Source organism: Argiope bruennichi, chromosome 8 (genome assembly GCF_947563725.1).
Source record: "Argiope bruennichi chromosome 8, qqArgBrue1.1, whole genome shotgun sequence".
Taxonomy (NCBI): domain Eukaryota; kingdom Metazoa; phylum Arthropoda; class Arachnida; order Araneae; family Araneidae; genus Argiope; species Argiope bruennichi.
Window position 1 is genome coordinate 107,870,066 of NC_079158.1, and position 52,338 is coordinate 107,922,403.

The 52,338-nt window shown below is 30.2% G+C and overlaps 2 protein-coding genes across 2 annotated transcripts; both read left to right on the top strand.

The window, feature by feature from the left end:
• Positions 1–894: 894 nt before the first annotated feature.
• LOC129981264 (dehydrogenase/reductase SDR family member 7-like) lies at positions 895–30,074 on the top strand. Its single transcript, XM_056092035.1, has 8 exons — positions 895–1,077; positions 3,657–3,803; positions 14,573–14,679; positions 17,774–17,969; positions 20,328–20,374; positions 23,627–23,743; positions 26,343–26,509; positions 29,696–30,074. The coding sequence occupies exons 1-8, from the start codon at positions 951–953 to the stop codon at positions 29,754–29,756; spliced, it is 969 nt and encodes a 322-aa protein (XP_055948010.1). The 5' UTR covers positions 895–950; the 3' UTR covers positions 29,757–30,074.
• Positions 30,075–35,532: 5,458 nt separating this feature from the next.
• Positions 35,533–47,219, top strand: LOC129980720 (dehydrogenase/reductase SDR family member 7-like). The gene is made up of 5 exons (XM_056091103.1): positions 35,533–35,776; positions 40,486–40,632; positions 42,979–43,085; positions 46,158–46,350; positions 47,146–47,219. The coding sequence occupies exons 1-5, from the start codon at positions 35,533–35,535 to the stop codon at positions 47,217–47,219; spliced, it is 765 nt and encodes a 254-aa protein (XP_055947078.1).
• The last annotated feature ends 5,119 nt before the right edge of the window (positions 47,220–52,338 follow it).

A 52,338-nucleotide genomic window follows, 5' to 3' on the forward strand; every position in this document is an offset into this window, starting at 1 on the left:
ACGCGAATCCAACGCCCTACCAATCAGGCTATCCTGGTCTATTAATTTCACTCTTTAAAACTATTGAGTATTGTTATTCTATCATAATGGGCATGTGAGTGTTGTTCGCGCATTTTCTCTCATATTGCACATACGTACAGAAAAGACGCAGAAAAAATACAGAGATTTTTTTTTCTATATTTGAGTGGAAATCCTATATATAGATCAAGATGAGATAAATTTAATTATAAATTAAGATGTAATAACCGGATATTTACACGATTAGGAGAGCTATGACGTCATAGGTCTGGTCTCCATTAGTTCATGTGTTCAATGAAAAGAGTACATGTAGGACAATACCCGACAATGTTGGTGAACCATAGATATGAAAATATATCTAAATGATTTAATTGGAGTTAAGTAAAACCAGTATTCGCTGTGGACCAAATAGTTGCCAAACACGACCAGTATATCTAGCATATAGTAATAATGAAGATGAACTATAGGCCAGGCCCGCTCGACTCTAGAAATAACTATGCTTTAAAACTGTCTGCTCTAAATCCAAACGCTTGCCATATAATGCCTTTTTAATGCTTTTTTCAACATGCAAGATCTTAGCCAATATACAAACAAAAAAATATTAGCAAATTAAAAAGAATTTATATTTTACACTAAAATTATCACAAAATAGAACATTTGCATTCACCATAAATAAATTATGTAGATAATAATCATATTTACAAAACGAATAATTACAAATGTAACGCTAAGTACTGATATGACAATCTTTGCCCTTTTTAAGATTCATTTTTGGCGATTGCTCTTGAAAGTGGAATTGGCGATTTAGCAGCTGGCGCCAAACAACTACGTCGTGCCAAAACAATTGTTCGTGAAGACAATCGGCTTCTGATTCTACTTATCGAATGCGGCGAAAACATTCTAATCTTCGAAATAGACAGGTGTAGACAGTTATGGAGTTACTTACATTTTTGTTGATTTTCATTTGTCTTTCTCTCATAGTAGGCTTCGTTTTATTTATGCTTTACGCTGACGCTGATTTAACACTTTTATATTATCATTCTTTAAATCGCCCAAGAGGTAAGTCCTCGTCATAGTTTTCTTTGTTCAAATAATGTGTTTTGGCATATTAATTGACATGATATATTTTTAATTTTTTATGCACTTAAGAATAATGTAAAAGATTGCAATAATAACTAAGAATTTATTTTTAAGTCTTTTATTGATTATAAACGTAGTAAATATTCACTAAAATGAATTCGTAATGAAATTTTTTTTAATGAAAGTTTTTTTAGTAGTAGTAGTACTTTCCGGAGAGGCTGATTTTCAATTAGGCAAATGTCTTGGGCCTCTAAATTGAGACGGACAGCTGACAAATCGATTGAAAAATGTTATTAGCTAACTAATTTGTAAAACTTTTTCTATGAATTATTGATTGACGTTAAATTAATTTAATTAATACTTTCCATATTAATGCTATTAATATAGTAATGCCAACCAGTTTTGATGAAATATATTTTATCACAATAAAAAATATCATTTTCAATCATGATTCCACAATAATGATGGAGCATTGTAATTGGTTAGCTATGCAAAGAGAAGAAATTAATTGGCTACGAAAATTGGCGAAATCGATCCGGTTGTTGAGTTAGGGCTCTGTCTATTTTGTAATATTTTTTGGAGGGCCAGACAAACAACTCTTGATAACTTAGATAGGAATTATAAATTTTCAAGTGAAATAAAAATTGACAAAATCGATACATCAGATTGTTTATTTCATGATTGCATCTGAGATCTCTGTCAGTATCCCCTCCCCCAGATGATGTACAGCGAAGTACTAAAAAATGATCCCTAAAAATGATCAGTGGTAGAGAGTAGAAAAGTATTAATGACGTGTATAGGCGTCATTAACATTAATATGAAAGAAATTGGCTAAATCGGTGCAAAGGTTCTGGTTGGGGAACAATATTTTGGGTTTTGCCAATTATTTAAGAATACAGATGGTTAGCGAATAAGTTAGTTTTTAAATTAGAAGTAAATAATTAAACTATTTTCTTTATTAAAGGTGAAAAAGAATTAAATGAGTAATTTCTATGTGGATTCCTTAACTTTTGAAAATTTTATTAGTCTTAGTTTTGTTTTTAAACTTTAATATTCCCTTTATTTTTCTTTTAAAAAATAAATCAAAATTAAAATTACATACTTATGAATTCACTTTTCTTATATTGATATTCTTGGAACTAAACTAGAGATTTGTAATTTTCAAATTCCTCTGAAGGAATTATGTATTGAAAATGGCATAACGATTGTGGGTGGGAAGGGAGGAGTGTTAAAGGGTATAAATACATCGGACTCTAATCTTAGTAAGCGCAAACGGAGACAAAAGATTGTTGCATTTATTCCACTTTTAGTAAACTTTTAAAAGTAAAGTAAAAAAATAATAACATATCTAGGAGCTGCTTATAACTTTCTAAGCCATTGATAATGATTGGAAGTGAAATAGTCATATTGTTGTCGAATTGATATACTTCCTCTAAATGGATTTCGTACAAAATTTTATAGATTTCTACAATCTTATTTTATATTTATTGTAAAAGTCATATTCCAGATTTCATTCGTCCAGCTCAAAGCCCTTTTTAAGTTATCAAGGTCATAGTCAGATAGAGGACATATTGACATAATTCCAAAAATGTCATTTTTGACTTCTGGGAGGCCTGAAATTTGGCGATTATTAAAATTTGCAATTCGAATCTTTTTTGACGATTATAATATTTCTCTTTGTATATTTCGTGTACAAGAATGGATATAATTTCTCTTACGGAATTTTTAAAGTTGATATAGATGGCGCTGCATATTAAGTGATGCAATATCAGAGTAAAGCAGAAGAGTAAAATTATTTAAGCTATTTTGATGCATTTTTTGTATAAAGTATAATAAATTAATTAAATTAATTTGTACTGTTTGAAAAAATATATAATTAGTCTAAGAGTAAAGCAACTCATTTATTTTCACTAAAATATTAATCTTCGCTCTTTTCTCAAATCATGGAAATATGTGGTTGTGCTAGTTGGTATACTCTGCGTTGTTAAAATCCTTTCATGTATATTATTTTTAAAGTAAAAACTACTTTCGTATAAAATATCGTATGTAAAATCCTTTTATCGCTTGCTATTTATTAAAATTCGAATATAAGTTTTACCAGACGATTTTTTAAAACTACCGATAACTTATTTCTTCCATAAGTTATTAATATTTGTTATATTAGTGTTACGAATTTTGTTCTTAAATTCTGAAGTGAGGTTGTCCTTGCTGAGCAGCTGATTTAAGCTAAGTTTTAAGCAAAGTTAAATACCTATTTTAAGATCAGTAAAAAACGTTTTCAAAAAGAGTATAAAAATAAAAGAGGAATTTTTTAAAGATAGTGATAGAGTAGTTCAAAGTGTAAAAAATTCCTTTCTTTATTTTCTTATTAATTTAATATTTATTATTTTCTTATGCTTTAAAATGTTGACAGTATTCTTTCTTATGCTTCAAATAATAAATATGAAAAATTTGTTTGAATTCTATCCTATTGTAAGGTGGAGATGTGGAACATACTTATATAACCATGACTTTCAATCTGTATTAAGAAGTTACTAAATAATATATTTTATTGCTAGATTTCCACAATAAAGTTGTTTGGATAACTGGAGCTTCGAGTGGTATTGGGGAGCATCTGGCTTATGTGCTGGTAAAATTAGGGGCAAAATTAGCTCTGTCCGGCGTAAATATCGAAAGATTAACCTCTGTAGGTAAACGTTGTAAAGGTAAGAATTATATATTTTTTAAAAATTAAGTATTTGATATTAATTTATTTTATAGCTTTCTTATCAAGCTTACGAGCTTTATCAAAATTTATTTTGATAAAACATCACATCGTTGCTTATAAAACTGATGTCCTCATTTATTTGTAGATACATTTGTTTATCATAATCACCTCATAAACATAAGTGACTGTTTGTTTGTTTTTTTTTACTGTAAAGGAAAATATATACATAGAGTGGCTCAAACATTTCAGAGTACATCTTATTTTTACTTGATAAATCCGACTTTCAAGATACACATTACCGAGAAGTGCAAATATGTTTTTATTTTTACACATAAAAAAATGGTTTAATTTAAAATAAAAATTAAAAAAAATAATCAATGAAAAATTTCTTAATTGAAAAGTTTCAGAAGCATTTTAAATTAACATACGCAGATTTTTGTCTCAAAAAATTAAGAATACACCAAAGAAATTTTCATAATATCTCACTTAGAATGAAAGTGCCCAAAATTTAGTTGCATATCTTTTGAGTTTATAAAGATCTCTAAACGTTGTGGTACCGATTCGACCAATTTTTTGTAATATCTAAAGCTATTTTATCCATTTTTCTTCCAACACTTGTTTTAAATGGGTTTTGTTTCTAATTTTGTGTTCTTGGACCGCTGTTTCGAGTGTGGCCCACATATTTTCAGTGACACTGATGTCGGGGGACTGTGATGGTGTGTGTAACTGATGTTAACAATGAAAAAGACACAACATTTTGGCATTATATGCAGCGTGATTGGGGTCGTTGTCCTGCAGGGAAATGAAATTCCCATCTAAACCCAAATGTTTAGCACTTCCCTTTAGATTGTTGAGATCATATGGCTCAGTCAACTTGTTGCAGAAATTTCTCAAAGCATGGGCAGAAGTTTAGGTGCTGAAACTGTGCAAAAAGTTATTAGACAAGCTGGATATAAAAGAAGAATTGTTAAAGAGAAACCGTTCATTAGCTTGCAAATTCAGAAGAAGCGTTTGAAGTTTGCAAAAACTCATCAATTGAAGACAAATAACTTTTGGAAGAAAGTTATATTTAGAAAACTCAACATTTTTGGCAGTGACAGCCATCGCACCGTATGGAGAAAACCTAATACTGCTTTGAATCCAAAAAATTTACGTCCTTTAGTTAAACATGGTGGTGACCTCGTCATTATTTGGGGTTGTATGGCTTTATCCGGGATAGGAAATTTAATTCTTATAGATGACATTATAAAGCATATGGTTTACTTGGATATACTTCGCAGCAATCTAAAAGAAAGTGCTAAAAATTTGGGTTTAGATGGAAATTTCATTTCCCAGCAGGACAAAAACCCCAAGCAAATGCACGTGACGTCAAAATGTGGTGACTTTTTCATTGTAAACAGAGTTACACACACCACCACAGTCCACCGACATCAATGTCGTTGAATATATGTGGGCGACACTCGAAAAGGTGGTCCAAAAACACAAAATTAGAAACAAAAACCATTAAAAAGAAGTGTTACAAGAAGAATGTTATAGAATATCTTCAGATACCACCAAAAAGTGGTTGAATCGGTACCACGACGCTAAAGGCCATTTTAAAAGCCAAAAGACATGCAACTAAGTACTGACACTTTCTTTCTATGCTAGATATTACAAAAATTTTATTGGTGTATTCTCAATTTTTGAAGCAAAAATCTGCGTATGTTTATTTAAAATGCTTCTGAAACTTTTCAATTTAGAAATTTTTCATTGATTGTTCTTTGTTTTCACTTTAAATTTTACCATTTGTTACGTGCAAAAATAAAAATATGTTTGCGCTACTCGGTAATGTATTATTTATATTGGAAGTTGGATTGATGAAGTAAAAGTAAGGTGTACTCTTAATTATTTGAGCCACTATAGATTCTTAAATTTGTCACTGCATTCTTATTTCATTAGGATAATTTGTAACATGATATTTACTAGCACAGAGAGCATCAGCCGGTAGAAAGCGTTTCATTATTTTTTATCTATTAATTTGATGCATAGCTTGAATTCAACTTATCTGTACATCATTAAAAAATGTTCATAAAACTAAAATTAATTCTTAAAATTAAAAAATGTTGTTTACACAGAGAAGGTGATCTCTTTCTCTATGGTTGTTTACTATTCTCTTGAAGTTTATTATTCATTTATATATTTTTAACAAATGTTAATGAAAGTAATTCTTAAAACTAAGAAATGTCGTTTGCTATTTTTTTGAAATTCATTGTTTATTTATACATTATTAAAAAATGCCAATAAAAGTAAAATTAATTCTTAAAATTAAAAAAGATGTCGTTTGCTCTTCTTTTGACTTTTATGCATGATTAAAAATGTTAATAAAAGTAAATTTAATTCTTAAAATTAAAAAAAGTCGTTTTATTTTTTTTACTTTTATTGTTCATTTATACATTATTAAAAATGTTAATGAAAGTACACTCAATTCTTAAAATTAAAAACAGTCGTTTTTTTATGCTTTTGAATTATATTTTTCATTTAATCATTTATAATAATTTTTTAATTGAATGGATATAATTTCGATTATTTTTATTTGAAAACTTGTACATCTATTTCAAATCTTGTGATTGTAAAACCTTAAAAATTATAACTCTTTATAATATTTTGCTTCTTATTTAAACTAACTAGCATAAAAACTCCTTTTATTATTTTTTTTATAAGTGAAGCTAACATAAAATTTCTCGTAAAAGAATTTGATTTTGATACTTTCCAACACATTCAATGTGTTTCTGAATAAGAAATTTTTTTCCAAGAACGTATTTTTACTTTTTCCGTTTTCTTTTCACTTTTATTCTGCCACGTTAAGTTTAATTTAATTTATCATTTTGGAATCGTTAGTTCATGTGCTGACTTTATCTGCACTCAATAGCAAAATGAAATAAAGATTAGTATAGAATAAAAAGATAGATAAGAATGGAAATAAAGGTAGATTAGAATACATTTCATGCAGAAAAGAATATCTTTTCAAAGCTGACTAAGCGAATCTGTGTGACTTTCGTTTTATATGTAATCATGATTCATCTGAAATGCGTGAATGACGCACCTATCGATTGTCTTCTTTCATTTTAAAATCAGTTTAAAACATTAATTCATGCTGTATCCGATCTCTCCTGATTATTTAAAAGTCAAATGCGAGATGTTTTGCTTACATCATATGGCGATCAATGGCTTATTTAAGAAAAATTAAGACTTAGAAATTCATGCTTGCCTCCTGAATCAACAGAATCTAATTCTGTTGTTATTCGAATGATTATTATAACTAATAAAGGTGTTATACCAGAGAACACTTTGTATGGTAGTGGATACAATATTTGCGAAATATTAAACTTTGGGGTGAAGATAATATTTTTATGGAATCTATCGTGTGATACTTAGTGATTAATTCCTAACATGCAATTAATAGTTACGAAAATCGAATTTGTGTTTTAGATTCGGTTTTCAAAACCGTCTGAAACGAAAATGTGACTAAGGATCACATTTAAAAGCACAAAATCTCATGCTAAATTTGATATGTTTAAGTCTTTGCATTTTTACCGTATTTACATGTTTCTGAAAATATAGACGGACAAACGAATCTTTTGTTCTATTTGGCTTAAAATTTAACAGGTGTCTAAATTATAAATGATAAATTTGCTTATCGAATTTTATCCATTAAATTCTTTTCGTTTTGTAGTTATCATTTTAACTTAAATTCGAACAGCGGATTAGACAGACTTCCTCAGAACGGATTTTGCAAAAAATTTGATAGAAATCTACGAATTTGGCATAAAGACTATATATCAAATTTCATACGTCTAGACCAAAGAATTTTTGAATTATCTTTATAGCAGACAAACAGTAGTGTTTTACAAACTCATTCAGGTCTAAAACATGAGGATTCCTCAAAATCATGAGTTTGAATTTTTTTACGATTATAATAATTTCTCCACACTTCATATACGAGAAGATAAAAAAAAAAGTAAAATTACCTCAGTTTCGGTTGATATCAATTTATTTGATTATGTAAATGTGTATATATGCTATACCGCATGACAAAATACATACAGATAAAGGATAATGCACAAATTAAATAAGACTACGAACAATGAATCACGTAATAAACACAAAAAAAAACAACGAAACTTCATAGAACAATATGAACATGAAATAAAATAATACAATAAGTTACTGTAAGAGCTGGAAATCTTAAAAACCTTAAATGATAAATATAAAATATGAAATGTCTCAGAATATTTATTAAAAAGTTTTTTTTTATTTGCCACACCAGTACAGCTTATCTTAAGTTATAAAGTGCGAAAATAAAATTTTTGTAGATATGCTTATAAACCTATCTACAATAGAAAAAAATAAAATAGGAAATGCTACTGTGATAAAAAGAATTCCTCGGAATATTTTATTTTAAATAAAAATAAATATCGTCTGCAAATTTATCAAATATTTTTACGACTTCTGAAAACATCTGGCAAAAGTCCAAAATATATTTTATTTTGTCGTTCGAAAATAAATATGCTTTGAATGAGATAAATCGTCACTTTGTTGATTTTTGAAATGATGAATATTATTGAACTAAGAACATGCATTAAATTTTGTTTCCTCACTGAAAGTTTTCTACAAAAACTTTTGAAATATTACAAGAAGTTTTAAAAGCTAACCGTTTATCGAAATCATTAGTATTTGATTGGTATAAAAAGATTAAAGATGGTAGAGAATCCATCACAGATAATCAGCTGTCTGGAAGGCCATTCAATTCAAATAATGATCTAAATATCGATAACGTCAGAGAAATGTTGCTAGACGATCGTAGTTTAAAAGTAAGAGACATTTTTGAACAAATTCCGGTACAAAAAACGCCAAGAAAAAAAAATCGCCATTTTGATTATTTCTATTGTCAAACTATAAAGTTTATGATTTTGTAACTCGATACTTAAGTATATTTTTAAAATTTGGCGAAATTTTTTTCTTGGCGCTTTTTGGTCACCGTTGAAACCGAATCATACCAAAATTTTTTTATAATTTAGTTTCTGTTGTTTGCGCTTAGTAATGCAATGCAATTCCCTATGCAATTTTAAAGGGTCATGACGAAACGCCGCTCGCTTCTTGAATTATTCCAAAAGTTTTGAATTTGTTTGAAAAATAACAATATGCTCAAGTGGCACGAGAGATACTTTCTTATGCCGGGTTTACACTCGGCAAGTTATAAGACGGCAAGTAGGCAGCGCATGCGTAGAAAGGGACTGATTTATGTTTGCCACAATTTCATAAGATAAATTCAGGCATTCCATTCTTGGCTTTAAATTTTCGTTTTGGCGTCCCTGAATTTTTCTTTTTCACTGCGTATCGTATTAAAATGATGAATATTTACACAAAGAAACATGGCAAAATAAAAATAAAAGATCAACATACCTAAATTTAGAAAATTATAGCAAAGAAATGGCAATTAATATGAAAAAAGAACGTGATCTCGCATCAGAAAGAGCAAAAACTGATGGAATTAATTTATAATAAGTGATTATTCTTTTTCACGCCAAATAAATCGCCAAATTCTACATATGCATTCGCAGTAAGAAAAAATTCAGTACAGTGGCCTGTAGTTGTCTCGATGGGTCAACTACATGTCATCGACTGAACAGCATTTTTTAGCTTTTCTACGCATGCGCTGCTACTTATCGTCTTATAACTGACCAAGTGTAAACGCGGCATTATGGTAATTCCTTTCTAAAACGCATTATTACCGAAGATGAAACTTGGATATATACTTTTCATACAGAAGCAGCTCAAGAATCAAGTGAATGGAGTTTCAAGAGTGAAATAAAATTGATAAGAGTGCATCAAAGTATTTAAAATATTATGATAATGTTGACATTATTTCTTTGATTGTCTGATTCCGTGCATTAAGAATTCCAAGCTGCTGGCAAAATAGTGAATAAAGAGTATTGTTTGAGTGTTTTACGTCATTTGCATAAGGAAGTTCGATGAAAAAAAAACCCACGTGAAAACTCATGGGCTTTCACTATGATAATGCGTCTTCTCACAGAGCAATTATTTTTCATGAGTTTTTACTTTCTAGTATACTTAATGTAAATTAGGTAAAGTAATAGTCAAAAAATACGAACTTACAAGATTTTGACGAATCTCCACGTTTTAGACCTCCTTGAGATCGAAAAACATATTTTGGGGAAATGTCCATCTGTCTACTGTTTGTGACAAAGACAACTCAAAAATGATTTCAGCTAGATGATTGAAATTTGGTTGACAGTGTTTACACCAAATTTGCAGCCAATTTTGAGTAAAATTTATCCATATTAAGTCCATCTGTCCAGCTGTTCGAATATAAGTTAACAAGATAACTGCATAACGAAGTAAGTTAGATAGATAAGTTTCCGTACCTACATTTAACATCTATAGTGTAGACGTCTTAAATTTGGAGCTAAATCCGACGATAGGTTGATTGTCTGTAGGTCTTACTTTCAGAAACATGTAAATGCGATAATTCAAAAACGTTACGACAAATATATTACATTTGGTATAGAAACTTAGGATTACAAATGCAGTTTTGCGTCAAATATTTGTTCCAATTCGATTGGGGAAAAACGCATGCTAAGGATTATTCGCCAAACAACTCAAGGATGACACGTTATATTCAGTAAAAATGCTAAAATCATGCCAAAAGTTAATATTTCTTAACTATTGTATGCCAGTGCCATATAAGGTTGGCGCAGTATGGCCAAATATAGCTCTTGCGCCAATAAACCACGCAAACCAAAGCCATATAAGGTGTTTTCTGACATAAACAAGTTTATTAGAGAGTGTAAGAGGACATTGTGGAGAGACCATTTCCCCTGGTTAATTTAACAAATGCGACTCCACAGGTTCCGTATTCTTCTATGTCACCCTCTGTTACTTCAGCAGCTGAAAATGTGTTTTCATATTTACTGTTTAAAATGTATTAATTCGATAAAAGAAAATTTGCTGAGAGCTCTGATGGGTTTTTACGCAATTTTGTTGACTGAAAAAAAAAACATAGGCAGAAGTGCATTGCAGTGGGAGGAACCTTTCAAATTTGAATTTAATTAAGAATGGGTAAACGGGATATACATTTCTTCACCAATGATCACTACTTTCACAAAATAATCAGCGAGCTCAATATCAGGTTATCTACATATACCTTCACTCAGACAGAGTCCCCAAATAATTGTGCCTAACTTTATCAAAAATTCGAATTTTGACTTAACATTCTTTAGAGCTTCCATAAATGAAATGCATTTATTGTAGAGTTGTTTTTCAGGGTCTAGCTTTCAACAAAGTCAGTTGCTGCCAATTTGGTTTGAAAAACTGAGTTTATATCCATTAACTTCAAAGAATGATGTTTAAGACAGATATTATGATTAAAAATTCATATAATATACTCAACATCGCTATCGATCCTTTATACTTCCATAGCAATTGATTCTGGATAAAAGAGATTATTTGTGGATATAAGGTGAAGATTTTACTTTCTTTGATCACTTGGTATTTACGGTACACTCCCGAATATCCGGCCTAATTTGGCGGACAGGCAGACCGGATAGCAAAAAAGTCGGTTTGGCAGAAGTTCTATGAGCTCATTTCTGAGCCCACTAATACTAGACTACAAAGTTTTTTTACACCAAACCTCACTGTTATAATACATACAGTGGGCCACAAAATTGAGTATATACCTTAGAAACTTAGAGACTTTTTGCAATTACAAATTAAATATTGCTTTAAGATGATTGAAATTTTTACCTTAAATACTTTAGTCTATGCTTTAGCGTACTATATTAATAAAATTGTTACGTTTATTTATTTTTTACGAAAAAAAAATAAAAGAGCTGAGACGAAAGGAAAAACAACACCACAAAAATAAGTATACACCTTTATTAATTTCCTTTTAACGTACAAATTAATATTTTGTTGCATAACCTTTTGCTTGAATTACAGCTTGTAATCTTCTGGGCATAGATTCTACTAGTGTTTTAGTGGTTTCAACAGAAATTTTAGCCCATTCTTCTCTCGGAACCTTCTTGAGAACTTCCTTGCTTGTGATTTCGTGCTCATGTACAGATTTCTTTAATTGCGACCACAAATTTTCGATGACGTTTAGATCTGGAGACTGGGCTGGAGTGTGCAATTGCTTCCTGCAATGGGTACAGCAAGTATAACTGCACAATCTTCGCTGTATGCTTGGGGTCGTTGTCCTGCTGGAATATGAAGCTTGACCCAAGCCCCAACTTACTGGCACTTTTTTTCAAGTTATCATTTAAAATCCCCAAATATACATGTTTGTCCATAATACCATCTCGTCATCTGACCGCGGTTCAAAATTACGAGGTCCGTCCCAAAATAGCCCTAGTGTTGCTTCAAACGGGACGTTAGTATAATCAAACCAAACCAAACCATAATACCATCAATAAAAGCAAGCTCTCCAACTCCTCCAGCCGACATACAACCCCAAACGAGGGCAGATCCACCTCCGAATTTGGCTGTCTTAATGGTGTTTTTAGGTGCCAGTTCTTTCCCAGCTTCTCTCCATATTTTAAATCGCCCATCGCTTCCGTAAAGATTAAACTTACTTTCATCAGAAAATATTACAGTGTTCCGGAAAGAAATAGGTTTTAAACGATGTTCTTTGGCGAAAATCACTCTCTTTTGTCTATTCACATACTTGATGAGTGGCTTTCGTATTGGTGTACGGCCATGACACCCATATTGGTGAAGGGTACGTCGAATTGTTTCAACTGAGATCTTTTTCCCGATTGTAGAGGACATCGATAAAGCTAGTTTAGAGGCTCTCACCCTCGGATCTTTCTTTACTGAGTGAATGATCTTCCTCTTCGCTGTAGTACTCAGTATTTCTTTACGCCCTCTTCCAGGAATATTGGCCACAGATCCAGTTTTTTTATACTTCTGTAGAATTTTTTGGACACAACCATGAGTTACACCAATCAACGAAGCGATTTCTCGAAGAGATTTGCCCTCTTTCGACCATTTTACAACCAACGTTCAGATTCAGTAGTTTCTCTACGAGAGCTCATTTTACGATTTTTAATGAGAAAAAATACTATTTAAAAGCGTTGAAGTGCAATAGCACGTGTTATAAGCAGCAGCTACACCTGAAACTCTTTAAAGAAAATTTGAAACTCAAAAAAGTGGTGGCAAAATTTACAAATATAAGAAGTGTATACTCAATTTTGTGGCCTGGTTTTCTATCTTTTCTTCGAATCGCTTAACTTTTTTCGTACTAAATAAGTTAACTGTAGAATTGTGTTATTATAGGATGGTAAAGCAGAGGTTAAAGTATCTAGGATAAAAAAAAAGTATCTATTTTAAATCAATATTTAATTTGTAATTGGAAGAAGTCTAAAAGTTTTAGAGGTGTATACTCAATTTTGTGGCTCACTGTATATTCTTACTTCCTATTGAGTACTAAGCTTTCCAATGCCACATAAAATGTGAGGCTTTCCGTGACCAGTGAATCTTAGAAGAAGTTGTCGAGTTAAAATAAAAGGCTTAAATATATATATATATATATATATATATATATATATATATATATATATATATATATATATATATATATATATATGTGTGTGTGTGTGTGTGTGTGTGTAATGATATTCTAAACTCTTAATTTAAACCAAATTAATTTCCAAAGCTTATTTTAATTTAGCCATAGTAATTTCATTCTCTTATTTCTTGATCCAATTCTACTTTCGGTTTAATTAATTCAACTGAAGCTGTGTAAAAAGTACTGCGCCATCAATCTACGTATCGAATAAATGTCATACTTCCGTTGCCCTTCTCAAAGGTCAACACATGTATTCAGTCGACACGTGGCTGGAAATTCCATGTTATTTAAGACTAGAGATATCATTTGTTTCGCCCCTTTTTTTTTACTTCTGCTTTTGTGCCGCTCTGTGCCTTCTTGTAAATAATCATGACTGCCACCCGGAAGAGAATAAAACGAAATTAAAAATACAAAGTCTCTTCACTGCTTCGAACCTGCATTCTACTTTTCAACCAAAATAACATTACACACACACACACACATATATATATTGCACTGCTGCACATTTCAAGTATTTCTTTGAGATAAAGCAAGTTAAAGGATATGAACTATTCATATTTTAACATAAATTCTGTAAGGCCTGACTTAAATGCAGGAAACATAAACAAAACATAAACGTAAATCGTTGGCCTAATTCTTAAAAAAAATTTACTCAAATTGATTTTATTTTCTTCTGTTAAATGATTATACAGATATGAAAAGGTAACGTTAAGATATGAGTCAAAACTTACAGTTTTTAGTTTGTTAAAAAAGTCCTTAATAGATGATTGCTTCTGCATTTTAGCTCGTAATAGATGTCCTCTTCCAATGCCTTGGCAATGTTTTTCAACGCCTTGTCTTCCTCATTTAACTTAACTACGATAAAAGAAAACCAGGCCGGATAGTAATGAAAGCCGGATAGTCGCAAATCGGATGCTCGGGTGTGTACTGTACTTAACACATTACAATTTTTCTTTCATTTGCTCGTTTTTGCCGGTGTAAGGGCTATGCACGTTTGGATAATGATTCAAATTGTGCAAGGTCAAAGATTATTTTTTTTAAATTTTATTAATCATTTTTAAAACTATCACTTTTGTAGTGATTAAAGTGTAGATTCAAACTTTATCCTTCGTTGAACCATTTTTTTCTGCTGATTTTTGCAGAAATATCAAATTGTGCGGCAGAAGACATCCTATTAGTGCCATTTCAAATAAACAAGTTTGAAGATCACGATGAATGTGTGAAAAAAGTTTTGGATCATTTTGGCCAAGTAAGCTGTTAAACAATTTTGAAATATTAAATAAAATACAGCTTTGAAACGAAAGTATTTTTTTTTGGTCTTGTATATAATAGAAGAAACATAGTAACCTAATTAATTTTAAGTTATTTAATAACTAGTAGCTTTCTTTTTTGAGTCAATGAATATATACATGCAAACTATTTTCAGTTCCTTATGTAATTGTAAACATTTCTTAGTCACACATTTCTCTAAAAATTTTAGAGCATGTCAACCATTTGTTAAGTTATTTCAACTAAAAACAAATTTTTTTCTGAATGAATAACCCCCCGCATAAACGAACACACATTTTCTTTATAAATATAAATTATTTAAATTAGAACTTTTATCGTAAATATTGTAGTTTTTTTATCTGCCTACATAAATTTTTGACATTGCTGATTTTTATATCTTTAATTGTTTTGTTTCTGCCGATAAACTTTTAATCTTTAGTTTGATTAGATAATCAAAGTTTCTGAGGAAAGTTATTAACGATATGTGTTTTATTAAATTAATATTTTTTTGAATTTTTAATTAGAATTTTAATTAATTGAAAATTAAGCAACATTTCAAACGTTTTTCCACAATAACTTCTGGAAAATATTACAGCACAAAATTGATTTTTTGCATCAAATTAACATAAGAATTGTCATGATCAATAGCTGCTTTTTATATCATCGGTCTAACATGCATGCAATGTATAGACAATCAATAAACTTTTTGGCCATTTTGATATAAAATTTGATACATATGTACAATTTTAAAATGAAGATCATATACCAAAGTTCATTAATCTATTTCGTTGTTATTTTTTTTGAGATAACGCGTTTACATAAGGCGAATGTACAGATCGTTAGACAGTCAATCGTTCGGCGACTTCTGTTCAAAATTTGACACAGATCTAAACTTTAGGTACTTATGTGCTAAATTTTATCCTTGTAGCACTTTTCATTCTGTAGTTTTCGTGACTTCAATGACTTCTTCATCGGTTACAAATCTTCTTCCCCTTAGAGCTTTCTTCAATGTTCCAAACATATAAAAATCACTTGGAGCCAGGTCTGGACTGTATGATGGATGTTCCTGCTTTTTGAAACCCAATTCCTTTGTTGTTTCGATCGTCCGTTGGGCAGAATGTATCCGAGCATTATCTTGCTGCAGGATGACGCATTTTCGCAGATTTGCATCCCGTTTGTATCTGATTGCAGGTTTCAATTGAATCTAGTTCTATCACCACATCTTGAACGACTTTCAAATTATCTTCAATAGTTGACGTCGATGGCCTGCCAGATCTTTCGTCATCATATAAAGTTCTTCCCTTTTGAAGCGCTCAATCCATTGGTAAATCTTGGTTCGTGATATACAGCTGTTACCACACTGCGCTTGAATTCGACGAATACTTTTCGCAAACAAAAAAGGAATTATTATTCTCATTTCCATCTTGGTGCAGATCGACAATGGAGCTGCCATATTTAAGGGTCTACTACATTCCAACGACTTGTTCAGGAATAAGAGTAACTCGTTGCATTCAGTCAATTGATAATTCAGGACTGGATACTAACAGTGTTACCAAACCCTGGAAAGAGAAACTGCAAAAGTCCCTTTACTTTTTGACTTTTCCTAATACATCATATTACTAATCATTTTTATATTTTAATTTCTTGAAAGTGTATTTTGTGTCTAGTCATCGTAAGTATCTTAACAATTTTTATCTTTCAACTTTTAATTACTATTAAAAATCCGAAATGAATGTACTTTTTAACATTATTTTTATAACGCGAAAAAAAGTCTTTATTAGTATTGAATATTATATAATTCTTGATTGTAAATCCAAAGCTTGTGTTGAACCATTGTTCATCACGGGCCAGTATACTGTGAGTGATAATGAAATTGGTAGATAGCGCTGTTGCGCCACAGATGTATTTAGAATTAGCAGTCTTATGTAAAGGGTGTCCCAAAATTAACGCAAGAATTGAATTTGCCACCATTCGAGCAGTAAAATGTTGGCAACCTTATTAAAAAAACCCATTTGACAGCTGATAGTTTAGGAATAGTAAAAATAGAGCGTTACACGTTAGAACAACGCGTTAATGCATGATTTGAATTAAATAAAGAACACAGTTTTTTTTCCTTTAAATTGTTATATTTTTATTGGATATAAAGTATAGAGGATAGGATTATGTATGAAATAACACATACGGTAAACGGCCTTCCTCGGCTTTGCTGGCACATAAGCATTCTTTTGAAATTTTCCATGACCATTTTGCATAAATGTGCCGGAATTGCATTTTTGAATTTCCTCCTTCAATAGACGCATGCTTGTGGGCTTGTTGGCATAGACATTTGATTTCGAATAATCACATAGAAAGAAATCCAATGGTGTTAAATCCCATGATCTAGGAGGCCAATTCTCAAACTTTTGAATTGTGGCTGCCAGACTTTCATTATTTTTGAAATATTGTTCAATAATGAAAACACGTTTTTTTTTTTTTTTATCATGTAACTCTCCGTTTTTACTAATCATAAACTATCAGCTGTCATTTGGTATTTTTTTAATTAGGTTGCCAACACTTTACTGTCCGAAGGCTGAAAATTCAAATCTTGCGTCGATTTTGGGACACTTCTTAGATAGTTTGAAAAAAGGACGCTAGTTTTGTCTCGTCGGATTCTATATGTGTTTGTATTTCCATTTAGTGTCTATTTTAGTGTTGTGTTTGTGTCTTAAAATAAACTATAAATATTTTAAAAACTTGCAAGCTTCCTAAAATTTACAACACCATCATCATACTACTCTGATACAATTGAGGTAATTCTTGACTCCTCAATGACAATTCGTCTACATTGAATTATATTTCTATCCTCAATCGTAAGGGAGTAATGGGGAAATCAGTCGAGATTTTCACTCTTCCTTCCATTAGTTTCTTCCCTCATTCAAATCCGATCACAATTGCTATAATTATAATGCTAAAAATTACTTTATTGTATCTTTTTATTGTGATGAAAATTTTTATTCTAGAGTTATAATAAAGCAATAAAAATTTATGAAAATTAAGTTATTATTATTTGGATATAGTGTTTTGTCGTTCTACAGATTGATATACTTGTGAACAATGCTGGAATTTCACAGCGAGCTGATTTTGCTGACGTCGACATAGCAGTTGATCAACACGTTTTTAATATAAATGTTTTTGGAGCTGTCCATCTAACCAGGAAAGTTCTCAAGCATCATTTCTTGGAACGCAAGAAAGGTCATGTAGTTGTTACAAGCAGTATCACAGGAAAATTAGGTAATTTCTTACTTTTTTTAATTCAGAAATTTCAGTTTAGTGAACGGAGGAAATATACATGTAGACGTATTTTGTAAAAGATTCTGATATGAAATTCTTATAAATTATACTAATAATTATTGACAATATGTGCGCTTATCGGCACTTAATAGTCTAGAATGTCTGACCTAGAGAAGCCAAATTTGGCATAAATATACTCGGTGTGATTTGATTAGAATTTCGATTAATTAAAAATAAAGTGAGATTTTGGCGTTTTTCAATGTTAACCTCCAAAAATATTATTGAGCAAAATTATTTTTACATTGTTTTAAAATTTTAAAAAATTCTTATAAATTATATTAATAATTAAGAATAGTATGTGTGCTTATTGGCATTTAATAGCCTAGAATGTCTGACCTAGAGAAGCCAAATTTGGCATAAATATACTCGGTGTGATTTCATTAGAATTTCGATTAATTAAAAATAAAGTGAGATTTTGGCGTTTTTCTATGTTAACCTCCAAAAATATTACTAAGCAAAATTATTTTTACATTGTTTTTAAAATTTTAAAAAAATTCTTATAAATTATACTAATAATTAAGGATAGTATGTGTGCTTATTGACATTTAATAGCCTAGATTGTCTGATCTAGAGAAGCCAAATTTGGCATAAATATACTCGGTGTGATTTGATTAGAATTTCTATTAATAAAAAATAAAGTGAGATTTTGGCGTTTTTCTATGTTAACCTCCAAAAATATTATTGAGCAAAACTATTTTTACATTGTTTTAAAATTTTAAAAAATTATAACCAATTTATTTGTTATGAAATTTTTTTCTAAGTTTTGACAAATTTTTTTGTTATTATTATTATTTTTGAATAATTTTCAATAACACATTTCCAATTGTAAGGCAATTAAAATGAATCAATTTCTTTATTTCGTCACATATTTAAATATTTGATTTCCTTCTATTGTTAAAAGCTTTAAAAAACACACTGTAACATCACTTTTAGACAGCTTGAAAGATTTACATTTCGCATATATGATGGTTTGGTTTGAGGTTTTGGCGCAAGAATCCTAAAATTGATTAAACTGCCTCAAACATAATTTTAAAATCCGGCAACATAAAAATATAATAAAATTATAAAACTGAAAGTGTAAAATGATACTCTAAAATAAATGTTATTTAAATAAGTGAATAATATTGAATGCATTAAAAAAGGCAAATAAAAGGTGGTTATTATTAAATTGACATTACTTCGAAACTCGTAGCTCTGTTTCTACAGAACGGATCCAAATGAAACTTCGTATGTTTGTAACTTAAATCATGGGATTACTTAAACCATGGAATAGCTGCATTCATCAAAATCTATTTCATTTTTACTCAGACGCAAAAACAGGTTATTATTATACCGATGAAAAAATAATTGATATTGAAATTTATCTATCTATTTTTTGGAGTCGGCTTGGTATGTTAGATTATATAATTCATGCGATTTTGGGAAACGATAATAATGCTAATGATAAGCAATTTTATGAAAATCAGTTAATATCTTAAATTAAAATAACATCGATTAAAAAAATACCAAATACGATGGGAAAATTTTCAGTATATTTATATTCTTTGTACAGTTGGAAGACCATACCAATATTTGTAATTCACGGAGTTTAATAAGCGGATATTTTAGAAGCTTTATTTAGTTTAGAAGCTTTGTTTTTTCCCCAGGCTGTTACAATATTTTCTAATTGAAAATTATTGAAGATTCACTTCAATTGCAAAATGTATGTAAGTTATCGTTAAAGTGTAAATTTAGTTATTTCATAGAATTCTTAGTTATTTCATAAAATAACTGATCATTATTCATCAGTTGTTTTACAAAATATCTAGTTTTTCCATTAAATAACTGATCATTATTCATTAATTACTATACAGAGTATCTAATTATATTTAGTATCTACTGATCATTATTTATCAGTTATTTCATAGAATATCTAGTTATTTTATAAAATAACTGATCATTTTTTATCAGTTACTTCATAGAATATCTAATTATTTGATGAAATAACTAGATATTCTTTGAAATAACTAGATTCAACAGATTTAACAGTAAGACATATAAAAAGTAATATACGGAATGAATTGTTTGAATCTAAATATGATGTCTTAAATTTTGGATTTTTTTTTTCCAATTACACTATGTTTACTTCAAGTATGTAGAAAAAGCAACAACAACTCATGTTCAAAAATCAACAAACAATCTATGATAACAACTTATATGTTACTAAATATTTTACTATATATTTTTTTAGTAAATTCTGAAATGAAAATGTTTCAATCATTTTTGTCGATAACCATAAGAATTTTCTTATTCTTTTAGGAGCACCATTCTCTTGTTCATATACTGCATCAAAACATGCTCTCCACGTGAGTTCGAAATAATTTTTTAATTAATCGTTTGGCTTTAAATATTTGGTTTCTTTGAAAATAATTTTACTGCTTAATATTTTTATTATGTTATTTTTAAAAATGAATTGTTAGTTTTTTAGAATAACGTTCAATATCTAATGAAGGTTTATATGAGAATTTTTGTTCTTTTTTGTTATTAATAATTTTTATGTCTATTAGTTTTGTCATGATGTCGTTTGAGAAAGTTTGATTTTTATAATACTATTTAGTTAATTAGTATAAATATTAATTTTTCATTCTTAGAAAGTATAAAACGATCACAAAACTGACATTTTAGGTATATATCACTTGAAGCAGTATAATGATGAAATATATAGAAACAATTAATCCTAATATTCATTTTGGAAATTTTGCAATTTTTGGATTTTTGAATAGTGTGGTTTTATGATCCTAATATTCTGATTTTAATAAATGTTTCGTTTTAAGCAATGAAACAAAATATAAAGTAAATTTATCTTGTTTCTGCAGATATTTTTAATAGATTTTATTATTTTTCGTTAATTTTATAAGATATGTACTATCAATATTAATTACTTTGCTATTCAAAAAAATACTTTGAAAGCAGTCGTAAATTCGATATTTTAAATTCACTGCCAATATTTTCTTGTATTTATATGTTAAATAAATTAATATTATAAAAACAAGAAATTTATAAGTTTAATGAAAATAATTTTATAATTTCGAATGACAATTAAGTTAAAAATTTGTTTTGAATAATCCTTAATTAAAATTTTAAAAAATTTAATTCGTATCTTCCGATAGAATGAATAAAATAATAATTTTATTTATTACTGTACAAATTGTTGTGCTATTTATTACTGTGCTATTGCGGGCAATTTCAATACTTTATATTCACTACCAATATTTTCTTATAATTTTCAAAAAAGCAAGAAATGTATAAGATTAAAGAAAGTAATTTTATTATTTTGAATGAAAATTTAAATAAGAAACTTTTTGAATAACTTTTGATAAAAATATTTAAAAAAAATTAATTCGTAACTTCTGATGAAATATAAGGGATAGTAATTTTATTTATTAATTTACTAATAAAAATTATTTCTTTTCTTTTCTGAACATATATTGTTAGTTTTAATAAATCAACAACATTAAGCTGAAATCATTGTGGTCTCATTGGATGCTTCTGCAAATGCTTAAAATGGAAAGGGTATAAAAGGAAATTGTTTACCACTTCCACTCTTTTACAAAAATATCTCCAAAATTGCCATATTCAGCTGAAATTCATGGTAATATTCTGAAGGATTCTCTCCCCAGAAAAAAATGAAGGAAATTCAAACCTTTAGTCTAAAATACTGCTGCAGAAAACATTTTAAGCTTGATTCGTTTATCTTTCACTATTTCTGAGATTTTCCTCTTAATTATATAGCAGCGAAAACATGGACGCATACAAAAATATTTAATATTGTCGCAGCACGCATGTGTCTAAACGTATTACTAAAGCAAAGAAACATATTGTCTTAAAGCACAATTAAGGTGTACGTACACACTAGAAGATTTTTTTTTAAATTTTAACTTTAAAAATCCAATTTTTTTACAGTAGGTCATTAATATATGTTTAAACACATTTCAGTGAGAAAACACCATATTACACTAATTATTCATTAATTAAATAATATTTAATGAGCTAATTAGCGTATTTTTTGAAACATGATATCTTAAATTCTAATTTGTACAAACACACAATTCTAGTTGGAAATGATGCTTAATATTAGTCTTCATGTTGTCTGCCTCAATAAAGTTATAAAAAGATATAGTTTTTTTTAACAATTTTTTCATCAAAATGAATAGAAAAAGCGAGATTTTTTCTGTCATTTTAACTTTTAAATAGCTATTAAAAATGTATTTCTATAAATATATCTTTGATCGAAGCACAAAACATCCGCTATTTCATACAGAATATTTTGATATATAAATAATTGTATTTGTTTAATTTTTTGTTGAGTTATGATTGTTTGAATGAAGCAACATAGCGGACAAATATCATTCTTCATAAAATGAGTTTAAAAAAAACCGTAACTAGAGTATTTAGTGAAAGTACCTCAAGAAAAATAATTATAACTCGAGAAATATTTCAAATATTGACGACATCTTGGTATCGTTTGAAAGCTAAAAGATCAGAGAACATTATTAACCAATAAAAACATATTCAATATTTTGAACGATTTTCGAAGTTTCAAGTGTGTACATACACCTTAAGAAACAATTTAAAGCACAATTTTTAAATATTTTCATTATTAGGGAAAAAATCCGACGAAAATAAAACTGGTGGCACAAAAATAATAACTTTTAAGCTTTCAAAATGATTTTTGTGCTTTGATATACTTTGAAGTTATTTAAAAACAAGCAGGAATGGTAACCTCAAAATTTTCTCGGATACTCTCAAATAAATTTTTTATCCACCCATTCTTCATGAAATAGATGGGATAGATGAGATTTAGGAAAATATCAAGTTCAAATGTTTTGATGATTAAAATTCTTCCACTATACTTAATATATGAGAAATTAAAAAAGCGCTAAAAATTCTGCAAACTTTAAATTAAAAATCTAATTTAAATCTTTCACTTCCTGAGCATTACGTGATATATTCGCTACTTTTAGATTTGTGGCGGATTGGCAATGAGAGAGGATAGAACCTGAGAACTTGTGGTACGCAGCACAGTAACATGACCACAATACAAAAGCAGTTGATCGTGTCGAGTAGCTGTTAATTGGCTTATAAGCTTTCACCACGGGTTCAATAATTTTCTGTATAGGGTCTGCGAATGTTTTTTGCATTATTTTAGTGACATATCGAACTTATGTGGCATCTGGGGCATAATGCCATTATTTTGTTCCTAGTTTCCATTATTGTTTTAGAAGGGGTAAAATTCAACTAGGATATTGTATTATTAACTCCTTGTATCATCTTATATCTAGATTATTACATCTATTAACTATCATTAGTAATTTCTTTAAGACTTCTGTCCAGGACTCTATACACCCACCTCCCTCCTCTCCTTTTCCCTTTTGTTCCAAAAGCCACTTCAACATGTATGTGAAATGTACAGAGATTTTTGCCTGTGTAAAAACATTATCATGTTAAAAAATATTATAATAATTTCTGTGTATGTCGTTTCTTTTAGTGGTTGTCAAAGAAGAAATTCTTTGTGTTAGTCTTTCATCAATTAACTTCTCCATTTTAGATTATTTCAGGGATATTTTGAATGCTTAAGAAATGAAACGTTGGATGAAAACATAAAGGTTACTCTGGTGTGTCCTGGTCCAGTTTTTTCTGGTTTAGTTGAGAGGTGTGTTACGGGAAATGGAGAGGTATGTTAAAAAAATACATCAATTGACATTATTTAAATTATATTAAGTTATGTGGAATTGATCTTAAGCAACTATGTGTGATATGTCTCCTGAAAAAATTTATAAAAAATGATATGATCAGATTTAATATTTAATAATTTCTTTTTATGAAAATTATACATTTATTTCATCTCAGTATTACAATTTTAAAATTATTGAAAGCAATAAATAGTATTCAGAAATCGAAATTAAGAAAAAAGCGCACATCATTTTAAATATCAGAAATATTTATTTATAATTTCTTATCAATTTTGTGTTCAAATTCAATACGAACACATTTCTATAACACACAGGAACAAAATTCTTGAAGAATACATTATTCTATAAAAAATCTATTTTAAGAACAGTTATCTATACTTATAATAAAGCTCAATGTGTGTGTGTGTGTGTGTGTGTTGGCTCTCTACAGGCCAGACCGTTTGACCTACAGCTACCAAATTTGGTACATGTATACCTTGGAGGTTGGGAATGTGCAACTGGGGTTCCTTTTTTCGAATTTTTAATTAGAATTTAAATTATTAATTAAAAACTAACCTTCCAGCCAAAAAAATCTTCCATTTTCCCCACCGCCAACTTTTCCGCCAAAAAAATCTTCCATTTTCCCCACCGCCAAATGAGTAAGGCTTCAGTTTTTTTTTCTCCCAACAGTAATGAGGCTAGGGTTAATATTTTTCGGCGGATTATTTCAAACGATTCTGTTTATTTTCTTAATGTTTGATGCATTTAAAATTAAACATTGTTAATGAATCGATCTTTCAGATTCATTCTTACGTACTTTTGAATTAAAATAAAACAGAATAAAGGAAATTAAAAATTTCTAATCCGCATAGCGTTACCCCAACTGGCGTAGAAAAAATCACGTACATGCGTTACGTAACTGGCGTTGAAAATTCACGCATGCGCATTGTGTTCTGAATTCCGCATTGTGTTGACAATTATTATCAACAGATACGGACTGGATTTAAATTATTTTTAGGTTCGTTGTATGCTTTTGTAATTAAAATGTATTTATGTTAGTTATATATTTTTAGTATATGCTTATAGTTTTATGTACATCGTTTTTTAAGTAGTTTTTTTAAAACCTGTTTTCAACCGTTTATTTTAAACGATTCATTTTATTTTCTTAGTGTTTGATGCATTTAAAATTAAACATTGTTAATGAATCGATCTGTTCATGATGAATCTAAGAAAATTTTGTTGACAAATTCTTGAGATATTACATAAATTAAAAAAGATTCTTTAGTGCCCATAAAGTTTAAACGCTGAGTGACTCTATTTTCAGTAATCAGATTATAAAAAAAATGCTTTGTTTCAGTAAAAAATATTATTATATTAATTGAAGATTAATTCTTTCCACTTTAATTTAAAGCATAAATTCTACGGGTGCTAACAGAAAATTAGAGAGATACATATTACGTTATAACTGAAGGCCTTTATAATATTATGAATGAATTATATGACAATCAAAATTTGAAGTTTTAAAATATTTTGATGAAGAAGCTATTAAAGTAGGAATTGCATAAAATATTTAATTATTAAAATTTTAACGAACATTAAGGTTGGCGAACCGGCTGGTCGCCAAAGGCGGCTAGTCTTAAATAAGAGATATACTTGTTAAAAACATCATAATAGCTAAATACTATTATGAAAGGTTAGCTAATATCCCGGCGTTGCTCAGAATTAGGGTAATTTCATGTCTAATATATTTGATATGAATACAATTTTTGTATAAAGTATCGTAATCCACCTATTACAGTTAGAAATGTTTTTTCCTAGTTAAAATAAAAATATCATTATATCAGACGATTTTAAAAACTTCAATTACTTAATAAAAGTACATCAAAACTTGTACATAAGTATTGAAGAAATGTCTTATTAAGTACTTTGTGCCAATTAATTAAGGAATTATTTTTCCGTTATTAAAAATATGAAAATAAATCAAATGAAAATATTTTTTGAAAAAGCAAAAATATGAGAAAAAAAATGGCAGAATAATTCAGAATTTTACCATTGCCCTAGCAATGGAGTATCATTAAATTTCCTTATTTCAAAATCGTTTGCATCTATTATCATATTTTGAAAACTTGATAAAATTTGAAAGCGAAACTGCAAAGAAAGGAAATTGGAATTACTGAAGAGGTAAAATTTTGAAAATGGCAGAAAAAATATTTCTTGTGGACTGATTCGCTCTGAAGTTACTACGGAAATACGGCAAATCTTCGATTAATTTGAGTACTTTATTAACTTCGGTTAATTGAATAATAAATTAATTTCGGTTAATTTAATATAAACATTTTTATTTTGAGAAGTTGGCAGTCATTTTTCTCTTGTCGTTAAATTATAAGTGTGCAAGGTTTTGTTGAATTTGGCCTATCATTTAGTAGAGAATTTGGAATAAACATACATTGTTATAGCGGATTTCATTTATATTAAAATTACAGATTTTATTATAATTAATCCGTTAAATAATATACTTCCGTTAAATAATATACTTCCGTTAAATACTAAAATATTCTAATTTTATTAGAATTTAATAAAATTACATTTTTTTTTCTTTTAGAAATATGGGCATAAGCAACAGCCAACTGATAAAAAAATGTCGACTGAACGGTGTTGCGATTTAATAGCTACAGCCATTGCTTATCAGTTAGACGAATGCTGGATATCTATGCAGCCAATTCTTTTTACCTATTATATGGCACAATATATTCCCACCATATTTAGAACGTAAGTATATTAAGTACTTATAAGTAAATAGAATTCATTTCTTCTTACATTATGAGTATCTTCAATTACACTCCTGCTAAAAAAAATAAGGAACGAGAAAAAAGCGACGTACGCAGGCAAAATGTCGAATTAAAATCCATAATTTACATATGAGGCAGAGGTTGCATCGCCGAATGCAAATGGGTGATCAAAATTAGCACAAAACGCAATCCAGAAGTCACACCGTAACACCTTAGAAAGGGACTTACCGGGGGTATGCTTCTGTTCACAAGCACCGATAATTCCACGAAATCTAAGATGGTCAAATCGAAAAGCATGAGTAGAAGAAATCATTTGCTCGATGAGATACGTCGGAATGCTCTCGGTATGTTACAATCTGTTGTTGCCGGAGTGAATGTGCCTCGTAATGCCATCCATAGACTGTGGAACTATTATCAAAGGGATCAAAACTCCAGTAGAAGACATAGATCGGAAGCCTGAGAATTACCACATCGTCAGACGATCGCTGTCTGCTGTATTGTACCAGGCCACGGCGGACACTAACAGCTAGACAGTTGGCATCGCAGCTCTCAGCTGATGCAAGAAGGCCCATGTGCGCCAAAAGGCAACGTCGTGATGTTTCGGATTTCCGCTGTGTGACAAGGTGGTCACGGGTACCTCCACATCACAATTTGGAATAGTTATTATAATATTTTGATTATTTATGGGGGAAGTAGGACTTTAATGGAATTACGTTGCACGTGCCTTTTACTATGGGGACTGATTTAACTTTTTTGATTCATTATTTTCAAAAAAATCCAGAAATTTCAGCGTGTATCTCATAGTATCTAAGGCCGAAACAGGAATAATTTTGAGAGATTTTAATCCACCAGATTGCTAACAGAGTTAAATTCTCAGTCTTTTTTACAGACGGAAAATTAATGTAAGAGTTGTCGATTACAGCCCTAGGTCTTTTCCTAGAGCTGGGCACAATGGGATCATATTCTGGCATTTGAAATAACTCGTTACAAATCTGGGGTAATTTTTTAAAGAACTTAATTGATGCTATTTTAATAAATTCCGAAATAGGTCCAATTTGGAAGAGGAAGTATTTTCCTTCTGACGTACCAGGCGCATTAACAATCTTCATCAGATGTTTATTTTGAAAAACTTACAACTTCCTCATGTTTTGGGCGGAAGTGCCTCTCACCCCAATTTTGGGAGTCATACATCAACACTGGTTTTAATATAGCTTTGTAGAGCAGAAGCTTGAGCCTAATTGATAGCTTGCTCCGTGGAGAAATTAAGCTGTTGAGTATAACAATCATAATCTAGCTTTGGTGAGGGTCGCTTTAATACTGCACTCCAAATTGTGTCGCACAAAATGCATGAAAGGTGACTGTTCGAACGAAGTCCCATCGTTTGTGTCTTTGTCCTCAGTGCACGTCAGAGGTCAGTTACATTGAGCTTGTGAGCATAGCAGTTGGACACTAAAGCAGTGGGGCCACATACTGTTTACGGATGAGTCTCGATTTAACACCCAGAACTATTCCAAGAATATGGTATAAGAAAGGGCAAGGATATGGCAAGAGTCAGAGACACGCTATTGGGCTCCAAAGATTGTCGAAAAGGACGATTAAGCCTAGTTCCGATGACCTGGAACAGTTTGCTCTCTTTCCCCTCTCTTGTGGCTTTCCAGGTTACTTTGATGTCTGTTCATTTTACCGACAATTTGCAGGAAGCTCCTGACCGACGTCCACAGGCGGGGGTAGTCCTACAACGGATCACTTGGCAGATTTGCGACCATATCCATAAAGGCAACAGGCCGTCGGAATGATATTTACATAGGTGGCAGCTTACTTGTCTGGGAAGGCATAGCAGAGAACACAGGAAATAGTCTTCACGTGTTCGCTGGAGTTTCTGTAACAGCTCCCCGATGCCGCGACGTATTCCTACATCCTCTTGTGCTCCTTTTTATCACTGCAATCTGTACTGATGCGATATTTATGGACTATAATGCCCACCCGACCAGAGCACGATTGGTGAGGAGATATCTGGAGAGTCAAACCATTCCACGTGTGGCATTTCGGTATTTAAATACTTTTTCTGCAGTTGTATTTATGATTCACTGCATGGTATTTGTCTTTATTTTCAATATTTAAATAAATTGCTTTGTTTGTAATAAGAAAGTATTGCTACTCGCTCAAAATAATTTAGAACTTATTTTCCGTAAAATGCATGAAACAAAGTCTTGTAAATAAATTTTCGGTATTTATGACTACGTCATTCTAAAACGAGTGAAACGGCATTCGAAAAATGCAGTTTTACTTTTATAAGAGGTTAGTACAAGTTTATGATGATGTAGTAATTTTATCTTTCTATTTACTAGTAAAATATTAAATTATATTAACTTTTTCCTCCTTCAACTTAAATTTTAATGTGTGAAATGTAATATTTAAAAAAAATTCTAACAATTATGAAATTTTATTACTGATTTTTTTTCAAATACATGATTTGATATAAAAATGATGACTCAAAATTATTTTTATTACCATCTTTAAAATATAATAAAGTTATTATGAACTTACACTATACTTACAATATGCATTTTCTTTAAAAAAAGACTACTCCGATTAACGGAAAATACAAATTATATTAATGATTTCAATTAGAATATATATTATTTTTAGTTTTTAAGCATTTTAATATTAAAACAAAATATTGTATATTACTTTTCTTTAAACTTTTACTTTCTACAGCTAATTTAAGCAGATTAGTTGCAATACATTTAATAATTACGAACTTTTCTAATTGGTAATTTAATTTGAATTAAATTGAAAATTTAAATTGGTAAACGTTTTAAGAAATTTTCTATATCAGAGATAATTTTGTTCATATAAAATTTGAAGTTAAGTTCTGTATCTTTTACATAAATGTTTCAGCAATAAAAGAAATAAAATATTTTAGATTAAAATTTTGCTGAATATAGCATTTTAATTGTGTTCAGATACCACTCCCCCCACCCCCACCCCCCAAAAAATATCTCTCTTGCGTAAACATGAAAATTTCGTTTCTTTAAAATCCCATGTTTAAATTTCTAGACTTTTAAAAAAAATTGTATATGAATTTTTTTAAGTTGCTATATTTAAAAACATGATTTCAGTCATTTATATCTTTGTTAAATTTTTGCATACTTTTCATTTTCAGATTCATAGGAAAGTTTCTCTTTAATAAAGAAAGAGTTATGAAGATGAGACAAGGCCGTTGAAATTATACCTATTAACTGTTCAATGTATGCCTTTTAATTAGTGACTTTTTTACCAATTATTTATTGAGCATATGCATTTTGATTTCTGATATTATATCATTATTTATTGACATTATGCCTGTTGATTACTGACAATAAACTTTTTAAATATTGACATTATATTATTTAAATATCTAACTGACATTACATCTGATGCGGAGTTTTTTTTCATAATTTTATTTTTCTGTGTAATTATATCAATTCTGTTAAACTCTGTCAGTCTGTAGAGTTTTATGCCTTTCGTTATGTTATTTTTCTGTTATATTTATATTCTCATTTTTTATGTTATATAAAAAAAATTCAGTCTCTTTTATTGTTTAATCAATTTAAAAATATTTATTACTTGAAAATAAAATTGTTTTTAAATTAAATTCAATAGAATTTTGTGCAAACGACTTCAATTTTCTTTGTTTTTTCTTGGTGAATTATTTTGATCTCTATATTCATGTTGTCACAAAAATAATAATGAGACAAATAGTAATTTTATCGTTTTCATAATTAAAGAAAAATCTTTATATCTGAATACTAAAATTATATATTTTAAAAATATGGAATTTAATTCTAATTACATCATGATTCTATCAAGGATTAAAATCTATTCTTATTTAAAATCTGTTATTTTTTTTATAGAAAAGCCTATAATATTTTTATTAAAAAATTTATTACATTCTTTTTCAATATTAAATACCTAAAATTTTAGCCGTGGAAATATAATAAAATAGAATGCTTAACGCTGTTAGATATTTAATCACATTTTCTAAACAATTATTGCATTTCTTCGAGAAAGATTATTTCCTTGACAAAAGAAGTGAGATGATATACAGCTTTTGAATGATCTGTTATAATTAGAATTATTTTTCTGCACATTTATGAAGTTTATTTAATTGAAAAATAATTTCTTTTTGTGTAAAAAACACACACAAACAGAAACCTGATGCATTTTCACTGAAAAAGGATGTCCTTATTTTAAATTTCGCATGTATGTATTTAATTTTATTCCTATCAGAATTTCTGATTATTGCCTGTATAAATTGCGCTTTAAAAGTAAAAACTGTAATATTCAGGATGCTTTAAATCCCGTGCATATGCATGTAACATGTTTTTCTAATATTGGGCCTACAAGAAGATAAATTTTCTATTGACTTCAATTTATTTTTCCGCTGGAAGGCATGATATATACAATTGGACCAGTGAAAACATGTCTTTTAGCACCGAGATACAACAAAAAAAAATCTGAGTTCTTCTCCCAAAGCTTTTACTGAGTGATTCTTATAGGCATATATTCTTTTATAAGTGTAATAGATATATTCTATTATAAGTGTAAACTCAGGAAAGAGAATTTTAGGTACCTTTGGAAGAAATGCCTTAGGCGTCAGGGGTATCCCTTCGCTTGCATTGTGAGGATTACATGGTCATCAACTGTTTAAAGTGAGTGTTAGAAATAATTAAATAAAAATTGGAAATTGAATCAGGAAATAAGAGATGAATGTAGAATAAAGTAATATGGGCTAATTTAAAATGAAAAGAATTTAAATTAGATTAATAGATTACGTTTTAAATTAGATTAATAGATTAGGTTTTAAATTAGATTAAGAAATATCATTGCATGTGTTCTGTTTTATTATATTCAGAATTAATGAAATTCTTAATAGTACAAATATAATGTTGTAGCAGTACGAAATGTTTATTGTTTTTAAAAGTATGGACTAAAATTTGCAAATTAAAAACCATTACATTTCTCATCAACAGAGAACAGCGAGATTGAAAATGGAATATATTAATTGATTTTTGTTATAGGATTCATTTTATTATCATTTTGCACTGAGAATTGAAATGACAAATTTGAAAAATAAATTTCATTTTTATGTTTAGTTACATTTATGATAGTAATGAAGTCAAAATTATTAAAAGGGCTAAATTATTAAATAAAAAAAGTAGGCAAATGCTGAAGACACTGCAACATAGAGGGCCCTAAGACCTTGGAAGTTCTTTTTTTCATTATTCCAAGTAATTCAATTTTGTGCTTTCATTTCATTTACATGAGCAATATTCTAATGTTTTTTGTTTGTTTTTTCGAATTAAAATGTTGTATTAGAATGTTGTATTTTTTTGAGTTATGAAATTTGCTAGCACATCCTCATACTTTACTGTTAGCTGACTGACGCAGTCGAACTTTATATTAGACTATATAGATTGATTTAAATGTTTCCTTTTTTTTTATTTTTGACAAACGATGTTAACAAAGTTTATTGCAGCTTTTTAAATTTAAAATTACTTTTAAACTCAAATTCTTTTTATTCGTAAAATATTAATGCTAGCTTCTTGATGGTTATCAGTTTTTTTTATTTTTATTAATTAAATGATTGACTAATTATTATTTTATTAATATTTGCTACCTGTAATAAATTGCACAAAGATTAAATTTAAATCAATGATATAAAATATACTGTTTCAAAAGGTATGAATGAAAAAGTGATTCCGAAATTTTCATTGTCTAAAAGGTTCGACAAAGCTTAGTTCGGCTCTGGCTATTAATCGCTTTTTCTCTATTTTAAACAGTATTATTATATTAACTCTTGTATGAGGTATTGAAAGTTGGTTAAAATCAAACTTTATGACTGTTAAAATTTTTGTTCTTCACAATGTGATTTGAATCGATACAAATGGAGGGGGGAAAATTTATGTGTATATTATTATGACATGGAAGTAAATTGCTTTGATGTCTATTCAGATTTTTTTTGTAACTTTCTGATAATATTTCTGTTGTTACTTTTCAATAATCTCACCATGGTTTTTGAAGACAGCACATTTATTGGACATAGAAAACGAAAAGAACACAGGTATTGACAATTACGCACACAGCATCTTGTTCGCGGGAGGAATGGTACCGGAACGAAGCGCCAGAAGCGTAGTCACACAGATATTCCTACGCGAGAAAAATAGTCCGCTCGCTTCATCCCAACAATTTCTTGTTTCCAAAATATTATTTTTTTTATGAATTTATTGCAAATAAATTTTCTTTTAATAACTATGTCATTTTGTTTATTTATATTTTTTAAATGTAAGGTTAAAAGAATTTCGGCTTATTTATGAGAAAATAATTTTTATTAACACAAAATGCCCAACAACACTGTTATGATATTTTCACGATTTTGACTGACATTGAGAATCTCCAAAAACATCGCGGAGATATCGTTGTGGTGAAAGCTTATAAGCCAGTTAACAGCTATGCTACCCGAGCAATTTCTTTTGTATCGTGGTCATGTTACTGGGCTGCGAACCATAAGGTCCCAGGTTCTATCCTCGCTCATCTCAATTCTCTACATTGGTGACCCGGACGTGATTTAAATACGCAACCTTCTGATAGCTCATCTCAATCCGCCACATCGTCCAATATCTTATGATAATAGGGATGCTTTTTAAGGAAGTAGGAAATCATTTGACATGATTTCCATTAATGTTTATCAAATGGATCTAAAATGGTGTGATAAACTTTAAATATAGGTGATACATTAAGAAACAAATCGTTTTCACAATATAATATGGGGGCCACAAGCTCAAAAAAAAGGGGGGGAGTCGCTAGTAGTACTCATTAATGAGACTGTCGCCACAAGCAGTTGTGACAAATGTCTCTTTGTTGATGAATTTGGTAGAACAAATGTGTTAATCTGGTTTAATAGAATACAAGTTTGTATTAAAATTATGTATTTGCACTAAATTTGTGTTAAAACTATGTATTTGCTATGTAAAACTATGTTTATAACGATACAATTACTGCAATATGTAAAGCGTGAATAGCTTCAGTTGCCAAATACGGCTTTTGAATAATTACTTTAAGCACTTCAAAATGTTAATAATGCATTCTTTTTTCTCCAGTATGTGTCATTCTTCGCACATGTATTATTTAGGCACTGTATTATTGTCAATTTATGTTTTATGAAACATGTGTTTTATATCTTTTAGGATGTATTCGTTTCTTTCATTTCACTTAATTGAGAAGAACCTCTTGTGGTTTTACCTTCTTGCGAATACTTTTCCGTTAGCCGGGCGCAAGGGAAAAATCGCCAAATAATGTAGAATTCCACCAAATTTCTTACGCCAAATTCGCGTTTGGTTCACAATTGGCGACATTTGCTCCGGGGTAACGGAAAAGTAGACTTGCGTTTATAATCTCATATTCAACTGTAAAAATAACTCGTTTCTATATGCATATCCTGTTCTTAAGGTATTCTCCAAAATTTTGGAATTATATTTACTCACTATACCATATTTTTTACTTACTATAAAAGCAGCAGAGTTATAAACAGAGTTCAGTAGATAATTTTCTCAGAATAACCATCACAAAAATGTTCTTCTTTCAGTTAAATGAATTTCTATTTTTACTATAGAAATATTATTGTTTTGAAACATTTAATTATATTGCAATCAAATATAGTTAGATTTTTTTTAAAAAAATCAACGGAAAAAATTATATGAAAATTAAGATAATGCTGCAAAAAACCTAATTTTATAAATTTTAAAGCGTATAAAAATATTTTTCCTGTCGTAATATTCTCTAAAGTTATTGAGAAAAGAGCTAAAAATTTTGATTAGTTTATTTAAATTAAAAAAAACTATTAATAATTTCAAAAACTTTCTCATAATGGGTAATTGTTGACCAAGAAGTAAATGATTGTCTAATCTTCTTATACCTATTAACAAAAGTTTTAATTATGCATGTCTCAATTTACTGATAGTATTGATTGATTTTGAATATCATCGTGCCAAAAAATTAAATATTTTAACCAATGGGGGGAAGTCTCCGCAAAACTTTCTTGCATTACCTCTAATAAGGTTATCATGCCAGAGAACACTTTGGATGGCATGAACTTACGAAATATTAACTATTGGAGTGAATTAGCATTTTTACTGAATCTTGTGTCATTCTTGGCGAGTTGGTGATAAATCCTTGGCATGCCCTTAATAGTGTCCAAAAATGGAATTTGTGCTTTAGGCACGGTTTGCTCAACTGATTGAAACAAAATTTTGACACAAAATTGCAGTCGTAGTCACCAAATCCCATAAAAAATTTGTTATAGCGTTTTTAAATTAAAGCGTTTACATGTTTCTGAAGGTATAAACCGAGAGACATTCAATCTGTCTCTAGATTTGGCTCAAAATTTGGCAGTTGTTTGCTATACAGGTGTTAAATCTGTATCCCGAATCTTATTTATACCTCTCTCTTTGTTTAGTAGCTCTCGTGCTAACTTTTATTCGAACAACCGGACAGACGAACTTCCACAGAACAGATTTCATTCAAAATTTGATAGAAATATGAAAATTTAGTGTAAAGATCACATACCAAATTTCCACCATCTAGCTCAAAGTGTTTTTGAGTTATCTTTGTCACAGACAAACAGACGGACGACATACCAGATTTTCACCATCTAGCTCAAAGTGTTTTTAAGTTATCTTTGTCACAGACAAACAGACAGACAACATATCAGATTTTCACCATCTAGCTCAAAATATTTTTGAGTTATCTTTGTCACAGACAAACAGATGGACAATTTCCAAAAATGTATTTTTCGAACTCAGGCAAGTCTAAAACGTGGTGATTCGTCAAAATCTCGACCTCGAATTTTTTGACGATTACTATATTTTGTCTGTACTATGTATAAGAAAAAGTAAAACGGCGTTGGATTTAAACCCTGATAGGAGTTTGGCGATATACGATTATCGCCAACTGTAACGAAGTATGCAAATTGCTGTTTCATTCCAAGGTTGGTCGTTTCTTGGCAGCAAGTTTCAGCTGCCAGCTTACCTTCCTGCATCTATTCGCTGCCTGGAAATGTATTGTATATACACTTTAATCATGGAATTGGCTACATTTTTGTGGATATTTATTTTCCTCTCATTTTTGGCAGGCATCTTTTTATTTTTGCTTTACGCCGACGCTGACTTAACACTTTTATTTCATCATTATTTAAATCGCCAAAGAGGTAAGTTCCCGCTTTCTTACATTTATTTTACTTTTGAAATCATGTATTTTTTTTTTCAGTACACTTGTTATGTAATGAAAAGAATTATATTTTAAAAAATACTTCGAAAGCCGCAGATTGCAATTTTACAAATTTAAAAATAAGAACGTCTAGTAAGGAACATTACAGCATATTGATCTTTAGGTTCTTTTTGTATTTGTATTATTTCTAAAAATGTACTCTTACTAAAATGGCTGCCATAACAATTACAAAAAATTACTATATCAATCTGTATAAAAATTGGTTACTATGTTTATATTTATCGGCACCATGTGAGTGTATATAACCATAGCAACCAAAACAACGAAAGATAGTTTTGCTAAATATTCTTAAACATATTTTTAAAAATTTGTTTGAGAACAAATTGTTTGAAAATTAAACTGGTATCATCGAAAAGCTAATTTTGCAAAATTTATATAGCATTGTAAAAATTATTTCTATACAATAACAGGTTTCAAAACTGTTGACTGAAAATATTAAAAATTCGAGTAATTTTTAATTAAAACATATTCAAAAATTTCAAAAAAAAAATCCTTTCTTAATGAATGACTAATACACAAGAAGAAATTCTGAACCGAATTCGGTAACTCCTTTAAATCCAGCGTTCTATTCTGTAGTTAATTTTGTATTAACATTACTATGGTTAAATAATGAGATAGAATATTCAGATATAAAAAATGTATTAATATTAAAATAGACTTAAAACAATTGGAGTAATATGATACCATCTTTAATTTCCTATGTATAATATGTTTTATAAATCAAAATTATAATATTTGTGTTGACTGGAAATAGATTATCTTTTAATTTCTTTTCTATTCAAGAGAATGAAATTTTTATTTCCTGTGATTGTAAAAATTGATTTTTTTTTTTTTTTTTTTTTTTGCGTAGTGTCATTGGGAACATAAAAACCGTAATAAGATATTATAGTATTCAATAATTATTATATTTTTGATCTGTAATGTTTATTCATGAATTTATTACAGTCTTTCAAGCCGGAAAGTTATTTTCGTTGTAATAATTTTCTATATTTCATAGATTTACCTGATCTACATTAGTTAAGTTATATTAACGTCCCGTTTTAAAGCAACACTAGGACAATTTTGGGGTGGGCCCAAAGGGGTCAGATGACGAGGACGACATCTGGACTGGCACCCCTTTCTTCACACCACACCACACCGCACTATCGGGCGAACGTTTGCCCCGACGAATTTGGAGTGCACCAAACCCGCTTACACGACGGTTCTTCGGTGGAATCGGGTCTCGAGCTTGAAATATTCCGGTTCCGAAGCCAAGATCTTACCGCCAGACTAAAGCGGCCCCCTTACTTGATCTAGAATTTTTATTCTTGTTATTGAAAACCGAATTTTTTTCAAAGGCATAATCATTGGCATCTGTCCAACCAAGCAGTTAGTTGCCTTAGGTAGGTCAAAGTAGTTGCTTATGGTCGCTGAGCTTAAGCGGCGGTCCAACGACCTGCCACCTCACGGATTTGGTCATAAATCTGACATCCAACCCACTGGGGGACCACACTCCCCCGTCGCCCGTGGTACGCCTGTAGTACGCCTGTAGCTTCCCGCAAAATGTCGGTAGATGGATAAACATCAAAGAACCGGAAAATTTGTTTGGGCTATGGGGGGGAAGGGAGTCAAAGAAACTGAGGGTTTTGAGCGGTCGAAAGGGGAACGCGTGCCGTCTGAAGATTTCTCTGGTCGTGGGTCCGCTGCCACAGGCGAGGGTGGAACCACGAAGGAAGGGTGACAGTTTTATGACCACATCTGTGAAGATCATCCGGCCGTTGGACCGCGGCTTTAGACGGAACCGCAGGAAGCCAATAAGTTATTAGGCTGGTTGCTAAATAAATTTGTAAAAAAGCACAAATTTTATAAATTTATTCATTAGAGTCACAATGAGTGTTTACATAATTATTAAAATCATTATTAGAAGAATTAAAATTAATTAATTACTTATAAAGTATTAGAATTATAGTCATTCATTTAATGACAAGTCCTGTGAAATAATTTTGGATGTTGTATTTGTTTGATACTTATCCCTCCCTGCTTATAATTCATTATAATAATATTTAAACACTTTAATTTATAAGTAAAAATATCATTAACCAATAATTAAGGTAAATTTTTCAAGAATTTCATTATTTTAGTTAGGTTTTTTTTCGTACAGTATATGCATTTAAAAAATAAGTAAATAACATACATCTTTACACAGAGTAAAATAAAATTTATAAAATAAAAAAAATCAACCGACTTGTTAAGTATTTGCTATTGTTTGATTTAAAAATTGGCTGAAATATGACTCTAACTGTTATTAAACCAACGAGAGCTATCTCTCTAAAACTTGCTCATACACTCTCTAATAAAGGTATTACCCCGAAAATTTCTTGCACAGCATTGGCGTACAATAGTTACGAAATATTAACCTTTGACGTGAACTTACTTAGCCTTTTTACTGAATCTGTCGTGTCATCCTTGGCGAGTTATTTGGCGACAAATTCCTGGATTGCGGTTAATGATATTCGAAAATCGCATAATTGCACCGATTGAACATAAATTTGACTCGAAACTAAGCTTAATCATAAAGTTCCGTACCAAATCTGATATATTTAAATAATTCCATTTTTGAGTTATCGCATTTACGCGTTTCTAAAAGTACGGACCTACAGACAATCAACCTCTTGTTGGATTTGGTTCAAAATTCAATAGATTATAGATGTTAATCCTGCTACTGAATCTTATCCCTCTAGGCTCTCTTCGTTTTGTAGTTATTGTACTAAATTATGCTTCAGACAGACAGAGTTTCTTTGAAAACATTTTGCTTAAACTGTGATGAGAATCAGCAAATTCGGTACAAAGACCGTATGCTAAACTTCATCCGTCTAGCTCAAACACACAAAATTAGCTTTGTCTTTGTCACAGACAAACGAACGAACATTTTCAAAAATGTGTTTTTCGATTTCAGGATGGTCTAAAACTTAGAGATGCCCCAAAATTTCAAGTGTGAATTTTTTTGACAATACTTTTTCTATACACGAATCCAAGAAAGTAATAAGTAAATATCAACATATAGAATATGATAAAATAAAATTTATGAAGTAAAAATAATTAGTCGACTTTTTAAGAATTTGTTTTTGTTTGAATTAAAAATTAGCTAAAATATGAAACTACAAAAGGATTCTGCAAAACCTTTTAAAAAAGACGCTTCGTAATATGCTCTGCCTCGTACAATAATATACCTAAATCCATCTCTAGGCACAATATTTCTTTGAAACCTTCAAGAACGCTGAATATTTTTAGAACTATATCATACTAATTAGATTCACCTATGTTAATTATTTCATTCCTTATCTAGTTATTCAAAGCAATAAATTTGTTTGAAAGAAGAATATGTGATTTCCCAATAGAAAATATCTATATTTGTAAATGCACCGATTTCTCAATTGCTTCAAGGCAAGTATCATTGAACGGTTAAGCAGAAATTATCTACAGGGGCAGTTAACACCTATTCCCAACTGAGTTGAACATTCAATGAGCAATTCCCTTTCTCCCAACTGAAAATTTAGTTAAACATCTGATAACGACAGTTTCCGTCTCTAAAAATCAGAGCGCACTATTGATTTTTTTTTTTTTTTTTTTTTTTTTTTGTCGTTAACTGCTGGATGGTTAGTCTTTCCGAAGGTCATTATCCCTCACAGCAATATCTTCGGAGGACTAGGAGTTATTTTCTAATTGGGTGTTATTCGTCTTGTCAATCAAACCTTTTAAACCCCTTCCTTAGATTATTTGGTCAACGTCTTAGACCCTCGCCTCATCACTAGGGGGCGCTTTCGTCGACATCGGCCTTTTTGCTTTGTTTATGGGACACTTAATCAACACTACTAAGGCATCAAAAGATTATTGTGGAAAGTATATGTACATCAATTTAGTTACCAGAGCTATCGATGTACTTCATATCTCATTTACAGCCTTACTGAATTTTTACAGTATTAGAACTGCATCTGCTATGGAGTAAGTCAACCAACTGACTCTCCGACCCGCCACGAAGGCACACGGATTTAAACCATAAGGCTGAATGACCGGACTGCCGCAACAGCAACACTGGCGGGAACTGTGGTTGAGTTCTAAGGGCCATCACTGGCCACGGTACAACCCTTCCCGAAGGAAGTACGTCCCGTCATCGATGGGAGGAGTCAGATCCCCCCACCTATTTGTCTACCCTCCAGAGTGACTAGATCCAACCACCATCTCATACTCATTTCGAAGTACCTCTCCGGGGGTTTCTACTACGGAGTAAAACGGTCACTATTGCCCCCATTAAGAGTAGTTAAATCAGAGATCGATTATGCTCCAATCTTGTTTTGACATCAAAGAATAGTTCTCAATAAAATGATCGTTAGAAACTCCCTGACATAGAAAAGTCGTATGTTTGCATCACTTAACTGCTTTCAATTAACTTAACGCTGCATTTTCAAAGCTGGACAAATAATTGGCGATAAAAATTTGGATACGTGCATGGAGCCCAGGTAAAATTATTTTGGTGAATGGAATCGTAATTTTAGTGTAAAAATGCTGCATCCTTCGAGATTATACTAAACATTTATGCTCCTGCTTAACATTGTGTTGTTTATAATAATGAATGATACATTTTATCAATAGATTTCCGCAATAAAGTTGTATGGATAACTGGTGCTTCAAGTGGGATAGGAGAACGCCTTGCTTATACTCTGGTAAAATTAGGGGCAAAATTGGCTCTCTCTGGTGTAAATGTTGAAAGATTAACAGCCGTTGGTGAGCGTTGTAAAAGTAAGCATTTATTTTAACAAATTAAATTTTTCATCCCTCGCTTTTATTAAATATGAAGCTACTTTTTTTCACAGTATTAATTGACATTTCTATTGGTCAACGGCAAGAACAGATTAAACTTATCGGCACACTACAAATTTTTGAAACACTCTGAAATTATCATCCATAAATATCTCGGCATTCATAGCTATTTGCAATTTTATTTTAAAATAATATTTTCCGAAATTTTTATTACAATAACTGAATTTTTATCATTAATAATTTAGTTTTACAACTTCTATAATAGTTAACATTTATAATTTACTTATCTAATTTTAATAAGTAACAAAGATGCTTTAAGTTCGGGAATTTAAAATTTCCCTTTAATTTTCATGCGCAAATGGCCCAGAAATAATATCGAAAGAACTAAAGGATTCAATATTTAAAAGGGCATGTTTATTTGTTTTTCTTTTTAACAAGAGAATGTCGGTCGGTGTCGAATTGCACACCGAAGCTATTTAGTTTGTTCTCCCTTCAGCATTTTTGCTGGGAATTTGAAAATTTTTCATGAATTTTAATCATTTTCCATGGTGATTACACAGAAAAAGTTTTGTGGTTCTAGGTTAATTAGAAGAGATTTTACAATTAAATATACCTAGAACGTCAGCTGGTGTCGTTTCAACACCAATGCAATTTATCATTATAAACAGCTGTCGTTCAAAAAATGATGTTTCACCAAGTAAAACAAACTTCCCAAAGTACTATCGCACATTTGTTTGAACTTGAATGCAGTGTTATTGGGTTCACAGCTGAAATGAATCAATTATTCTAAAATTGTTGTGTCTAAGTGTTTCCTTACACAGCATTTGCTTATCTGCACATAAAAAAAATTCATTCTATTTTCAAACCTTGTGCAGAGCAGAAATCCTAAAACGATGGCTCATAGAAAAGGTCTAAGTCCTGATGAAATTGCTGATTTGTTGCAAAGGCTTTCTGAGAATGAATCGGATAGTGGTGAGCTGTCTTGCCCTAATTTAGATTCCGATGAAGACATAAGATTGCGTGAAAGTGACTGCGAAAAATCTGAAGAAAGTGCAAATGAGATTGATAATATTCCAGTAATAAATACTGAATTTAAAGGAATTACAAATACGCTAAAACGCAAAAAGTGCGAAATTAAAGAGTATAATGGAAATGCAACTAACAAAATGTGTCTCTTGCATGAAAATGGTGTACGGAAAATGTACAGGAAAAATTGAATATCACCGTACCCATTGCAAATAAGGTATATACAAAACATTATGCATAAAAACAATAAATAATGTTTTAAAAACTTGCATGTTTACAAAAATTATGATTTTGCTTATTATACTAATATTTATGAATATTATTGCTTTATTTCATTTTACAAGATTAAGTAATTGGTTTTTTTTGCAGTTTTTTTATGTCATAATATATGATAATTACATGAAATAATATTAAAAAATCTTAAAACCAAACCTTAATCAAATAAATCTTAAATCAAAAACAGTAGACCTGCAGTTATTTAATTGTTACAATTATTTTATATATTTTATATCGCGGTGTCGAAACGATATCGGCGGACGTTTAAGGGTAATTGAAATCCCGGACATTCTAGTGTTAAAAAATCTCTTTGGAAATTATCGTGAAATAAATGAGAATTATTTTTCTGCACAGCATTCAGCATTCGATAATTATTTTTCTACACAGCAGTCATAAGATCAAAAAGAGAATTAATGTCGTTATTTTGCAAAAAATATCTTGGTCATAGTTCTTTTAGAGAGCATATTTATCTCTCTCTCTCTCTCTCATACACACGCACATCTTTATTATTAGTAGAGATGATGTTAAGATTGTAAAAAGAAACTTTGATGAGTATTTACAAAAAAAGGCAACTTTATAAAGAATAACAACCGCAACGTCCTAGAAGGACATGTTATGAAAGTAATTTTTTAAAGAGATCAATAAGTGCATTCGTAATGAAAGGAACCACAGTGCACATTTAAATATATGTAAAATAAATTAATAATCTTTCCTCGTAAAATTAACAAATGCATTCCTATATTTTACTTTTAATCATCAACTAAATCACAAAATTTTGAATATTTTTTGTAAATATCTTTCAGTTTTAATTATCATTCAGATAACAGTTATTCTATACTTGGTTTTAGTTTTAATGGAGCCATTCCAATTTCACTTTCTAATTTTTTTTTTACGTCACACTAATTTTTTTACAGAAATAATAATTATTCTATTCTTTAAGTTAAATTTAAAATCAGTTGGTTTCAGTTCAAATAAAGCCGTTACTTTTTAAATTTTTTTACATCAAAATAATTTTTTTTGTAGAAATATCAAATTGTGCGGCAGAAGACATTCTATTAGTACCATTTCAAATAGAAAGGTTTGAACTGCACGATGAATGCGTAAAAAAAGTTTTAGATCATTTTGGTCAGGTAAGCATTTGAACGATGTGGAAATGTAGAATAGATCACAGACTGTTTGTTTTTTTAATTCTTTTTTTAACACGAAATAGTTATTTTCTGTTTCTGATAAAAAGCAAAATATTCCAAAAGATCGTTAACGAATTTAAAGGGTAGGGCAGGCATACAGAAAAATATCACTTTTGCTATAGAACATGGGATCAGAAATACAAAGCGTTGGTTCTCAGTGATGTAAATAAAAATTAAAAAAAAAATACTAACTAGATAGTGCACAACATCGATTTAATGGAATATAAATTTATAATAGCCAACAACACTGTTTCTTGAATAATAACATACAAAGCGTATATAGCTTCAGACGGCAAGCTCTTTGAACAACTATTATAAATACACTAAATGTTTGTTATTGATCTTGCCTCCAACTTATCCTATACTTATTATGTTGGGATATTCAATGTTGCTATTATACAAAATATTGTAACAAAATTTCCGGGTTCGTTTGGATAGTGGAAGTTATATGGTGTGGAAAACGTTCAATCATCAGGCGGCAGTAGAAAAAAAATAAAAAACAACGACGTTTATTTACACGAAGACACACAGAACAGCACAAAAACGACAACTATATACAGCACAGAGAAAACAATTAACTTCAGCCGAGACCTGCACACAACAAGACTCTACTGCAGACAGTAGAGCACAGCTTAGTTCAGCACTAGCTTGACTCCGTCGCTGCTCTGCTAATCTATGGAAGACTTGTTCTTCACCGTCGATTCCGACTACTCTCCTCTGGCAGCTGCAGACTGCCTCCTTTTATAAGTCTCAGGAGGCGGGGCTAGAAGCCTCTCAACCAATCAGGAACGTTCGAGGCGTATCTCGGTTCCCAATGGACTGATCGGGAAAATTCTGGATGTTTCGGGTATAATCTATTTTGGCACCAAAGTCGCCAAATTTGTCGCCAAGTCGCCAAATGGTCGCCAAGTTTATCGCCAAGCTCTGGTACCTCCGACGCGACACCCGCACTCCGTCCAATACCGATGACTGTAAAACAGTCTTTCTGATGATGGAACCAACTATGCTGAGAAGCAGCATTACAGATTCGTAACAATATTTTGTTGTATTCTTCCGCAATTGTATTCATAAATCTTATGCTATGCTCTTTGTCTGGCACATTTTTTCTTTTGTTTAACTCGCTGACAAACAACATATAGATTGCCCTTTGTATTTCCAATCCAGTGTTCTATTGTAAAAATGATGTGTTTTAAAATATTTGACATATTTTTAATAGATGTGCACGACATTTTGAAAGATTTCCTGCTAAGAAAAATCATTACAAATTATTACTCTTAAATAAGTTTTTAATTGTAATCCTATATGTTATAATACTTTATAAATTTTTATCCCCAAATGCGTATCATCTATCTGTATTAGTAAACGCAAATGAAACTGCCAAACAATTTTAAAAAAATAGTAAAAACTTAATTAAACTTTTAAATCTAATCTAAAAAAACTGATTAAAGATCATATTTTTTTACGCCAGAAATAAAAATGTAGTGAATATTAACACTTGACGGAATTTCGATTCTCGCGTAAATAAATGCATGTTAAATAATATATTTAATATAAAAGATTTCTTTATGAAAAATATTATAAGGTGCAAAATTCGTGAACTTTAATTAAAGTGGCATAATCTTTTGTGCTAATTAATTTTAAAATATTGCATTTTCTGGAAAAATTATATGGTCCCAAATTATTTTTTAAAAACCTCAGAAAGTTAATTTTTTTCATAAATTCTTAATAAAGTTCAAAGAAGTATGAATGTCGTTGGGAACGAGACTACATCTAATAGTTTAGTTGCCTTGTTGGCAGCATCTGTTTAAAATTAGTTTTTTTTTTTTTTTTGTGAAAAATAAAAGATGTCGGTTGATGCCTTTCAGTCTAATTTAATACCTATAAATTAGCAAATGCCAATTTAAGAATCTGCTTACGATATGGAATATGACAGCTAACACTTTGAATACTGTATTTAAATTTTCTGTGGCTGTTTAACGTAATTAGTGAAATTTTGTATCAATTTTTAGTGACAATTTTATATTTAAAAAGATAATTTTTAGAATCAATAAAGTAAAGAAGCTGTTTAAAAAAATATCTCTTTTTTCCCCTATGCTGTGTTTATTTTAATTTTAATTTGCTAAACGAATTTTAGGTATTCTTAGGTATTTCTAAGTTGTTTGTACCCTTAAGATTGCGCATGTGCATTAGAAACATAATTTTCAGTTAATAAAAAAATTAACTATTTCATCAATTGCCATAAGATTTTCATTATAAATTTTCTTATACTTCATATTGTTTATAAGCAAAATTTTAAGAAAATCTACTCAGTTTAGCAGAGTTTTTTGGGGTAAGAAAAATCGACACTATTGCTTTATTTATGTATATATATATATATATTTGTCCAATACCTTTTCTACTCATTTCATTACAATTCTTAGAATCATAATTAAGTTTGAAATTAAGCATATTATCTCGATTATCACCAATAAGTGCATGGTAAAAGAAGTCAGCAAGTTAGATAATGGAAAATGGCGTTTTATTTCGCAAGAAAACGTGAATTAGAGGTAGCAAAACACAACCGAAGTATGCACAAAGAATGGCATTTGTAGAAACCCGTAACACAAGCAGGTAGCAAATCGCTAGTTCGAAAATAATATCTCCAAAGTGAACAAAGCTCGTTCCTCAAATATAACTTCAGGGAGAGAATAACTCCTCGTGTGAACATTTCGTTTTTTTATATCTCTCAATAGGATATGCAGTTTTTTAGAAAGATCTTCAGATCTCGGCTTCTAATACAGATATCACTATAATTCTCGTATTTTCCAGAACTTCCTTCTTGTTGTTAAAATCACAAAATACGTCGCATATTTGCCAAATGATTGCCAAGGACGGGGGATGTTGATATTGATATAGATTATCATTGCAGAAAAACAATATTGTAAATCCATATCAATATTTTATCTACTGAGAATCAATCCATCAATATCTACTACTTGAGATTAATAACTTAGATTATATTATATCTTTCCACAGATTGACATACTGATCAATAATGCTGGACGTACACTCAGAGCAAATTTTGTCGATACTGATATAGCAGTCGATCAGCAACTATTCAATATAAATGTTTTTGGAACAATTAACCTGACAAGAAAAGTTCTAAAACACTTCTTGGAGCGCAAGAAAGGTCATATAGTTATTAACAGCAGCATTACAGGCAAATTAGGTAAAATATTTTTTTTCTCTCAAATATTTTAATTTACTGATTTACCAGGAATATGCACATTCTTTTCTTCGTAAAAGTATCGAATCTAAAATTATTCATTTTTAGGAACGACTACACTTAGTTGAAGTGCTTATCCTTCGTTCTGTCTCTATACTATGGGTACGCAAATTTTTAAACAAATGAAACCCATTTTTTTTTTTTCAGAAACCAAATCTATAGCGACCATTTTGTTATCTGCACATTCGATTTCTTTCAGAGATGAACAGAGCACGTTCTTTTCAAAAGGGTTTCTATGAGATAGAAAGAAACTTTTGAGAAGAAAAAAAAAACATTCATTATTAAATATAATAAATGTTAAACATAATAAAATGAACTTTTGTGAAGAAACAGACACATTCATTATTAAATATAATGAAAGCGACTTTTGTGAAGGAAAAAAAAAACATATTCATTATTAAATATAATAAATGTTAAACATAATAAAATGAACTTTTGTGAAGAAACAGACACACTGATTATTAAATATAATAAAAAAAATTATGAAGAATAAAACATATTTATTGATGAATATGATAAATGTTTACTTAAACAATAGCGAACAGTTTCGAAATTGATGCGTATGCTCATTGAAATGAACGCTCATAAAGAAAAAGGACTTTTGATTAGGTGGGCGGGATTTGAGTTACAGCATGGAAACTTAAGCAAAACCGCAGATCGTACTCAAAAATATAGTACTTTTTTTTTTAAATTTTTGAATACAATATTTTTGATTTTAGGAAAATCTTTATTTTTTAGGAATGCCATATTCCTGTACATATTCTGGATCAAAACATGCATTACACGTGAGTTCAGTACACTCTTTGAAATGATAATCTATTTAATTTTATAGATTAGATAGATTTTATAGAATTACTTTTATAGATTTATTTTTATAGATTTTAGTTGTTATTGATGATCATCTGGTTTGGCGAGAATGTTTGTTGTTATAACCTTAACCTGATGATGTGCATGATTTAATAAACCAGTGGCAGTTGTCTCCCCAAAACTTTCTCGCATAATCTCTACTAAACTTGTCGTACTAGAGAACGCCTTCTATGGCATTGGGAGACAATTGTTACGAAATATTAACTCTTGGTGCGAATTTACCATTTTTACTGAGTCTGTCGGTCATTCTTGACGAGTTTAATCCATGGCATGCCTTTAATAGTATATGAAAATGGAATTTGTACTTTAGACAAGTTTTTATCCTCCGCTTGGTCCCTCGAGGGGGGCACCTCGAAATGAGGATGAGATACTTCCGGCATGGTGGTTGGATCTCGCCACCCTGGAGGGTACACTAATAGGTGGGGGATCTAGCTCTTCCCATCGATGACGGGACGTACTTCCTTCGGGGAGGGTTGTACCGTGGCCGGTGACGGCCCTTAGAACTCAACCACAGTTCCCGCCAATGCTGCTGTTGCGGCGGTCCGGTCATTCAGTTTTATGGTTTAAATCCGTGTGCCTTCGGGCGGGTCGGAGAGTTAAATGGTTGACTTATCCTCGGCTTGGAACAAAGATTTGTCACAAAATAGCACTTGCAATCTCAAAATCCCAGACCAAAGCTGATATGTTTAAATCATTGCCTTTTTGAATTATCGCGTTCAGGTGTTTCTGAAATTTCAGACCAACAGACAATCAATCCGTATCTGGATTTGCACAAAATCTGATAGGTGCGTATAGTATAGACATTAAATCTAGGTACCAAATTTTATCGATCTAGCTCTCTTCGTTTTATAGTTATGGTATTAACGTATATTCGAACCAAAGGACTGATGTACTTCTTCTAAACAGACTTTACTCCAAATTTAATAGAAAACTTCAAATTTGGTGAAAAACCCATATATCACATTTCAACCACCTAGCTGAAAGCGTTTTTGAAATATCAGACAGACAGACGGGCATTTTCCAAAAATGAGGTTTTCGAACCCAGGGAGATCTATAAAGTACAGATTCGTCAAAATGTCGAAATAGAATTTTTTGACGATTACAATATTTTCTCTATTCTACATATATGAGAAAATGAAAAAACAAACTTTTGTCTAATGAATTCGAATTTCTTAATATCATTGTATCATTTAAGTGTCTGAGTAATCTACTTCAAATTGCGCGTTGACTTTTGCTGTGATGTAACTTCACTATTTAATTCCACATGCAACTACCGGATAATTAGCAGAATCTTGTTTCCTCAGATTTCAGCAGTTAAACGCAATCATGCGATTAAATATTTGATCAAAAATAGGGATGACGAATATTTTCAGAGCGGTTATTACGTAACCAATATCAAAAAGTCACAAATAAAAGTGATCAATACTTTTCAAAGACGGGTGTGATTCAAATCCTTGATACGATCTTACTGATGATTTTTCGATTACAGGTTTTGGATCACGATAGAAAGTAACAATCGATACGATATCATTGAAATTTGCCGGAGTGGTGACTTCACTGGAAAGTAGCAATCGATACGATCTGTCCAATGGAAGCTCTCGAAAGAAATCTGTGATTGGATTGAAAAGTGAACGGACCGATTATTGGAATTATCGTATCGTATCATTGAATTGCATATCACTGAAATTTATCGGAGCGGTGATTCACCGGAAAGTGCGAGGCTTCACTGGAAAGTGCAAAGTCACCGCTCCACTTTACGGGAGTGACCGATATTCGTAATTGATGATGCACTATTCAATACAGATCATTTTTAATTGCTCGTGACATGATTGACTTTGATTATATGTACACTGTTTACTGCTGGCGCCATCTATTGGTAGAATATAGGACTAAAGTAAACATTTTAAAGAAATGACCTATATTTTTAACTCATCTTTTCCAGAAAATTGTTCACTCCAATAAATAAATTAAATGCATAGTTTTGAGAAAAAAATAAAATTTAAGAAGTAAGCTGAAACAGATAAACTAATTCAATCACACGTTAATTAAATTAGTAAATTAAGTATTAATTACAATTAATAAATTTATATTTAATATTAAGTAATAATTTTTAATTAATAATATGATTGAAATAACAGATATTTGGAACGCATATTTAAAAATAACAATAGCAATATTATTTGTTATTCAAAAAATCGAGGATTATACATCTCTAATCAAAAAAGTGCAAATTATTTGAATTTTATTGTAACAATAAGATGTATTGGTGAAACTCGTGCAAAAAAATAATCTTTTTAAATATAGTTTTAATTTTAAAAAAAGTTGAATGGTATTTAAACTGCTATCATTAAAAAGCACTGAAAAAGCAATTATTTTTTTCAAATTTAAAATGGTGTGAACATCAAATTTGTGTTATAATATTTAAAAGCTGTGATTAGAAAAAGTTGAAATTTCTCTTAGATAATTGAAAATCCAATTAATAATATTTTTAAATCACTTCGAAGTGCACATTCTCACTTTCTAAAGTATATTTATGGCTAATTCGGTAGTCTTAAGTCTAATTTATCTTCCTGTTAAGCTCAAAACACACACATACAAACACTCCCTTTTATATATGTATAAAGTTGCTTTTATATATAAAAAAATTGTTCAGAGTGTTTTTTAATATTTCTATATATATAAAAATTCGAAATAAATTCAAATTATTATCAGAATAATCTTCGGCCTTAATTTGAGCATTATATTATTTTTAAAAAATAATTATTATGAATTTGTCTTAGTTTAAAATTAAATGTATATCCAAATTTGCTTGCTAAATAACATCTTCTGAATTTTTTTCATCATTAACATTCTTTTTATGTCATTATTAATTTTATCTGAATGGAATTTGAAAAAAGGGTGTTTTTTTAATGTTAAATTTTAACAATTTTTTATTTTTATAATATTTTTATTTATAAATAATTTTTATTTATATTTTATTTTGCTATTGTAATTCAATCTACATTTAGACTTTTCATTATTTTCTTTTAATACTTGTTTTGAATATTGTTTATTATTAAAAATGTAGAATTAAAAGTATCATTTAAAATTGATGTTGTTTAGATGCTTTTTTTATTATTATTCAGTAAGATTTTTATATTTATATCGCTAATCACAAAAGAGTGGCATTATATCCCTCATTGCTTTTTAGTTTAGTTATATTAACGCCCCGTTTTAGAGCAACACTAAGTCTGTTTTGGGACGGACCTCTTAATTTTGAACCCCGGTCAGACGACGAGGATGGCACTTCCCCTTTCCAAACGTCCACACTACACCAGCGGACGAACATTTGCCTCGAAAGATTTAACGTGCATCCGACCCGTTTACACGACGGTTCTTCGGCGAAATTGGATCTCGAACCTGAAACCCTCCGATTCCAAAGTCGAGACCTTACCGTGGGTGTATCCTTCATTAAAAAGAAGGTTAATCACAGAGATTAAGTTTGAAGGCAATGGAGATCTCACTACAAAGCAACAAAACTTTTAACGTTACTATATATATAAGCATTTAAAGTGTGCTCCAAATAATAATTTAAACTTAAGCCCTGTGCTGTATTTGAGATATTGTTAATAGAATAACAGTCCATCCAGATCGGCGCATCTTCTAGTAAGAATATAATTTTCCGGATTCGTGATTTCCGTAATTTGGCTTCGTGCCAAAGTGAAGAAATATAACTTCTCCCAGTGGGAATGTTCTTTCTATGCCGGATGAGGGAAAAAATTCTTTGAACTTATCAAAAATAAATAAATAACGGGCTGACTGTTTCGATTTGGCTCAAAATTTGACAAGTGTCTACATTATAGATGTTAAATTTGTGTACCGAATCTTATCGATCTAGCTCTCTTCGTTTTGTACCTATCGTGTTAATTTATATTCGAACAGCCGGACAGAGAGACTTCCTCTGGATGGATTTTACCAAAAATATGATAAAAATCAGCAAATTTGGTTAAAAGTACATCACATTTCAATTTACTCATTTTTTTTTTATCGTTGCCACAGAATAAACGGACGGATATTTTCCAAAAATGAGTTCTTCTAAATCAGGGAGTTCTAAAACGTGGAAATTCGTTCAAAATCCTGAATTCACATTTTTTGACGATTACTATACTTTCTCTATACTTCGTACACGGGAAAGAAAAATATTTTTAATTATCTTATTTTCTTGTATATTATTTTACAAAGACAATTTTTATGTTTGTATATGATTAATACATATTTTTTATATGTTAGAAATAAAGTAATATTTTTATCATTTCACTAGGGGTACTTTGAAAGCTTAAAAACTGATTTGATGGATGAAAATATAAATTTTACTCTTGTGTGCCCTGGACCAGTTTTTTCTGGAGTAACAGAAAGTTCTTTGACGGGGAAGATTGATGAGGTACTTTACAGCTTATGTAAATAATATTTTTTTTTTTTTTTGAATTTTTTGTTTAATATGGTCTGAAAAGAGGTCTCACCATAGCCTTCTAGTACATGATTTAATAAATATGTTATCCTCCTCCCTGCCTCGCATGAAAGTGAGGATCTTAGGTAAGGCCACGAACGCCACAACAGCTCAGATTTTTATTTTCATAGTTCTATACAAGAATGTTGTCTGCTTCGTAGTACAGTTAAGGAACTCAAATATGCATCTTGAACGATTTTTTTCGACTCATTTGAACGAAAATTTGAAATAGAATTACAATTTTAATTAAAGATCACATATCAAATTTCATCTAATTGCTCTTTATGAGTTTTGCGTACTAATACATAGACTAATACATGATCAACTCTTTGACCGATTTGATTCAAAAATTGACGAGAATCTATACTTTAGATACTAAAACCAGGCACCAAATTTCGTTTATTCAAATTGTTGCGTTCGTGCGATATGGCATTTACGTGCAACACTTGGCGTTGATGTTACCAACAACACTTTGATGGATTTAATTCAAATTTTGATAAGGTTCTATACTTTAGATGCTAAATCTATATATTAAATTTTACTTATCTAACTCTTTATGTTTTGTAGTTATAACAGTA

Excerpts from the sequence above, each read along its gene's own strand:
- LOC129981264 (XM_056092035.1), top strand. The coding sequence starts at position 951 with ATGGAGTTACTTACATTTTTGTTGATTTTCATTTGTCTTTCTCTCATA. Across the intron at positions 1,078-3,656 it reads TTCTTTAAATCGCCCAAGAG|ATTTCCACAATAAAGTTGTT; the intron begins GTAAGTCCTCGT and ends TTTTATTGCTAG. Across the intron at positions 17,970-20,327 it reads CAGTATCACAGGAAAATTAG|GAGCACCATTCTCTTGTTCA; the intron begins GTAATTTCTTAC and ends TTATTCTTTTAG.
- LOC129980720 (XM_056091103.1), top strand. The coding sequence starts at position 35,533 with ATGCAAATTGCTGTTTCATTCCAAGGTTGGTCGTTTCTTGGCAGCAAG. Across the intron at positions 43,086-46,157 it reads TTTTAGATCATTTTGGTCAG|ATTGACATACTGATCAATAA; the intron begins GTAAGCATTTGA and ends ATCTTTCCACAG. Across the intron at positions 46,351-47,145 it reads CAGCATTACAGGCAAATTAG|GAATGCCATATTCCTGTACA; the intron begins GTAAAATATTTT and ends TTTATTTTTTAG.